Source organism: Mustela putorius, unplaced genomic scaffold (genome assembly GCF_011764305.1).
Source record: "Mustela putorius furo isolate JIRA1106 unplaced genomic scaffold, ASM1176430v1.1 tig00000281_pilon_pilon_pilon, whole genome shotgun sequence".
NCBI lineage: Eukaryota > Metazoa > Chordata > Mammalia > Carnivora > Mustelidae > Mustela > Mustela putorius.
The window spans coordinates 23,020,163-23,092,251 of NW_025421343.1; the positions used below are offsets into that span (position 1 = coordinate 23,020,163).

General features: G+C 41.6%; 2 long non-coding RNA genes across 2 annotated transcripts; one reads left to right on the top strand and one right to left on the bottom strand.

Moving 5' to 3' along the window:
* The first annotated feature begins 6,260 nt into the window (after nt 1-6,260).
* On the top strand, nt 6,261-48,335 carry LOC106007125. Its single transcript, XR_001181690.2, has 3 exons — nt 6,261-6,467; nt 28,108-28,218; nt 47,433-48,335. It is a non-coding gene; the product is annotated as an uncharacterized LOC106007125 (long non-coding RNA).
* LOC101676457 lies at nt 35,033-38,952 on the bottom strand. Its single transcript, XR_200419.3, has 3 exons — nt 38,895-38,952; nt 37,361-37,454; nt 35,033-35,851 (listed from the first exon to the last, which is right to left on the bottom strand). It is a non-coding gene; the product is annotated as an uncharacterized LOC101676457 (long non-coding RNA).
* Nucleotides 48,336-72,089: the final 23,754 nt, after the last annotated feature.

A 72,089-nucleotide genomic window follows, 5' to 3' on the forward strand; every position in this document is an offset into this window, starting at 1 on the left:
CTTCTCCCTCCGTATCTCAAGGACCCAACCTCTTTCCTTTCTCTGTTTAATCTCTCTCCTCTCCTCCCCACTCCTCTCCTCTCAATGGCCTTGCACCACTTATTGATGAAATCCTTATTTCCTTAGTGATTCGCAGTGTCTTCTCCCCTGTATCTCAAAGACCCACCGCCTCTCTCCTCTCTGCTTTTTAATCCTTTCCATGGGCAATTTGTCGATAACTATACTACTACAACACTGTCTTTATTAGAACATCTTTGTAATGAGTCTTGATCATCCCCTTCAGGAGTGCCTTGTTTATTCTTAGGTCTTTGCTCCTCCATATAAATTTGGTCAAGTTCTTCAACAATTCTATTTGGCTTTTAGTGGAATTGCATCCAATCTTTAGGTCAGTTTGGGAAGAAGTGACATATGTATGATATTTCCAAAAGATTATTTTATGGCCCTTGAGTAGCTGAGTAGTCTAGTGGGGAAGACAGATGTAGACACATCTTTGTACTACCATGTGGTAAACATTACATAAACATGAAATACCAGGGAGGAGTTGGGAAAATGTTACCAGAAGGTAACATGTGTAAAGATTTTTAGTGAACAAAGATTCTGTATTCTGGCTTCAGATATGCAAAGTCTGTCTATTCCATTTTATCAGATTCCCTCAGGAGATAACCACCAAGGCTATCCTTATTGAAATCCAGGGTTTGGGCTAGAATTGCTGGGATGGTTGCACAGCTGGATCAGTTTTGCCCTGGGCCTACACCCAAACCAGGGTGCCACATCTATTCTTTCTCTGTGTCCAAACTTGGACATCAGTGCATGGTTTCCCTTCTTCTATTCTTTACGCCCTACCCCCTGCTTATTTTAGTATATCTGACTTGTCTTTCTCAGCTAGACCTGCTTAGGATCTACTCACAGTCTTTATGAAGCTGTCTAATATCAGCTTTACAAGTTCAACTTGCAATAGCTTTGCCTCCAGTGTCTTATTCAATTATGGATTAAGTTTTCCTGGTGATACTTTAACAATCAATTAGTATAAACCGTGGAGTGCCTGTTACAGAGCTAGACACTTTGAGGAAATACAAAGTCAAGGGATTTGGAATCAGGTAGACTGAGGTTAAGTCTCTACCTTTTTAGCGGGGTGACATTGGGCTAACCTCTTAACCTTTTTGATTCCATGGTTCTTCATATATAACATAGGGCGATAATCCTGGTTAATAGATAATACATATATAAGACATCTTGCACATTTAATCTTTTGATTAAAGGAGCAAAAATTTTTTATTTTCAAAAATTTGAATATTGAAGATAACTAGATACAAGAAAACAATTAGAATAGGAAGATAACTTCCTTCTGAGGTAATTTTTTCCTCAGCAAAGTATATAAAGTGCTGGGAGCTCAGACATTCACGGAGGACATTCTGAGAGAACAGCACATGCTAATGTAGTCTGCAGAGTCACATGGACACTCCCATTTTGGTCCAGAGAGGATGGAAAGTATCATGTAAAAATAGATAAGCTAAAACAAGGTAACACTTAGAAAGGATGAAAAGGCAAAGGAAAATCAAGGGTGGCGACATACATTGTTCCCTGAAGACAGGAAGGAGGAAGGACAGAAAATACGGGGTGCCTAGTGGCTCAGTCATTGGGTGTCTGCCTTCAGCTCAGGTTGTGATCCCAGGGTCCTGGGATGGAGCCCCACATTGGGTTCCCTGCTCGGCAGGTGCCGGCTTCTCCCTCTCCCACTCCCCCTGCTTGTGTTCCCTCTCGCTGTGTCTCTCTGTCAAATAAATTAATAAAATCTTAAAAAAAAAAAAAAAGAAAAGAAAATACACACCAGGGAGTCCATTCCACACACTTGCTTTAAGGGGGCCACAGATATGATGCTAAGCTTTCCAGTGGCAGCCACCAATAGTCAGGAGGACAAGTATAGATAACTATGGGGAATGACAAATACAGGAGAATGATGAGCCCGGAGAGGGGCTGGGGCAGGGAGGCTCCTTGAACATGATGAAGTTTGAGTGAGGTTCTGAAGGATGTTAGAGCCACGGGTTCCACAGAGCTAGCCACCTAAGCAAATACGTGGAAGGAAAGTAGAGAGATTGTCCAGGGGCACAGGGCTCCCTTTCGATTGCGTCAAGGTAAGGCAGGCTGATGACTGAGGTCTTCAATAGGGTTTTTAGATTTCACACAAAAGGGAGTCGCAACTGTCCCTGCGGAGAAAATACCCTGATGAAAATGGTATTGGGAAGAAATGATTGTGGCACCACATAGCTGCCATCTTCCCCTTTGCAAATTACAATTCATCACAAGCATTTAGGAAAACGCCATCACACATGTCTTTCCTGATGTGGTTTACATCTGGCTCTGTCATTGGCAATATAGAATATTAGAAAACCTGTGCAGCATTAGTGTCTAATAACCTTTGCTTTAACCTGTACTTTAAGCAAACCACAAACTTAGCAATGGCACATATTTTTCTTCAGTAATTTAGTCCAGGTTTCCCGTGTGACTTTGGAAATCCCTCATTCTAGCTGCATCTAGTAGTCTGGACAATGGCAGGAGTGCTGAAAACAAGGAAGGTTGAAATTAATCTTAGAAATAAGAGTAAACTTAGTGACTTTTGTTTTCAGTTTGCTGTTCTTGCATATGTAAAGTTTTGAGAGTTTAAAATGGCTCTAGACTTAAAAGGCATTCTGCTTAAATACAGTACAGTCAGCAGAGTTTTTTTAAAAAAATATTTTATTTGTTTATTTGAGAGAGAGAGATCATAAGTAGGCAGAGAGACAGGCAGAGAGAGAGGGGGAAGCAGGCTCCCTGCTGAGCAGAGAGTCCGATGTGGGCCTTGATCCCAGGACCCTGAGATTATGACCTGATCCGAAGGCAGAGGCTTAACCCACTGAGCCACCCAGGCGCCCCAGTAGGTTTTTTTTTTTTTTTTTTTTTTTTTTTTTTAAAGAAAGTTATAATTTTGAAGCATGTGGACATCACTGATAAGTTCCAGTATTTAGATTTCAAATTTAGGCTTGAACTTTTGGCCGAACAGAGTTTCCCTTTGTTGTATTTTGAGGAGCTAATGAGCTCCTTCAGTCTCTAAAAAACAATAAAGCTAATAGCTCCTTGGTCATTCAATGAGGGAAGCCTGCAGAATATAGGAACATCAAGTACCACAGGGCTGAGCATTTGGCAGCAGGGAGGTATTTGAGGGAACATGCACTCTGTCAGCCCCAGGGACACCCCTTTTTATAAGACTGTGGGTGACCTCTTCTTGACTCTAGTTGGTTCTAATCCATGTGCAAGCCATCCTCCAGCACAGTTGTTAGCAGGCTACATGGGGAAAGCATGTCCCCACTAACCTCTTGATGGAGAAGAGGAAAAGGAGAGGCAAGGCTTTATTGCTTTGACAATCATGCAGTAACCTCATATAATCCAAGTGGCTGTTTTCTTCCGAGGCCTTCCCCAATGGGCTCTGGGAAGAAAGATGGATTTGTTGAAAGTGGCTAGGAAGATAAACCACAGAGCCATCTGCCTTGGTTTGCCCCTAACTCTCAGCTGGGGAGAGAATTTCATTCATAAGTGACAGAACCCTTGGGAGAGAGTCCTGATGAGTAGATCAGATTTTGACTTCTTAAATGCCTACATGGACTGTCCAGATTGGATGGTTCATTGTGATCTTGGGTGATTTCTTTGTAGGGAAGTGAAAGTACAGCTCAGAAGAACAATAAGAAGTGTAAGAACTTTGTGGCAAGTTGGTTTTCCTTTTCCTTTTCCATTTCCTTTTCTTTTTCTTTTTTAAGGTAAGTTCTATGCCCAATGCAGGACTTGAACTAATGACCCTGAGACCAGGAGTCACATGCTCTGCCGACTGAGCCAGCCAGGCACACTCCAAGTCAGCTTTTCTTAATGAAATCCAATTATTCTTTTATTTGACAAGTTCTTGCACAGAGCCATCTATGTGCTAGCTGCTGGAGATATGAGGGGATACTGACAAGATAAATCATGGCCCATGAACCACTGATGTGGCATACAGCAGAGTAACAGTTCTCAAAATGGGTACCAAATGATGATACCAAGTCCATGAAATGCTCTTGCCTCCACAAAACAAATGAATACAGCAAGGGGTGGGTAGGTGGTGGTGCAGGTAGTGGATTTTTTTCTCAAACAAATTTGGGAAACAGTCTATACTTTGTTTTGGAGACACACATTGTACCATAGAATAATAAAGGCTTTGATATGTTCTGTTATAAATAACTGTGCTATTCATTATTCAATCCAGTATTTCTCAAAAGCATTTAACCCCAGAAACCCACCTACTAATATCTTGGGGACTAGTTTTCTATAAAATAACCTTTGGAAAACACTGTGGTGGAGAAAACTTAGTGGAAATTAACAAGTGTCAAAAACTATCAGGATCACAAATTTGGCTGTGATTAATGGTGGTCAAGTGTTGCTGCCACTGAGTGGCAACCACTGGTATCTGTCCTCTGGGCAACCAAAACTACTTCTGTGCAGGGGACTTTCTCTCTTACTGTGTACTTCTCCTAAGGGAAAGGACCTTGTCCCAGCCACACTGCTCCATTTCATATGCTTTTACAATCCTGGTTCCAAATTCACCTTCACCTGGGAGCACTCTCTGAGGTGAATCTATATGATTCTCCAAATAGAATCAGAGGAAAATGACTTTTCTTATTTTATTTTCTTAGTTACAATAGCAAAGCATGCTCGTCATGAAATACCATGAAATAATATGAACCAGTAAAAGGGAGCAAAAGCCCATCCCTAAATAACTACTGTTAATAATTTAGTGATTATCCTCTCAGCATTCTCTACTCCCTACCCCATACAGAAGTACTTGTCAAAAATGGGTCATTTGGCGTTTTTCACTTTGATTGTATTGTGGTGGGGATGTCTTGTTTTCATTGTCCTTGTAGTGCCTCACACAGAGAGTGACCCTCTGTAAGTGGTCAATAAATATTGGAAAAACAAATGACCGAATCTAAGGTCTCTTCTGGCTTTAAATCTATTTCATCATTTTCATTCTTTTATTCTGCAAATGTTCCATGTGGTCTCAATTTACCCTGTATTGTATGTGGGGTTTTTTTTTTTTAATTTTAGATAATAGCTTTATCTTTTAGAATAGTTTTAGATTAAAAAAAAATTGAGTAAATAGTATAGAGAGGCCTCATATATATGATTCCTCCCCACTAACCTAGTTTCCCTATTAACATCTTGCATTTGTGTGGAACATTTGGTAGTCATGTCTCCCCCCTATTCTAATCATCCTAATTGGTGTGCAGTGATATCTCACTGTTGTTTTAATTTGCAACTCCCTAGTGATATATAATGTCATCTTTTCATATGCTTACTTAAGGTTTGTATATCTTATATAGTGAAGTGTCTGTTCAGATCTTTTGCCTATTTTTTTAACGGGGTTGTTATTGCTGAGTTCTGAGAGTTCTTTGTAGATCCAGTGACAATTTCACTGGATCCACAATTCTAGGTTGATGTTTTTTCCTTCAACACTAAATATTTCACTCTACTATTTCTTGCTCACATGGTTTCTTTTTTCTTTTCTTTTTTTTTTTTTTAAAGATTTTATTTATTTACTTGAGAGAGAGACAGTGAGAGAGAACATGAACGAGGAGAAGGTCAGAGAGAGAAGCAGACTCCCCATGGAGCTGGGAGTCCGATGCGGGACTTGATCCTGGGACTCCAGGATCATGACCTGAGCCGAAGGCAGTCGTACAACCAACTGAGCCACCCAGGCGTCTCTACTCACATGGTTTCTGAAGAGAAGTCCCGTGTAATTCTTACCTTTTTTCCTCTACAGGTCAAGTGTTCTTTTCTTTCAAAAATTTCCCTTGGTCTTTGATTTACTGTGGTTTGATATGTGTGGGTATAGATTTTTGTATATTTTTCCTCCTTGGTGTTCTCTGGGCTTTCTGGCTCTGTGAGTGGTGCCTGTCACTAATTTTGAGAATTTCTCAGCCATTATTACTTCAAATATATCTTCTGTTCCTTTCTTTGTTCTCTTTCTAGTATTCCACATTTCCTAAGCACTCTGCGAAATGTGGTTTAAATAGTGTTCTGTTCATTCTTACAGCCCTTTAAGCAAGATATTGATAGTTTTTACAAGTGAGGAAACACACTCAGAGTGATGAAAGAGTCTTTGTAACATCACAGAGCTGGTGTGCGGTGGGAGGAGTTTGGACGAAGACTCCTTGAGTGCCAGAAAGAGCTCTTTCTCTTAACTGCTATTGAGCGCTGCCTTTAGTAACCAGCTGTGACTGAGAGGAGTGACCATTACTCTAGGCAAGTCTGTGAAATCAACATTTAGATGGTCAGAACAGATCCAGATGGCCACTGTTACTCTGTTCTTCGCCTGACTTGGCCACCTTGCAGATGCCTTTTAGATCAGTGCAGATCACTCCCACGATTGGCTAAACAACAGCTCTCAAGGACACTTCCTATTAAAGGTATGTTTTGCGGGGTAGGGGGTATGTGGGGGAAGGGAGAGCTGCCTCACAGGGTGAGAACTGCACCACTCCAAGGGGCTCCAAGCACACAGATGACAACGTGAATCACACCCTGCAGGATTGGGCAGAGTGGCAGCCTGGTGAAATTTAGATGACCTGGTATGCTAGGATTTACTGAAAAATTAAGTTATTGGCTAGGTTTTGGAGCTCATCTGTTTTTCAGAGAATTTTGTAGAAAAAGCCTTGTTGCAACAGTTTGGCCCAATTTAAGGCATAGGAATGGAGTAAGGGGAATACGGGGTGGGGGGATACTGGGAGAGATAGATCTTTGTCATAATTTTAGTAAAAATATTTCAAGGTTTCAAATAAGAAGTACACTTGGCAGACACAGAAAACAATGGACGCCTGCAGAGTTCTGTGTATCTGCACACCTTTCACTATTAGGTTGCCTGCCATTATCCTGGCTAGTGTCTAGGATGGCATTTTGGACAAAGGAAACAGTAAATGTAAAGACCCATTGGAGCACATGAAAAGATACCCAACACTTCAAGCCATCGGGGAAACGCAAGTCAAAATCACAATGAGATACCACTTTACCTCATCTTTATAGGGTGGCTATAGTCAGGGAGACAAATACTAACAGTTGTTAGCAAGGATGTGGAGAGATTGGACCCCATCACACCCTGCTGGTGGGAATGGGACATGGTGTAGCTGTCTTGGAAGGCAGTCTGGCAGCTCCTCAAAAAGTTAAACATAGAGTTACCATGTGACCCTGCAGTTCTACTCCTAGGTGTATAGCCAAGAGAAATGAAAAAACACGTCCACAAAAACAAGACCTTGTTTGTGTTTTTAATTTTTAATGTTCACAGCAGCGTTATTCATAATTGCTCAAACACGAAAATAATTCAAATGTCCTTCAGTGAAACAAACTGCGTACATCCATATAGCAGATTATTCTGCAATAAAAAAGACATGAAATAGTGATGAACCTTGAAAACAAGCCACATCGGGCGCCTGGGTGGCTCAGTGGTTAAGCCGCTGCCTTTGGCTCAGGTCATGATCCCAGGGTCCTGGGATCGAGTCCCGCATCGGGCTCTCTGCTCAGCAGGGAGCCTGCTTCCTCCTCTTTCTCTCTCTCTCTCTCTCTGCTTGCCTCTCTGCCTACTTGTGATTTCTCTCTGTCAAATAAATAAAATAAAATAAAAAAATTAAAAAAAAAAAAAGAAAACAAGCCACATCATAACAGCCAGTCGCCATGGATCACATATTGTCTAATTCCATTTATATGAATGTCCAGAATTGGCAAATTTATGTAGACAGAAAGTAGATTGGTTGCTTAAGGCAGTATGTGTTGGGGAAAGATGGGGAGTGACCACCACTGAGTAAGGGGTTTCTTTCTGGAATGAGGAAAACGTTCTAATAATGACTGTGGTCATGGTTATAGTATATACTGAAGCCATTGAGTTGCATACTTTCAATGGGGAAGTTCTATGTGGATTTTATCTCAATTAAGTTATTTCATACAACAACCATTATGAGTAGTGACCCCCACACGTCCATTCTGATGACAGCCCCATTGGGCAGGTGGAATAAGGAAGTCACATTTACTAGATGAGAAAGCCAGCCACAGAAGAGCATGGAGCCTTCCCCAGCTCTTGAAACTTTGACGATCAGTGAGGCATCTCAGTCTTCTGACAACTAGTTCCAGACACAGTTGACAAATGTGCAGTTGTTAAGCTGTGATCTACAAATCCTCTTCAGAGAATGCCCATGGGTCGGGGCAGTGGGGTTGGGGTGGGTTGAAGTAGGGTTGTGGGTCAGCTTTGGTCTCCTACTTGGTTTAAATCAAAGCACCTCTGGGTTTAAATGGACATATTGGGTTCGTATATATGCTTTCTCTGGAAAAAGAAGAGGGTTTTTCTGCCAAAATTTATTGTCCCTACAGCCATGGTTCTCAGATAGCAGACAGTGAACAGAACGCTTCCCTCAACCTCAGCACCCGAAGCCCTGAGGGATTTTTAGAAAAATGTCCACATTTCAAACAAAAAGTGATAACTCAAGCTGCCAAGATCTTGTTCCTTTGGTGTTGATTCTTTGCTGAGGAATGCTCCCACAAGGTATCTGTTTACAGCACTAATTGCCAATGAACAAGTGAGAAATAGTGCCCTTGGCCAAAGTATATTCTGTTGCTAGAAAACAATACAGCTGATGTTTATGAAATTATCAGAACACAGTGACTTATTAATAATATTGTACAAGATGTCCTTGTCCCCAAAAATGCTCCTAGCCTCATCCAAGACTGTCTTTAGAAGCAAACATTTCCCAACAAAATCAAGGTTTGTTCTCAATTTTTCTTAACGAGGAATGACATAAGTTTACGAGACAAAGGAGGTCCATTTTTTGTTCCCTGTGTTTAATCTGTGCAGACAGAAGGCTGTAAATATTATAAGTGGTTGTTACTGGCTGGCCTTGGAGGGGCCCTGTTCGTTAAGGACCATGGTTCGCTGGTTTCTTGTGTAGCCTCCAAGGGCTAGGAGGGAGCTTGCCCATCATCCCTCTGAGGCCTGGTGAACAAAAGCTGGGGCCCAGGAGCCTGTGTTGAAGGGTGATGTGACCTTTGACCCCCACTAGCAGGGCCTGGAGGGAAAGAGGCAAAGTCAGGCTCCAGTAACGTTTAATGACAGATCTTGTTAGGGTTAAAAAAACAGCTCTGGCGTCCAACTGGGATTTCATCAGGGGAGTGCTCAGAGGGCCTTCAGCCACTGACAGCCCCCGGGCCCCTTGTACAGTTGGACCAGGTGCCAGCTAAGCGGTCTTTTTGATCCTGCTCTTGGCAAGGACCCCCATCTCATCAGTCTGATTCCATAGGGAGATTCATTTTTTTTCTTTCCCAATTGCCTCCAGAGCGTCTCAGCCCTCTGGATGCTACTGTGGTGTCCAGACAGTGGCAAGGCACTGCTCCTGGTTTTTATTTTATAAAAATAATCACTCAGCAAGTGACACAGGATGAGTGTCCTTATAAAAGAGATCTGAGAGAGTGCTCCAGTCCCTTCCACCACCTGAAGTCACAGGGAGACGGTAGCTATCTGGAGAACCCAGCAAGTGGGCCCTCGCCAGAACCCAACCACGCTGACACTTTGGGCTCTAGAACTGGCGGGGGGCGGGGGGGAATACATCTCTGTCATCTATCAGCCAACCTGTGTCTGGTGTTTTTGTTCTGGCAGCCTGAGCAAAGGAAACACTGTAGGAGCTTTTAGTGAGCTGTGATGAGTGTTTAACTCCTTTTTTTTTTTCATGCTTGCTTTTTTATATATTTTACAATTACTATTATTTAAAAAATTAACATACAATGTATTATTTCTTTCAGGGGTACAGGTCTCTGATTTATCAGTCTTACACAGCACCTAGTGCTCACTACAACACATACCCTCCCCAGTGTCCACCACCCAGCCTCTGCCCTCCCTTCCAGCAACCCTCAGTTGTTTCCAAAAATTAAGAGTCTCTTATGGTTTGTCTCCCTCTCTGGTTTTGTCTTGTTTCATTTTTTTCCTCTCTTCGGCTATAATCCTCTGCCTTGCTTCTTAAACTCTGCATATCAGTGAGATCATATGATAATTGTATTTCTCTGATTGACTTATTTCGCTTAGCATAATACCTTCTAGTCCCATCCACATCATTGCAAATGTCAAGATTTCATTTTTTGATGGCTGCGTAGTATTCCATTGTATATCTATACCACATCTTTATCCATTCATCTATTGATGGACATCTGGATTCTTTACATAGTTTGGCTATTGTGGACATTGCTGTTATAAACATTGGGGTGCATGTGCCCCTTCGTATCACTCACTATATTTGTATCTTTGAGGTAAATACCCAGTAATACAATTGCTAGATCATAGGGTAGCTCTATTTTCACATTTTGAGGAACCTCCACACTGTTTCCCAGAGTGGCTGCACCAGCTTGCATTCCCAGTGTTTAACTTCTAAGTCAAATGGAGTCAGATGAAGATCATGGCTGTAGCTCTCCACTAAAATATTCAGGCAAACTTCAGACTAAGAAAATTGTGCCATAAATGGAAGGCCTTTGTTAGCTTATCTGAATGATTCTACCAGGCATTCTATATGTCTTTGGCACATCTGAATAGACACCAATGATCTGTTTTAGTATGGAAAAAAAAAAATGACATGATGTGCCCTTGGCATCCCTGCATTTAGTGCTACTGTGCTTACTATTCTTTGCAGCAGTTGGGTGTTTTACTGAGGTGTGGAGTTGAGCAGCCCAGGACCTGGCATCTGCTGTTCCCTGAGGCAGTACCGGGGCTCCTGATTTGTCCCCGGGCACAGTGACTTGGGACACGAGGACCCCACTGTGGAAAGGAACATCAAGGGAGGGGTAAAACTCCAGCACAAGTTGATAATGCAGTCGGGAAGACCTAGGTTGTAGCCAGGGGATGCATGACTCCCCGGGAAGGGTGATGTGGGAGAAAGCCTGCATGATCAGGTCTGTTTTCTGGTATTTGGGGATTTCTGAAGATTCAGACCTACTTTCTTAACTATCAAGAGTCTCCTTTAAAAAAAACTGTGACACATGAAAAAACACTTTTTATTTTGAGACAATTAGAGGTTCACATACAGTTGTAAGAAATAATTACTGAGAGATCCTGTGCACCCCTTACTTAATTTCTCCCAAAGGTAACATCTTGAACACTATAAGGCAGTCCTACAACCAGGATAATGACATCAATACAGCCAAGATCGAGAACATTTCATCACCACAAGGATCTCTCCTGTTGCTCTTTTAGGACCATGCCCTCTTCTCTTTCATTCTCATTCCCTTTTTAATCCCTGGCAACCACTCATTCGTTCTCCAGGTCTGTAATTTTGTTGTTTTGTTGTTTTATAAACAGAATCATATAGTATGTGATCTTTTGGGATTGGCTCTTCTCATTCAGCATAATTCTTTGGAGATTCATCCAGCTTATTGTGTGTACCAATAGTTTGTTTCTTTTTATTGTTGAGTATATTCCTAAGTATGGGTTTACCACAGCTTTTTTTTTTTTTTTTTAAACCAGTTATCCTTTGAAAGACATGTGTTTTCCTCAGTTTTGGCATTATGAATGAAGCTGCTATAAACATTTGTATATGGGCTTTTGTATAAATGTCCTTCATTTCTCTGGGCTAAATTCCCCCGGGTACAATGACTAAATTTTGTGAAAGTTCAGTTTTAAAAGAAAAGGGTTTAGTTTTATAAGAAAATGAAATGCTTATTCAGAAACTATTTATTCAGAAACTGTCAAGTTGTTTATAGCGTGGCCGTGCCATTTTACCTTCCCACCAGTAATGGGTGAATGGGTCAGTTTCTCCACATCTTGTCAATATTTGGCATCATTGCTGTTTTTTTTTTTTTTTTTTTTTTAATTTTAGCCATTCTCCGACATGTTTAGTGACATCTTACAGGCAGTTTACTTTCAATTTGCCTCTATAATGTTGGAAGTGAGTACTTGTTTACAGAATATAGTTGGGTCATGTTTTAAAATCTACTCTGCTAATTTCTGCCTTTTAATTGGTGTAGTTACACCATATACATTTCATGTAATTATTGATTTATTAGGGTTTAAGTCTGCCATTTTATTTTTTGCTTTCTGTTTGTTCCATTTCTCATTTCTCTGTTTTTCATTTTTCTGTCCTCTTGTGGGTTACTTAACATTTTAAAGAATTGTTTTGTGATTTATCTATAGTGTTTGAAAGTGTATCTCTCGTATAACTTTTAATGGCTCTTCTGGGTACATATGCTGCTTTCAAATCTTTGTCAGATAATTTCAATTTCTCATCCTGGTGACAGCCTTGATTGTCTTATTTCATTGAGTTAGAGATATTCCTGGTACTTGGTAGGATGAGCGATTTTTTTCATTAAAACCTGGACATTTTCAATTATGAGACACTGGACTTTATTTAAGTGATCTGTTTTAGCTGGCTTTCTCTGACATCACTCTGGCAGAGGAAGGTAGGAGAGAGCACTACCTTGTTACTTCCAATGGAGGTAGAAGTCCAGAGTCCCCACTTAGCCTTCATTGGCACTTGGCAGGATGTCTCCTCATAGCTGCTGGAGAGGGGAGGGAGATCCAGCTCTCCAGATCGTCTTTAGTGACACTAGGTAAGGGTGGCCTCATTACACCTGGGTGATAATTAGTCCTGACTCTCCACCTGACTCTGACACCTCCCTCTAGGGAAGAGAGAGGGGTCATGTTATCACCAGGTGGGAGTGGAAAGCCTCCCCACAAGGGGGGAAGGAATGTTTGCTATAGGCCAGCAAGAACAAAAGCACCACTTTCCTAAAGTACTGGTCTTCTCTAACACCCCTAGCAGGAGTTCTGGGAGCCTGGATATAACCTGGCAAGAGTGGAAGACTTGGCTCTCACTTAGCCTTTGCATATGTGAATGAGGGTGGGCCCACAGCTTTTTCTGTGTTCTTTGGCTAGAGTAAAACAATATTAATCTAAATCGTCTAAACTTTTTTTTGTCTTTCTAGGCCACCTTTTCCCTAGTCCATTGGCTTGAGAGAGCCGTCTTCTATTGTGTTTGTTTTGTTTTGTGTTGTGTTGTTTTCAGCACCTGTTGGTGTTTCTGGGCTGCCAGCTTCTTTGGATCCAAGAAGAAGCCAGGAGAACTCGTGGAACCCACCACCATGTTGTTCCATGAATCTTAACATCCCTAGTTGGCAGCCTTCTTCTCCCTACCTTTCAGAGTTTTCTTATGTTTGCTTTATGTATAATGTGCAGGGTTTTTAGTTGTTCTTAGTGGGAAGAATGGAAAAGTACATCTATTATATCTTCCTGGAAGCAGAAGTCTTAACACATTTTTGAGAAAAGAAAAAAATCCATTCATAATCTTGTCTTAACATAAATTTTCACTTTTACATATTCCTTTCTATTTCTTGCCAACATTCATATAGTTTTTTACAGGTTAGTAATCAGTATATGTACATTTTTATGTTTTTTTAAACTTAATATATTTTTAAAACATGGAAAACATTTCTGTGTGTGTTTGTAGACTTCATAATTACCATTTGAAAAGTCACTAACACTTATTCTGTTAACCTCCTATTTTACAAAACTTTGTTCCATTGGTTGTTTGTTACTCCCACTTTTTTTTTTTTCCATTAGCAATAACATTGCAAAATTATCTTCCCATAAATAGCTTTTTGTTTTGCCTCTCTTGAACTTCTTCCTTAAAATAAATTCTTAGGAAGGAGTTTTTCAGGTCAAAGGATCTTTTAAATCAAGTTTTATGATTTATGGCCCTGGTACTCTCTGGAAAAAATATAGGAATTCATGCTCAAAGTTCAGAGTAGCAATTTCTTCATAACATCATCTCTTCTGGTGTCTACTTGAGTTCTCTATGGTCCAGTCTTATTCTTATTTGAACCCCCAAAGGATTTAACTTGTCCAAAGTCATGGGGATAACCTTCCTACCCTAACTCTTACAACAGCAAGATTTCTAAAAGCACAAATGAACCTTTCAAGAAAGGCAAATTTCTATTATCCAGTCTGGTTTTTTTTTTCTTCTTCTTCTTCTTTGGATCCATCTGCCAGCATAGAAGATGAAGATCATTCTAGGTTTCTTTTTTTTTTTTTTTTTTTTTTTTTGGTTACTATCAGCATTGACACAGAAGCCTCCTGAATGATGTAGGAATTTCAGTGAATCTAAGAAATTTTAAAGAATTCAATGCTATTAAAAAAGACATTAAAAAAGATTTTATTTATTTATTTGACAGAGAGAGAGCACAAGCAGGGGGAGTGGTAGGCTGAGGGAGAAGCAGGCTCCCAGCTGAGCAGGGAACCCAATGTGGGACTCAATCATGGGATTGTGACCTGAGCTGAAGGCTGACCCTAACAGCTTGAGCCACCCAGGCACCCGAAAAAGACATTTTTGAAAGATATCTTTGACTGCTCACAGAGAACAGAGAAGCACCGAAGAAATTCAGTGAATCTCATTCAAAGATGTGTTTTTGAAAGAACTGGTGTTCTGAGGGGCCCTTGGAAATAACAGGAAATTTAGGACAGGAACAGTACTTAGTTACATCAATACTTACATCAGTACATCAATATGTTAATACTTAGTTACAGCAAAATTTAGTTTCACTTCATGGACTGCCAATCAATGGCACAACTGGAAAAGAAACTTCAGAGAGAACAGTTAAGTTGGCTCTTATGTACAATTGTTTAGGACTTCTCCTTCTCTCTCCTTCCTGGGATGGGTGTTTAATGGGGAGGCTTTTTAATCTGAGAAACAGGAACTATATTCCCTGCATTATTTCTAGGAGATAAGTATGCTGAATTCAAACTTCTCAACCAACTGAGAAAACCGCTGTTTCTTCCTGGGCCACATGCCTGAAGGTCCCTGTCTAATGGGGACCCTGGCCAACCTGTAGCCTCATTCTCTTGTCTGGAGTACAAGTAAGTACTTGGTAAATGAAGAGATTAATCAGACTATGTCATGTTAGGAAGCTGAAGAGCCACCTATAGTGTTAGGGACATTGGGTGTTCATCACAGATGCACTCTTTGTATTTACTTTCTTTTTTTTTTTTTAAAGATTTTATTTATTCATTTGACAGACAGAGATCACAAGTAGGCAGAGAGGCAGGCAGAGAGAGAGAGGAGAAAGCAGGCTCCCCGCTGAGCAAAGAGCCCAATGTGGGGCTCGATCCCAGGACCCCGGGATCATGACCTGAGCCGAAGGCAGAGGCTTTAACCCACTGAGCCACCCAGGTGCCCCTGTATTTACTTTCTTACCATATTTCTGCCCCCTTCTCCCATTGCTTTCCAAAAATGGCTTCATTTCAGGTCTTAAAATGACAGGTCTTACTAAGACTTAAAGCCTTTCCCACACTTCTTGAGACTCTGTATAAGTAGATGCTAGCATTGCTCAGATGAACTAACCTGATGTGGTGGTATTCATTTGTAACTCCATTTGGCAGAAGAGGAAATGGAAGATTTGAACCCAGAAATTCTGGCTCCAAAGTCCATGCTCCACACCACTGTGCTATATTTGCTATTGCTCTGAGCTGCTCCTCTCCTCCTTGAAGCACTGTTCTGCTTTGGTTTATGTGCATGCATTTCTTGACCCTTTCCTACCTCTTTGTTTTTCTCTATTTTTCTTCTTCCAACACTTATTGGTAAACATTTCCCAAGATTGTTCTTTAGCTTCTTCCCTTCTTTTCCTTTGTCATTATCTATGACTGTTGTAATGAATGACACATGTATATTTATCTCCACTCATGTCCACATCTCCTGTTTGTGGAACATCTGTATTTCTACAGAAATCATCATTTCTGATTCTAACTACATCACCTAACCCTCAAACTTGCTTTTTCAGGGATACATTTTTAATTAATGTATAACAGGAATGCAGAAAAGTACACCAAATAATAAGCGTAGAGTTCAAGGAATTTTTACAAAGGGGACACATTTGTAACCAGCATCAAGACCAAGGGACAGAACATTACCGGTGCCCCAGGTATACCCTTCCTGCTTTTTTCTAAGTCCTTGTCCCCTGCACCCCCAAAATATCCACAATTCTGATTTTTAGCACAATAGATTAGTTTTTCCTGTTTTTGAACTTCATATAAATGGAATCATATTTATTTGTTTTGCAACTATCTTTTTCCATGCAACATCATATTTATAATATCATTCCAAGTTCTTGCAGGAAGAGGTATTTTATTTATTCTCATTGCTGTATAATATTCTATCATGTGAATATATCACAGTTTTTTAAAAAATTTCTTTTCAGCGTAACAGTATTCATTGTTTTTGCACCACATCCAGTGCTCCATACAATACGTGCCCTCCCTAATACCCACCACCTGGTTCCCCCAACCTCCCACCCCCACCCCTTCAAAACCCTCAGGTTGTTTTTCAGAGTCCATAGTCTCTCATGGTTTACCTCCCCTTCCAATTTCCCTCAACTCCCTTCTCCTCTCCATCTCCCCATGTCTTCTATGTTATTTGTTATGTTCCACAAATAAGTGAAACCATATGATAACTGACTCTGCTTGACTTATTTCACTCAGCTTAATCTCTTCCAGTCCCGTCCATGTTGCTACAAAAGTTGGGTATTCATCCTTTCTGATGGAGACATAATATTCCATAGTGTGTATGGACCACATCTTCCTTATCCATTTGTCCGTTGAAGGGCATCTTGGTTCTTTCCACAGTTTGGCGACCATGGCCATTGCTGCTATAAACATTGGGGTACAGATAGCCCTTCTTTTCACTACATCTGTATCTTTGGGGTAAATACCCAGTAGTGCAATTGCAGGGTCATAGGGAAGCTCTATTTTTAATTTCTTGAGAAATGTCCACACTGTTCTCCAAAGTGGCTGCACCAACTTGCATTCCCACCAACAGTGTAAGAGGGTTCCCCTTTCTCCACATCCTCTCCAACACATGTTGTTTCCTGTCTTGCTAATTTTGGCCATTCTAACTGGTGTAAGGTGGTATCTCAATGTTATTTTAATTTGAATTTCCCTGATGGCTAGTGATGATGAACATTTTTTCATGTGTCTGATAGCCATTTGTATGTCTTCATTGGAGAAGTGTTTGTTCATATCTTCTGCCCATTTAAAAAAAAAAAAGTTTTATTTATTTATTTGATAGACAGAGATTCCAAGTAGGCAGAGAGGCAGGCAGAGAGAGAGGAGGAAGCAGGTTCCCCACTGAGCAGAGAGCCTGATGTGGGGCTTGATCCCAGGACCCTGAGACCATGACCTGAGCCGAAGGCAGAGGCTTCAACCTACTGAGCCACCCAAGTGCCCCTCTTCTGCCCATTTTTTGATATGATTATCTGTTTTGTGTGTGTTGAGTTTGAGGAGTTCTTTATAGATCCTGGATATCAACCTTTTGTCTGTACTGTCATTTGCAAATATCTTCTCCCATTCCGTGGGTTGCCTCTTTGTTTTATTGACTGTTTCCTTTGCTGTGCAGAAGATTTTGATCTTGATCACAATTCTTAAAATCCATTCTATTGTTGATGGACATTTAGGTGGTTTCCAGTTTCAGGCTGTTATTAATAATGTACTCTGAACATTCTTTTAAGGGTTTGGGTGGTTTTGTTTGTTTGTTTTTGGTGTACGTATGTGTTTCCCTTGTTCATGCCTAGGTGTAGAATTGCTAGCCTTGTTATGTGCTCGTGTTCACCAAATGGTTTCCTAAAGTGTCTATGCCAACTTCTAATTCAACCAGCAATGTATGGAAATTCCATTTGGTCTATTATTTTTTGCCAATATGTGGTATTTTCTATTTCTTTTTCATTATTTTGATGAGTTTGTAGTGTCATCTCATTAGGGTTTTATTACTTATTTATTTATTTTTAAAGATTTTATTTATTTGAGAGAGAGCAGAGTGAGAGATAGAGAGCATGAGCAGGGTAGGGGGATGCAGGGGGAGAAGGGGAACCAGGCTCCCTGCTGGCTGAGGGAGCTCCATCCCAGGACTCAGGGATTATGACCTGAGCCAAAGGCAGATGCTTAACTTACTGAGCTACCCTGGCACTGCCTCATTAGGATTTTAATTTGCATTCCTTCAATGACTAATGAAGTTGAACAACTTTTCATTTTGTCCAATCACATATCGTCCTGTGAAGTGCTGTTTGAGGATTTTTGCCTGGTTTTCTATTGGGTTGTTTGTTTTTCTCATGATGATTTATAGTAATTCTTTATATACTTTGAAAATGAATCCTTTGTTAAGTAGTTCTCCCCACTCTGTGGTTTGCTTTTCATCCTCCTGGGGGGTGTTGTGTTTTGTTTTGTGAACAAAAAAGTTAATTGGAATGCAATTCAAGACTTATTTATTTTTCACTTTGTTATTAGCGCTTCTTGTATCCTGCTCAAATATTTCCTTATTCTGGACTTCAGAATGTCTAGTAACGGTCTTCCTGTTCCTTTCAGTCAAACAGGTTTGCCACTTTGGAATCCCTTGACTTCTTTCTCTCCTCTGGTCCATGGTAATTAGTCACTAGATCTATCTGATATTACCTTAGAATTAATTCTTACGTAACTTTTCATTCTTTCAGCCACCACCTCTGTTCAGGCTCCAGTTAGCTCATCACAGAAGCTTCCTAGTAGCTCTTCCCACCTCTCCTCTCTCCTTTGGCCATATCCCTGCCATAGTAATCCCACTAAAACACAGAATAATCTCGCTTGTCACCTCAAAACATCCAAGAGTACCCCAATATATTCAGATTGCAGCCCAAACATCTTTCCTATTTTCATTGCTTACATTTATTTTCACACAACTTGGGCTCTGCTACTGTCCAATTTCTGTTGTTCCCAATGCTCCTGCTTTCTCTCTCCATGCTTTTATTTCCAGAGTTTCTTCATCCCTCAGCAGCTTTTCCTGGTAAGGTGCCACATCCTTCCAGGCCCAGCTTGAGCACTAGTTTCTCTGTGGGAATTTCCATGATCCTTGCTCACAACATTGTATTTGCTTCTTTCTAATGCTACCTTGTGTTACAGTTACCTGTGTATGTGTTTGATTCCAATCATAAGTTGTTAGATTCTGGAGGATAGGGCCTCAGTCTTATTATTTTTGTATCACTCCATAGGGCCTTAGATGTAATTGGGTCTTGACATTTATCTATTTATTATTAACAAGAAAGTAGTAAAAAAATAAAATAATAACTACCATTTGTTGAGTGCTGTGGTCAGTGCTAAACATGCATTATCTCAAATATCATGGAATTGTGAGGACTCAGTGGCATATTGCAACTGAAGACATTGAAAGATAGTAAGCAATCAGTAAGTAAGAGCTATTATTATTACTATTAATTATTATCATTATTATTACTCACATTTAGCAGGTGAGAAAACTAAAGTAGGTAGAGTAGAACACTGCTCAATGTTACATAGCCAGATGGAATTGGAACTTGAGCCCAGGCATCCGCCTTTTTAAAAATTTTTCTTTTTGCCTGCCTTCTTTCATTTAGTACAATGATTTTGAGATTCAGTCATGTTGTTATGTATATCAATAAATCATCCCCTTAATTGGTGAATAGTGTTCCCTTGTATGATATACTATAACTTATTAATCCATTTTCTTCTTGATGGACAACTAGATTATTTCTAATTTTTTTGCTATTACAAATAAAGCTGCTAGGAAATTTCATGTATAATTTTTTGTGGGCATACCTTTTTGTTTCATTATTAGTTACCTACCTAGGAGCAAAATGATTGGGTAGCATGGTAGGTGTATATTTAACTTTAAAGATACTGCCAAATTGTTTTGGCAGCAGGTGTGCTGTTTTATATTGCTACCATCAGTGTGTAAGAGTTACAGTTTCTCCACATAATTGCGAAGACTGAGTGTGCTCAGTCTTTTTAATCTTAGCCAGTATGTGTGTAGTGGAACCTCACTGTGGTTTTACTTTGTGTTGTTATGCATTTGCTACAATGAGGACTAATGATGTTGGACATCTCTTCATGTATTTATTGGCCATTTATATCTTTTCTTTGGTGGAGAGTCCGTTATATCACTTTGAATCACAAGAGTTCTCTATATATTTTGAATGAAGTTCTTTATCAGATAGATGTGTTGTGAATGTTTTCTACCAGTGTTGTATTTGTTCTTTGTTTTCTTATTGGTGTCTGATTGAAGAGCAAAAGTTTTAGATTTTGATAAAGTTTAGTTATCAATATTCTTTTATGGATAATGCTTTTGGTGTCATAAGAAAACTTTTCCTGCCCTAAGTTCTAAATATATCCTGTGTTTTCTGGAAGTTTCGTAGTTTCAGGCTTCACATTAAGCTACAGGATTTTTTAGTTCATTTTTGTGTATTGTAAGTCAGTAAGGGTTGATGTTTATCTTTAAAATATGGATACTTAGTGTATTGAACATTTACTGGAAAAACTTTCTTTCCGCATTGAAATGTCTGGGCACTTTTGTAAAAAATCACTATGTCTATTTTTTTACTCTATTCTTTTCTGTTGATCTATATATCTATCCCTAGATAGTACCCAGCAGTCTGAATCACTATAGCTTTATTGTAAGTATTAAAATCAAGGGGTGCTTGGTGGCTCAGTGGGTTAAAGCCTCTGCCTTCAGCTCAGGTCATGATCCCAGGGTCCTGGGATCAAGCCCCACATTGGGATCTCTGCTCAGCAGGGAACCTGCTTCCTCTCTCTCTGCCTACTTCTCTGCCTACTTGTGATCTCTGTCTGTCAAATAAATAAATAAAATCTTAAAAAAAATCAAATCAAATCAAATAGAATAGACTTTGTTCCTTATTGGAATTGCTTTGGCTATTCTACATTCCTGGAAGTTCCATATGAATCTTAGAATTAGCTTGTCAGTTTCTACAAAAGCGCCTGAAAGAATTTTGATGGGGACTGAATTGAATCTTGGGGAGAATTGGGGTATTGTTACCATTTTAATAATGTAGCATTTTCTAATCTCTGAACATGGTATAGCTCTCCATTTTTTAAGTCAGAGAAGTTGCAGTGGGAGACAAAAAAAAGAGGTTTAAGAAAGTTGTGGTTCTTATTCAGAAAATAGGAATTTGATATACATTAAAGCATGGAGTATCTAATTTTGTGATAATACTGAACTAGGTGATCAAGATAATATTCTATAAAGAAACAAGAAAAGTTGATTCATTAAACTGTTTCATCAAGTACTTAAATAAGAATTTCTTTTATGATATAAAATATTGATGTATTTTCTTTTTTTTTTTTTAAGATTTTATTTATTTATTTGACAGAGAGAGATTACATGTAGGCAGAGAGGCAGGCAGAGAGAGAGAGGAGGAAGCAGGCTCCCTGCTGAGCAGAGAGCCCGATGCGGGACTCGATCCCAGAACTCTGGAATCATGACCTGAGCTGAAGGCAGCGGCTTAACCCACTGAGCCACCCAGGCGCCCCTGATGTATTTTCTAAATCAGTTTAGTCCTCCTATCTATAGAACATGTATAAACTTTGGTCATATCCATAGTTACAGGGACTCCTCAGAAGATTGAAGTCCATTCCCCTGAAGAACATGTGTCTCCCTAAAATGAATTAGCCAATTTTGATTTTCACCACCTTGTTCCTCTTGAATTCTCTTCTGCTTGGCACATTGGCAAATGATTGATTATAAACCACCCCATGGATATACACTTAAAAAAGGAGAATATGAAATTTGCTAGATGCTTTAGGTAAAAAAAAATCTTGCTCTTTGGGTCAAAAGAGTTGCTTCAAAAAAACTTCGTTTCTTAAAAATCTACCAAGATTAACTTCTCTTGAATAATGTCTTAATTTGTCTCTTCATTTTGGCCTTACAGGCACAAAATATAGGTATACGTTAGTACAAAAGGTTTTTTTTTTTTAGTTGAGTGGAGTGTATTTTCTTCAGAAATTTTACCATAGACTTTTTGGTTTTGTTTCCTTTGTGGGATTCTGGGTGACTAGATCAGCAGTCATATTCCTTATATATTTTTAAATCAGTTTAATATGTTTTTAATATTTTAAAAAGTGGGGTGGTATTCAGTCTCCATGATGGCTCCCAAAGACTCTTGCCTCCTGGTGTTCATATGCATGGGTAGTCCCCTCCCACATCAAATATGCTGAGCTGTATAACCACTAGGATATTGTGGATAAGATGGTGCATGATTTCTAAGCCTAGGTCATTAAAGAAGTTGTGGCTTCTATCTCTCTCTCTCTTGGATTATCACACTGGGGGAAGCTAATGGCTGTGTGGTAAGGATGTTTAAGTAGCTCTATTAAGAGGATATGGCAGGAACTGAAGGGCCTCTGAATACAACCAACACTAATTTGCCAAATATGTGAGTGAGCTACCTTGGAATCAAATCCTCCACCCCCAGACAAGCCTTCACATGATATCACAGCTCTGGTCAACCTCTTACTGCAACTGTATGAGGTTGTCCATAGAAACTGTGTGAGATAATACAAGTTTGTTGTTGTTTAAGTCACTATATTTTGTGATTATTTCTTATAAAGCAACTTGTAACTAGTACAACCAGTTAGAAATGCTTGAACAAAATTTTCCTAAATCTCATTATAAAAACCCTGGTATAACTTTATTTAATTCAGTGATAAGCTCTTTTTCTGAGATCTGACTATTTTTGCAAGACATGAGTGATTCTTACAATTTTAAGTGAGGTGGAAAAGGGCAGGTGTTACTTATGGGTTTGCTAGAGAAGTAGTTCAAACAGGCTGAGGTACACCCTCATCCTTATTTGTAGAATGAGAAAGGGGCAGAGCATCCGTAGTGTGAACTCTTTTCAGAGTCTTAGGCTCTAAATGAAGGTCAAGAGAACTCCAGGGTTTCTTCTTTGAATGTCTCTGTCTCAGAAAATGTCTGGCAAAGCAGACAAAAATCCCGTTTCATTTTCCTATTGTTCCATGGTTGTATTTTGATGTGCCAAAATCTGTTCTTTGTGCCACATATCAGCATTGAATGGCTGAGGTGTAGACTTTTGTGAAACTTTCATTTAATTACACATGAAGCGCCATAGAATTTCACCCACAGAACAGTAGAGTTGTTTTGTCAAGTGTTCAAGACCTAAATTTGCTGTTGGCTCACCCCCAGCGCAGTCATGCGATTAGTCACGCAAGTAGTCACAAGCCCTCTTCGCCATAAAGGAATCCTAACTCACAGCCCCACCAGTGCTCTTTACCCAAAACATGTCTCTGAAAACTAAACTCAAACATGCATGTCGGTTTAGACTTATTTTTCATGTTTGTTTTGCCCAAAGCATGGACCATGTCAGGGAAGATGGAGACACCTTCACGGCCGGTTAGTCACATCTCACCAAAGCTTCTCAATGGGCTGTCAGACAAGAAAGGAGCCTCATGTAGCCACCTTAATCAGCATCCCCCATCTGTGAGGTCATCGGGATGTTTCAAACAATTTCCAGCTCTCATTAGTTGAGCGTGTTCCACAGGCAAGTCCTTATCTTTTGTAACTTTTGCTGCCACATCCTGAGAAAGCCTCTCTGCAGAATGACACTTTCCCCATGGGTCAGCCCGCGGTAATGAGCCACCAATTGACGTGCCCTTTGCACTCACTGGCAGTATATGTTGATAGTAACCTTTCGTGTTGTGAGATGTCGCTTTTACCCTTGGCTTCTGCCATGGAAGTCTCATTATTTCTAATAGGCTGTGGTAATTAGGGTCTTGGGGCTGTTGATCGCAGCCATTGGGAGCAGGGAAGGGGCACTCAGGGAGGGAGAACAGCCGCTTTTTCTTTACAGGAACAATGTGATGCATAGCTCAGCCCAGATCTGCAAATGGGAGAGGCAGTGGTGGACCCCCAGCCACCGATGGGAACCTCCTCGCCAAGTCCTTTCACGTGTGCTTTCCTCACACTCGCCACTGGCTCTTGAGACCCCTTTTGTGCAGAATGCCGCACTCAGCTCTTACCTCAGAGCATTGGGTTTGGCCTAATAAGGAATTCATTCAACGGAATATTTGGGAAAGAAATGGGAGTGTTCAGAGAACTTTTCTTTTTCTCTCTTTCAAAGACAGTTGGCTGGGGAACAAAAAAGGGTGACACAGACAACCAGCCATCTCGGGTGGCCCATGGGTCCTCTGAGGAGGCAGCATTGTGCCTGATGGCCCCGGGAAAGCTCCTCAGACTTGTGATTGGGAAATGTGGACTCCTGATGGAATTCTGTGGTTGTTGAAATCTGCTTGGCCTCTCATGGCTTTAAATAAGTAATAAAGCCATTCCTTTAAGGCTAGAACAATACTTTGGTTTAAGCCTAAGCCCCTGGGGGTTAAGGGAATGGGTAGGGGGAAAGTCCATACTAGGGTAAGTACATAGGAAACCACAAATAATCAAAGACACATAGGGTCAGCATTCACATTCTCTCAGTTTCTTGACCTGAAGTGCTTTCTCTATTAGAAGGACAACCAAACAAAATTAAGCGTACTTGTTGCTTTAGCTGGGATAAGATCGAAGGCCAAGGGACAACTTAGAGGAAAGGCTGTAGCTTATTTGTAAGTGGTGGAGTTTGAATGTTCTACATCAGGATAAAATGTTTCCACACAAATGTAAGGAAAATCCCCTATATTAATCTGATTGTGAAAATAACACTTGGGAAAGCCCCTCCAATGAATGTCTCCCATGTTAAGGACATGCAGTGCCCAAGACCCTAGTTTGCTGCTGCTGAGATCATCACACTTGGTGATACAGAAGTATGGTTTGTTTCTGAGAGCCCCTGGCTGATTTATTCTCTGCTCTGCAAAAGGACATTTACATATAAAATGTATGCCTATTTCCATTGGTTGGTCCATAGTATACATATATGGCAGTTGTGAGGTGGAGAGCTCAAAATGTATTAACCAATAATCACTGAAAGTTGATTCTTCCTTGAACATGTAAAAAGTCATCAGAAGCAAGCCATGAGAAATTCCCCTATTCCCTCCTGTCCTTCCTCCCTTTCTTCCTGCCACAAACATTTAACCAACTGGCATGTGAGTAGGTATTGGGCTGGGAGCTACTGACAACCCACGAGTGAATGAAACATAGCCTTGTTTCCAGAGGACTTTAGAGGGAAAGTTAGAGGATGCCAATGTCAGACAACATGAAAAGAATGATTCAAAGAAGGGGTAGTGGAGTCCAGAAGAGAGGTAAGACAATTCATTATTGCCAGGCTCTCAGGTGCCACACTTTGTTCTCACATTCCTTACCAGGACCAGAGTATAAGCTCCAGTGGGATGGGCACCTAGAACAGTGCCTGGCCTGAAGAGGCCCTGAATATTTGCTAGTGAAAAAACATAGACATCTTGGTAGTGAAACCTCTTGGTAATGACCTCTTATTTCATTCATTAAGTGTTATTCCAGGTTGCTCCTTCTGTTTTCTACTCTATTCTCACAGCTCCATGATTGGGAAAATGGAGTTGATCCATATCAAGGGGGAGGCTACTACTGCGGAGATTTTAGGGGAGTTTAAAGGCATTTACATACTTAATGTCATTGACTCTGGCCTTTCTTTCTTGGATCCTTCTCTTCACATTTGGAATCTTGCTCCCAGGCCTCTTGAGGGGTACAAAGAGCTTAGGGCTGTATTACGTGTGGGAGCATCCTGTTCTGGGAAGGCCAAGCAGGAACAGGGTAGGACACAGGGGAGGATAGCCCAGGCCAGCCTGCTCTCAGCCCTCGGGAGGCGAGCTCTTGTTCTTCTTGTTCTGTGGGTTCACCCTTCCTGACTTTTTCAAATTGCTAGACCTTAGGCTGAGGTGAAAGTGTGAGCCTTAGGGAGGAGGCCAAATTGGCTCCTCTACTGCTTTTGGTCTTGCTGCTCTCAAGGCTTCTGGGCAGAAGAAGTCCTTTCTGTGTACATGTGCAGCCCAGATCAGCTAAGGCTCAGGCCCAAGGTCTAGTTGGCAATAAAAAGTTTTCATGACTCTGGAGTCTCCTGTTTTCATAATTTTCTCATGAGTTTGTAGAAAGAGTTGATGGCTTGAAAAAGTGGGGCCGTGGGGTTCACAACTGATTATCTTTTTGTATTTTGAAAGTGCAACCAAAATGTTTGTAAAACATAACACATCTACAGAGATTGTTGACTCTGCCAGGATAGCATTACAAAAGGGGATGTTTCTTATTTGGTTTGCCCACTTTAAACACCAGAATCTACTAACAATAGGTGTCTCTGGTCCAGATTATCTTTTGTCTGTCTGTCTATTTATCTGTCTATCTATTCATCCATCCCTCCATCTACCTATGCTAGTTTTTTAGAGCTGCCATAACAAAGTATCATAGACTGGTTTAAACAACAGAAATTTATTTTCTCATATTTCTGGAAGCTGTAAGTCTAAGATCAAGGTATCAACAGGATTGGGTTTTTTGTTGTTGTACTATGTTTTTTAGAGGACTGTGTCCTTGGCTTAGAAATGACCATCTTCTGTGTGTGTGTGTGTGTTTATCCTAATTTTCTTTTCTTATAAGGACACTAGTCCTAACAGACCAGGGGCCACCCACATGACCTCACTGTATCTTCATTACCTCTTTAAAGACCCTGCCTCCAAATACAGCCACATTCCAAGCTACTGGGGGTTAAGACATCAACAAATGGATTTTGAGGAGACATTGTTTTCTCATAACCCATCCATCTATCTGCCCACCCATCCATCATTTTTCTATCTGTCCATCCATGCATCCATCCATCCATCTCTCACAATATCTAAAAGGGACTTTAGAAAATAATAGAAATGATTAGAAATGATTGCAAATGACCGAACCCATTGAACAATTGACAATTGAAAACACTGAAGCTCAGAGAGAGCAAGCATCTTTCCTGGGGCAGCACGTCTAGTGTCTCATGGAAGTTGCTCAGTGCTAAATTTTGAGTTTTATAATTCAGCATTTGTTTTCTACAATGTCATGAGTCCTGGAATAGCTATTAAGCTTCTTCCATCTCATATCCCCAATTAAGATCCCATAAGTGACCCTTATTAAGGAAAGTCTTCTAAATGTAATAAAAGAGGCCACATGGGAGAGAGTGAATTATGAAACTGGATCTGGAAAGAATTCCGTGGCGTGACTGGGCTGTCCATGCTGTTGTCAGCTATAATTCAACAAGAGCTCTTACAGAGGACTTTCTTCATGTATGAGACAGAGAATTTCAAGTTTTTTTCCCCCTAAGTACTATGTCCATAAATGGCCAGATGATATGGGATCCTTTTCTTTTGTATGTTTGTAGTTATCTTGGGCCAAAATATGATGTTGAGGTACTTCTTTCAGAAAACACGATTAAGAATACTATGGTAAACTACTGTTTGGATGTACACTTGGAGGTGAATGGGCACTTCCTGGCCATGAGGGGACCATGTGGGGTGATGAGATTGGCCCCTTGACCCTAAAAGGAAGAACTCTAAGGAAGGGTTGACCTGATACAAGGTCATCATTTTCTCTGTAGCTTTTTGCATATTGGATGACAAACCACAGTTAGTGTCTGTTCCTAAGAGACTGCAAGGTATTTTTCAGTGTAATTTCAAACTACTTCTCAGAATTGAGAGAATTTCACAATTTTACAACCTGATCACAATTTAAAAACCTGATCAGTGGTTTAGGCTTTCAGTTATTTGATGAATGGAAAATTTCATGAAGAAGGATTTAAATAGAAGGTTTACCTTCATTTGTGTTTCAACTGATGGCTGCACAGCAAAAACCAGTGTGATGAACAGACAGTGGTTAAAATAATGCCCTGTGGGTTTCAAGTTTTCAAGTTTCAAAGGGAAAAATAAGTCTGATATTGAAATGACCCAAGCAACAGTGGCTAAAGGCCTGGCCCTTCTCTGCAGCACACACACAAGAAGCTTGGACTGTTGTGTCTAATATTTTTCCTTTCTCAATGCAATTAGAATTTCTTGGAAGTCTGTTGAGTCCAGTTGTGGGACTGGAAAAAAAAAAGGCATGCGAACATCAAATAATGAATATGATGATGGTAAGTTGGTACAGGGTGTGTGAGAGGCCACACACTCATCATAATACTCTAAAGCAATAAGTATATAAAGATATATTTCTAATGAAATAGAAAGGTGAATGTAATTGAACAGTTTATTAGGATGTGTAGGTATTCTTTTTAAAAAAAATGGTAAGTACACATCTGTTTTAAAGTATTGATTTGTGTTTGTTTCAGGAGAGAAGAAACACAGGGAGCTTTGAGTCAGCTAAGGTGTCCTGAAGAAGTAGGAGCTGTTCCAAGAACAGAAGGAATGCATGGGCATCTGCGGTTGTGTTTATTGATCAGGTAGGAAGGGGGCTGGTGAACACAAAGAAGGCTCCATGGCGAGCTTTCCACTGAGGATTATCCAATATTTTTAAGAGGGGAGTTCATCTTTTGTTTCTTAAGACATGAAGCTTCAGGGGCACCTGGGTGGCTCAGTGGGTTAAGCGTCTGCCTTTGGCTCAGGTCATGGTCTCAGGCTCCTGGGATTGAGCCCCGCATCAGGCTCTCTTCTCAGTGGGGAGCCTGCTTCCCCTCTCTCTCTGCCTGCTTCTCTGCCTACTTGTGATCTCTGTCTCTGTCAAATAAATAAATAAAATAAAATCTTTAAAAAAGGAGAGACGAAGCTTCAGGATGGCCCCACTGATGAGAGGAAATGACTGCTTAAAGATGGCATTGGTTTTTTGTGGGGTGAGGGCAGAGCTTTTTTATCTGGCAGCCAGGGTTGTGGGCCACTAGGTAAAGGGCGGCCACAGCAGAGGTAGTGGGCCTGGATATTGGCCGTGATCTTGGCCTCCTCTGAAGCCCCATTTTTAAGCCACTTCCCCCCGTTGTGTAGCAGCTCCTGGTGGATCTCCATGGAGAACTCGAGGTTGGGGCCTTCAACAATGTGGCCCACAGGGCAGGCCTTCTGAAAGAAGCCACACTAGATGCACTTGGTCCTGCTGATGTCAGAGTGGGTGGTCCTGCGGGTGACGTGGGCCCTGCCATGTCGGGTGGCATGTGAAGTGGGTGGCAGTGAGGCAGCTCGACCTCACTGGTGATGGCCTGTTAGGGGCAGGCAGCCTGTAGAGCTGGCCTGCGGTGCAGTGTGCCTCTCCTCTCCCTGTGGATGGATGGATGAATAGATGGACGGCAGCTTGGTGCATGTTCCCCCATGGACACCTGGATCCAGTGGGTCGTTCTCGGGTGTGGGTATATGATGGGGGGGCGGTGGTTTCCCGAAGAAGGTTGCTCAGGACCCTGCCCAGGCTTCTAAGGAGCTCAGTCCACAGCAGGGTCTGAGCTGCCCTGTCAGTCACTGACTTCAGATCCTTTGAGGGCTCCTGCAGGTTCGGGAGTAGCGCAGAGTAGCACAGGTGCCCCTCTTTCCCTTGCCCAGTGGCCTCAGGCATGCATTTTTCTTTTTACTTCAGTTAACAGAGCAGGCCAACACATCAAAGTCATAGAACCAAACACTAATTGATCAGTCATGCAAATTTAATGACCACCTTATTTCCTGGGAAACAAGTCATACAAAAATGGAAATCTGTCTGAAAGAGATATAACCGTGCCATGCTGTGATATGAGGAATGTACTGGTTGTCTATTGCTGTGTAACAAATTGCCCCTAGACTTGTGGAAAGCAGAGAGAGAAGCAAGAGGAAGGAAACCAGATGTCTGGTCTGGTGGTGGGGGCTGCAGTCTAGGATGCTAATGCCTAAGATCCAAACAAACAACAAAGGAGGTCAGCACCCTGGCTTGGGGGGATGATGGCTCCCACACAACTAATTTTTAGAGCTCTCCAGGGGACCGCTCTCTGCTCCCAAGGTTGGGAAATGTCGTTCCAAAGTGTGACTTGCTGATCTGAATTTATCTCAGTCACACTGCAGGTGGCGGGATGGTTGCTGTTAACATTTGTTGAGCATCAGCTGTGAATCAGGTTCTATGCTAGGAATTTTATACAGATTTCCTTACTCCTAGAGAGGCAGGAAATCAGTGTCATCACTATTTTATAGAGGAAGATAGACTAGATTTATTTAATCTGACTGTCTTAAACAAAGCTTGTTTCCTACACAGGATCAAACGGTATGAAATAAGGCCCCAAAGAGCAAAGATTATGGAAGATAATGCAGATAAAAGAGCTATTTTGTTAGATTTGTTTTTCTCTTTTAAAAGATTTTATTTAGTTATTTGAGAAAGAGAGAGAGCAGAGAGGAGGGACAGAAGGAGAGGGAGAAGCAGGCCCCCCACTGACAGGGAGCCTGATGTGGGGCTCCACCCCAGAATGACCTGAGACATGCGTAATTGACGGAGTCATCCAGGCACCCCTAGTTTGGTAAATTTCAACCTGAGCTCTAAATAGATTGAAAAAGTTAAAGCAGTGCTGGTGATATTTCTAAATTCCATATAGTCTGCTGTGAGATTTGGTCACAAAGAGAAACAACATGTTTTGGGCTATAGAGAGCAAGGTGTGGGGAAGGGGTTCAACCAGGTGCAACAGTGACTGGTATGGGACAAAGGAAGAGGAATGATCTGGTTCCCAAAGCTGGGGATTTAAATGTGGAGATCTCTCCCTGTCTGTGCCCCAGGGTGGCAGTGCAGAGGAACCTAGCCACACTGAGTGAATGGCAAGATGGGAGCCGTGGGAACGTGGTTCCTTGGCTCTGGTTAGCTCCTACTGGGTATTGAGTAACTTTGCGTGACAGGAGCAGGGAAGCTGGGGAGACAGATGAGGCCAGAGAGGAAGAGTTAAGATATGCAGATTTCAGAGACTGGGGAGGCCAGGAATGACTCTGTGGAGCATAACAGCTGGTGCTCTGGGGAGCAAATAGTCCATTTCAAGATGCGGAGAACTGGTGTCTGGTGGCCTAGGGTTGCTGTTGTCAGCAGTTACTAGAAAATGTTTTGAAGCAAATATGCTTTTGCAAACACACCCATGCGTACTCATTCATTCCTAAATCAAACTGAGCTTTTTTTTCTACAAAGCCAAAATGCCTACAAAAGTGTTTCTGTGTTTTATTTACTTGGAGAGTAACACATTAGTTTTCCCTTCCTGCAAGAATTGTGTGTTCCCCTTGAAATGCAGAGCAGGTGATCATGCTAGAACCATGCTAGATTTTCCTTTTCTGAATGTTTGGTATCATCAAGCTTTACTTACAGGCAATTGTGTGGCTGTGTCTCTCTGCGTGTGGCTTCAAGACAATATCCCTCATGGCCATTTCTTAACTCTGGTAATTCACAAAGTGGCTTGCGCTACCCTGGGAAATGATGTGAGAAGGACATCTAAAACCCCTGATGGCTGAATAATGGTTGAGGTTAGGAGCCAAAACAAATGGACGGATGGCCATGGTGCCAGGCAGGAGATGAACATAAATGAAAGAAAACCAGCCACCAGATCAAAGTGCACATGTCCTGCACTTTGCCTCAGATGCTGTGGAATAGTGGCTCTGGCTTCCCCAACCAGTTCTTGAGGAACTTCCTGCATCCTGAGACTGCAAGGTGCTCTTCCCAATCACAAAACAAGAGAATGTGAGGTCACTGTCAGAAGTCTGAGCCTGGGGTGAGAGTTAGCTCCTACCTCTCTGATACTGAGCTTGAGAGCTAAGTATGCTTCGACTCCTGGAGAGCACCCCTTGGCTACATCTTGTCACCTCCCATTGCCAAAGCCACTGTCAAGTACCATAGGCCAGTTTGCGTGGTTGAAGAACCTGGCTCTGCAGTCAAGCTGTGGGACAGTCTAGGAGTCAAAGGTGAGAAAATGGGGGAGGGTATGCATTAAAGAGACAAAAAATGTTTTGTTTTATTTATTTATTTATTTATTTGACACAGAGAGAGAGAGAGAGGTCACAAGTAGGCAGAGAGGCAGGCAGAGAAAGAGGGGGAAGCAGGCTCCCCACCGAGCAGAGCGCCCCATGCGGGGCTTGATCCCTGGACCCCGGGACCGTAACCCGAGCTGAAGGCAGAGGCTTTAACCCACTGAGCCACCCAGGTGCCCAAATGTTTTGTTTTTTTAAAATTTTATTTATTTATTTATTTTTTGGTGCTGGTGTCTGAAGCAGTACTGGGACTGTGGGCTCATTACCTGTAGGGGATGGAGAACTCTGCCAATCTGAAAACTTAACAGTCAGTAGTGAATGTAGCTCTGAATCAGCCACCTAGTGCTTCTCTTCTGTGTACATTGTTAGAGGATCTATTTAGGAGAGAGAGCCCACGGGGATGTCTTATGGGCTGGGCAACAAATAGGTTGAATACAGGAAACTGCCATTTTGTAGGTTAAAAGTTACAAAAAGCTATTGAGAATGGCTCCCATTTTGATCATTTTTTGGGCCTGTAAAATGGCTGTTCTGGGAGGTTCTGATATTTTCTAGAATTTTATGCCTAGATCTATGCTAGGCACTGTGGAGGTACCAGAAATGTCAGAACCACCATTGTCTGTGGGAATCAGCCTGCTATGACCTGTGGGCCAAATCTGGCCCAAAGCCTGTTTCTGTAAAGTTTCACTGGAACCCAGTAAAGCCCCTTTGTGTACTTACTGTCTGGGACTGCTTCCATGCAACCAGAGTTGTGTAGTTAAACAATGACTATACCATCCACAAAGCTTAAATAGTCACTGTCCACTCCGCTACAGAAAAGTTTGCTGATCCCTGTGTCACATAATGTGAGACACAATGGTCAAACATAAACACTACCATTTTTCATTGATAATCTAACACCTTTTCTTTTTCTGTTTCCCCATTCATCATTATTCTTTTTCTTCCTCGAAATGTCTGAATTTCTGGTGTCCCCTTTCCTCAGTCTCCTTCACTGTTCTTGCTTGTTCCTTATCTGTTATTCCATGTCCCCATTCTTTCATGCTCTTCTCTGTTCATCCCCCCCCCTTCCCCTGCTTCTTCTCTATCCTAGTCCATCTCCACCCACCTCTTACTACTTCTTCCACTTCTTTCCCTTTTTCTTTTCATCAGTGCCTCCTCTTTGGAACATGTTGGCTCCATTGACTTAGGAGGGGTGAGATGGTTCTTCATCTTGCCATTCAGAGCAGCCTTCTCTTGTTTCAACACAGTCTTGTGTTAGTTTCCCTCTTCAGATCTGCCCAGTCCGTGGAGCGGGTCTGATATTTAACTTGCCTGTCCGAATCAGTGACCATTTACGTTGGTTGGCTGTCTGCCCTGATTGGTCAGTGTTGAATATATATTTTTTTAATTTATTTGACAGACAGAGATCACAAGTAGGCAGAGAGGCAAGCAGAGAGTGGAGGAAGCAGGCACCGTGCTGAGCAGAGAGCCAGGTGTGGGACTTGTTCCCAGGACCCTGAGACCATGACCTGAGCCAAAGGCAGAGGCTTTAACCCACTGAGCCACCCAGGCACCCCAGTGTTGAATATTTTGAAAATCATTCCTGCTATGAGATCATCTGCTTCAGCCAGCCAACCAGACAGCTCAAAGTTTAGAAATGCCGTGCAGATACCCTTCCTTAGGAACTCTGTTAGTCTGTGTTTGTGGGCTTAGCCTCTGAAGTTTTATTGCTCTTGCTGTTTTTAATAGCATTGTGAGGCAGTGTCTAGAATCCAGAAATTAAGTCCATTCAAAATTAGGTTGGGTCTGTGTGCTGGTTGATGCCTTTCTTTCTACAGAGTAATGTTTTGAATCTAAGACACTTGTCAAATGATTCTCAGAAGCATACACCACTGGTTGCTAAAGACTTTATTATATAATAGTGTAGGGGAAAAAAAATCAGAACTGGGTGATTTGGAGTCATTTTTAAATAATTTTCAGAGATACACCAAACCTTGTCATACCATTCATCATCGATGCTAGAAAGACGAGAGGCCTCATATAACAGGGTTACCAATCACCAAGCCAGCCCACTACTGAATTGAGGGGGAAAGTGCCCAGAACATGGCAACCTTGGACTTCACCTGGCTTTAGGGAATGCTGCTGAAAATATATTTCAGGGGCAAAAACTTGTTGCATTTGTCTAGAATTTGAATCTATTCACTTTAGCTACTTTTCATACCCTTTCAGAAGTTTGGTTTTTTTTTTTTAAAGATTTAATTTACTTATTTGACAGAGACACAGTGAAAGAGGGAACACAGCAGGGGGAGTGGAAGAGGGAGAAGCAGGCCTCCCACCAAGCAGGGAGCCTGATGTGGAGCTTGATCCTAGAACTCCGGGATTAGGACCTGAGCTGAAGGCAGACACTTAATGACTGAGCCACCCAGGCGCCCCTCAAAAGTTTTTTAAAACACTTGCTCTCTTTTCTCAACACTATGATAAGGATAGCAACTCTGATTTCTGTATAATACATTTTTGAAACTTTTGGGCAAACCACTTAATCATTGTATCTAATGGAAGTCATAAACTTAATAGGGGAAAAAAGAGAAAGGGATTCAACCAAACAATATATAATAGATATTTGGGTTTGATCCTGCAGCTTCTATTATTTTTTCCCCATTAGTCCTCATTTCAGTTTGGGGATCCATTTGTCTCGACAGAATCTGATTCAGAGGGTGGAGCATGTGACTCGGATCAGCATGTTTGACTCCTTGGTCATTGTCCTTCCTTGGTCATTGGTTCTAGGTGGACATGTGACTAAGCCTGTCCCACTAGTGTAAATTTCAAGACCCCTGCTTGGAATTCTGCTCAGAATCAAGGCTTGTCAGTTCTTCTAAGTGTCCCTTCTTTTCTTCCCTTCCTTTGTGTTCTCACCAACATTATACACATTGAGGCCTTGATCTGCTCCCTCCATCTCCCTATATCTGCTCCCTTGAATCCATCTTCCTCACCCTTGCTGGACTTATATCCCCAAAGAGACTTTTAAAACTTTACTGAATTCCCCATTAATGGAAAAATAAAGTGAACATCACTCAGCTTGGTGTTCTGTGCAGTCCATTCATTGCAACCATTCTAGCTCTTTAACCTGGTTCAACTGAAACACAGGAATACAGATACTTTCTTTCTTTCTTTCTTTCTTTTAAGATTTTAATTATTTATTTGACAGAGAGAGAGAGAGAGAGACTGAGAGCATGAACACAAGCAGGGGCAGTGGCAGAGGGAGAAGCAGGTTTCCTGCTGACCCTGGGATCATAACCTGACCTGAAGGTAGATGCTTAACCAACTGAGCCACCCAGGTGCCCTAGAATGACTGGCTTTTTTGAGGATGAAAACTTTATGCATGGACTTTATCATAGTCCCTTCCAGGAGCTTTCTCAGAGGCACTGAAATCTGAGAGCAAGCCTGTGGGCATTTATGCTGGTGAGTACCAGCTCTAATAGCCTCAGAAATAACAACCCCAGGCCCTGTGAGCACCACCTTAATAAACTCTCCAGAACAGTGTGTTCTTGCAAAATTGTATCCCTCCCAGATGTTAAATAAACTTATTAAAGCAATATATATCTTACATGTGGTCAACTCTGAAATGATGGCCATTTTAAACGTTTGTGACTTGAACATAACCAAAACAGATAGCAGTTCGTGTTTAATTATTCTATCTCTTAGAACATGTGTTAGTATATAAAATATATACTTTCTTGAGACACTCTGTAGTCAGAAGTCATGGGAAAAGTGTCTGTTGACTTATTGGAACCTGGGAATTAGTGCTGCATCGAGAGGAGAGAGTCTATTTGATTTTTTAATAACAGAAACCCTGGCCCGTGAAGGCCTGTGTGCTCCGAGAGAATGTGCTGAGCCCCAGCCTTGTTTTTCTCTTGCTTTCTGTGACAGGGTGCTCCTCCCCAAAAGCATTTGCCAAGCCTTTATGCATGTTGAGTCAAAGCATTCCGAATATGAGCTCATTGCATGTGAAAAAGGGCTTAAACAACAGCTCGATGTATACAAGTAGGATGGAATTTTTCAGTCAGTGTTTCAATTAGAATTTCCTGAAGCTTGGACACCTGCGTGTAGTTCGTTCAGTATTTCAGCATCCCCCCTCTGGGATGAAGTGCAGCCCTTGGCTTCCTGCTGTAGATTGAAAGAATGAATAAAGATTCATTTGAAGGACTGTTTGGATAGCCTATCTATGGCTCTAGGTATTGTTTATCTCACTGGCTGATTTGGGGGCATACTCATGTATACAATGGCCCATTGTGCTGATTCCAAGTTCAAAATAAGAATTAACATTCATGAAAAACATCTCATCTACAGTTTTTATCTATTCTTTATTTTCATGGAGGAAGGGAGGTCAAGGAGTGAATTTGGATTGTTTAGGATGCAGGGTTAGGGAAAGCCAGGTGAGAATGTATGAAAAAGACAAAAATGGCTTGGGGAAGGAGAATGAGAGATGGATGGTGAGTGGATGAAAATGGAACTTGGTCTTCACTGCCTTACCAAGTCTTATAGGGATGTCCGCCAACCTGGTACTCCCTATTCTCTCTGAGGATTGCTTAGCCCAGAACCTAGTGACCATACCAGCCAGAATGTCATCATGTAGTCACGTATTTGTGCTTGAATAACTGAATTTGATTTTTTTAAAGCTGCCCTAACCTGAATCCTTGACTTATTGATGTTGAGATTGTGGAGAAGTATCCCAGGATATGACCCATCCTTCCAAGAATAGTGAAGAGGATGGATGAAAATCAGAGAAGATTTATAAACCATGTTAAGTTCAATAGTAGATAATACATAGAGGAAAATGTCTTTCTTTGAATCATGTATGTTTATCAGTTTTATGTAGATATTGATTGCCTTTGCCATATCTAAAATGTTATGTTTTTATGTGACTTTTCTTAAAAATGTCTCTTGGTCAAAGATGAAGAAGTTACTGAGTTGAATTTGGGGTAGAGTGGTCAGCCCAAGTTACTGAGTTGAATTTGGGATAGAGTGGTCAGCCCATGAGAAGGTAAGCATGAACTCAGTGGAAAGTATTTTCACAGATGAAGAGGCTATGAAAATGTGAGACTCCTGATATATACTATGCCTTTCTTTTCTCTTTGCTTCCTTTTTCAGATGTCAGGTTTTCAAAGGACACACACTTATCTTCTTTGATGACTCTAAAGAAATGCTTATTACCAAGGGTAGAGGCAAGAAGCGTATCTCTCCTGTGTAACGTGGGATTCTCTCAGAATACCCAAAGTGTAGGGCTCTTTGGGAGCCTAACATGGCTGGTGCCTTTCTAGATGAATGCTGGTGGGTAGGGTTTTCCCCCAGGTTATGAGACATGGCCTAGAGGGACTTTACATTTCCTGATGGTTATACCCAGCTCGGTACGGAATTGGACTAGAATTGGAATCCATGTTCTAAGAGAAGAGGCTTTCCACATTGAGCTGGGTTTTCCAACTTCTTGGATCTTTTCTTCTCTTACAAATCACATTTGCAGTCCTCACTGACCTCAGAGACACTCGTCTTTTCATCTTTTCATCCAGCCCTAAGTCATCTAGCTGGATAGAATTTTGCTTTTTGGGGGAAGGGGTGGGGAGGGTCCTTTCCAAGTTAACCAAAGAGAAAGAAACAGTCAATGTGAGATGAACTTACCTCTTCCTGCCTTGTTACATAGTTTTGTAAATCATAGTAAAACCCAACTCTGAATTACTGGAGGGTAGACCAAGTGAGTAGATGATCTGAAATACTGAGAATTATGAAAAGAAGGCAGGTTATTACTAACATGTATATATAGGGACATGAACTAGTGGCTAAAGAAGTGTCCTGGGCACCGCCAGGTTAAGGATGTGCTGGTTGCTTTAACGAATTGAGAAATGCCATGTTTCTTGATGGTAAGCAAATACTTACTGTTGAAATATCTGGAAACAGCTAATGCTCCTAAGTATCTTAGACTTCCTCCTATTTACCTTGCTGCTGCTGACAGTAAAGAATATGTTATAAAACCTTTTGCTGGTATAAACCTTAGACCACTTTGTACCCCGCCAATGATGAGTACATCATTGTCAACCAGATTAATCAGCCTTTAGCATGTAGTTTGTATTGGGAAGTTGCTCGGGCTCCACTGAAGAATGCTTAAAAGAAGGAGCAGCGTGGAGTTGAGCCATTCAACTCGTTTGTTGAGTCTCTCTCTTTCCTGCCCAGTCAGTTCTTGATGTGGTAAACTAGGGTCATCTGAGTTAGAGCAGCTAAAAACAAAAATAAACAGCACCAACACATTCTCTGAACCACACTGGAGCCCCAGACACGTCTTTAACTCCTCACATCTCTCAGCCAAAAGGCCAGCAGGGGTTAAAACACAGATTTGAGTTTCACTTCCTCTCCCTTATTCTCCCCCAACTCTGGGGGTTAAGGGACTAGACAGAAGGAGGTGGAAAGAAGAGAAACAAAATCTGAATAACCACAAAAGCAAATGGCTTTGGGGTGAATTCTAAAGCAGACCACAGGAAAAGGAAATAACTAAATATTTGGGGTGTGTGTGTGTGTGTGTGTGTGTGTGTGTGTGTGAGAGAACTTTTATTTGAGTCCCACTTCTCTTTAAAATACCATCTAGTCTCCCTTTGCATGTATCTCTCTGCTCCTAATTTCCTCCACGTCTTGAATGGGCCTTGTGTTCATCTCTGAACATTATTTTCTTTTGAAGTTTGTGCTTCTTCCTCAACTTAGCTAAAATAGTGACCATTTATGAATTTCTTTATATTCTCCACTCTGGCTTCAAGTTTTCTACCAGTGTTTGAGAAGACAGTCATAACTTATAATTTCTGAATTCCATTTTTTTCTTCTCCAGTTTCTTATAATGCAATATTTGATCTATTTTTCTAATTTCTAATTGTTCTTTTTTTCTGTGTTCCCAGAGGCTTTAGTTTTGATTCTCCCTTTCTGAAAAGTCCTCTGACCCAAAGGCTGTGTTACATTTGTATGAAACCAATGAAGTAAGGGAACAGAGGGCAGAGCGCCATTCAACGGGGGACAGTTTTGCGGGGGGAGGGTAAGAGACCCTGACTCATCCACAGCACGTCGACATCTAGCACAAATCTAGAAACTATCTGGTGTAATCAGTTTTCAACATGAAGTGCTCAAGGATAGAGAAAGTCAGGGAGGTAAGATCTTCCCACCAGCCTCCTCCTACCTCATCTTTCTTCCCTCCCTCACTGTTCAAGGGCTCTGCAGGTTCTGATGGGCACAGCTATCATTCTGTTTTGAGAATGCTACACAAGACCCAGGTCCCCTTGGTAACCTTGGTATCAGAATCAAGGCTATTGTTCCGATAAGTTCCTGCTTTCCTGGGAGCTACCTCTGGAGCTGGGAGTCTGTGCTGGTGTCAGTGGGTGACTTGGTGGGTGCTAGGGCCCCAATCTCTAACGGCTTTTCTTAGAACCACTTGCAACAAGTGTGTAGCAAAACATGTCGTCAAAATTATCATATGAATAAACACATAAAATAGTTGGCAAAACATCTGATTAAAACTATTATATAAAACAACATTTGAGGGGCGCCTGGCTGGCTCAGTGGGTTAAAGCCTCTGCCTTCGGCTCAGGTCGTGACTCCAGGGTCCCGGGATAGGGCATTGCATTGAGCTCTCTGCTCAGCAGGGAGCCTGCTTCTTCCTCTCTCTCTGCCTGCCTCTCTGCCTACTTGTGATCTCTGTCAAATAAATAAATAAAATATTAAAAAAAAAACATTTGAAAAATAATTGGCAAAGTGTGTTTTGAAAATGCATTCCACCATAATTTGTAGAAGGAAGACCCTAAGAAAGTGCCGTACTTTGCCACTGGAAAAATGGATTGTTTAAAGGTGAAAATATCCTAGATTTCGAGTCTATTATTCTAAGAAACCCTCTAGGTGGATTTGTAGTTGCTGATATCAGCTGGTGAGCCGGGCAGCTAATGATCACTTCCACTATGTAAGCTCAGCTCCAGCCCATTCTCCTAGTAGTTGGCCACCTCCTGAACCCGGTCTCCATCATCTCCCCAGCTCCTCTTATGGAACAATTCCAGAGCTTCCACTGGCTGCCAGTGAGGAGTACAGGTGTGGGGATCATGACTGTGGCAGCACGTAGGGCAGAAAAAGACTCCATGATGGATGAGTTTGAAAACGCAGGAGTCCACTTTGATTTCTACTCATGTTACTGCTACTGACTGACATTTATTTGCTATTTTGCACTTGCCGAGAACTTTATATACTCTATCTGTAGTCCTTCCAACAACCTTGAATGGAAGATTTTTTTTCTCTCCATTTTCTTGAACTAAACCCATTGGTTAGACAAATTAGAACACATTTAACGTGGCTCAGCTAGCCAAAGGCAAAGACCCCATGAAGACATCTGACTGTAGACCTGACCCTCTTTCCTTGCACCCATGTCTCTGCAAGGATCATGGATTGACCTGTGGTATATAGAAACCCCAGCCGTGGGGAGATGGCTTGTGACAAACTGTAGCCTGATTTTATCTCCAGTTCCATTTGATTATTTAGAGATAAACTCATTTCCCTTTGCAGGCACAAAAGGCCATCTGTGCAGCCCAAAACAACATTGTAAGCTCCTATCCAATTTCCTGTCTGCATATCTTTTTAGAGTAATTATGGCTCATCTCTCTAGGTTTTCCATTGATATCTATGTTTTGTTGATTTTCCTCCAGATGCATTGGGGGCTTATGTCCAAATTAAATATCATTTATTTTCTGCTTCTTATTTTTAAGTTTCCTTTGCCCTTTACTCTCAATTTTTTTTTTTTTTTTTTTTTTTTTTTATCAGAGAGAGAGAGAGAGCGAGCACAGGCAGACAGAATGGCAGGCTAGAGGCAGAGAGAGAAGCAGGCTCCCTGCGGAGCAAGGAGCCCGATGTGGGACTCGATCCCAGGACGCTGGGATCATGACCTGAGCCGAAGGCAGCTGCTTAACCAACTGAGCCACCCAGGCGTCCCGCCCTTTACTCTCTATGGGGTTTGTGTTATATTTCCATCAGTATCTTACAAATCTGGGAAGCAGGCTGTAAACTACACATCCATGTCACGAGACAATGAGGCATTTGGTTCTCCCTATTTAATCTTGAGCTCTTCAAGGTTGGACCTTGACCATAAGTAATGCTTGGCATCAACCACCAAAGACCACATCTGCCTTTCAACTTGAACGCCGAGTTCACCTCCTCATCCACACCAGCCCCTCAGGCCATTAGGCAGGGTGTGATTTTCTCTAGCTCATAAATAAAAGTCAAGTCCAGCCAGATTGCAAGGCTTGCCCAGGCTTATGCAAGGATAGAACCATGAACAGGACTGAAAGCTTTTGTGTCATGGCTGTAAAAGATTAAAACCATTCATGCTCCACATGCATTGGATGCAAAAATAATTGACAAGTATTTATTAAATTGCTCTTTATTTTTTGGCATAAAGAACAACTTTCAGGTTTCTATCTTAAGTGAGTTTTGCTTACCTTGGAGCAGCTTTGGGCAAAATGCTGACACCAATCAAGTGTGTTTTCAGCTTTGGGTATTCCACTTTGAGCTCCTTATCTGGAGTTTGGTTCCCACCACTCTATTCCTCTGGTGGGCTCAGAGTCTCCCTAGGCTGCTCTTGTCCTCTCCCTGTCAACTCCACCTTCTGGGCCTCAGCTTTGAAGCTCTGGCCTCTTGGTGCTCCTCAAATCACAGCCTAATAATGAGGTCCTTTGCCCTTCGGTCAAAGGTCCAGCTTTTGCTGGATTCTTAGTCTGGGACATCTAAGATCAAAGTTCCCTTAGCTTTTCATCCCTAAATTTTTAAGATCTGCAAGAATGTGCTTGAGAGATGAGACTTTGATTTAGAGCCACATGAAGAGGTAAGTGACTGATGTCATATCTGCTCCTGTGCTGGCTTTAATGAGCATGAGAAAGGAGGGCAAGGGGATGAGAATCCGATGGGCCTGGTGCAGAAGGGGAGCCCTGAGGGAGTGGACAAGGCACATGGGAGGCAGCCGGGGAATGTACATTTCGGAACCAGTGGCAATGAGTGGGTTTCAAAATGCTACTGACTTCACAAGTGCACTGACCCTTCTGTGGGTCGCTGCTTCTCACACTGAATTCTTGTTTTTTTAAAAAAAAAAATCCACTTAATTATTCATTGCTGGAGAGAGTATAGAGAAATAGATGGTAGATATTAGTGCATCCCTTTGAAAAAAATTGTACTTTTGGCCAAGAGTCATAACAATGTTTATGCCCTTTGAATCCATAATCCTTTTTCCAAGAATCTAGCCTCAGAAAAGAATCCCACATTTAACCTGCAAGCCTGCTCTACAGTAGGGTGGGGGTAGGGTGCAAATACCCATTTCTAGTTGGTTACTTGAATTTCCAATGCTCATTAGCAGGAAGTTAAGTCTTTACTGTTTGAGACTTCCCATCACCCCCTTTATTGGTCAAGAATACTAGGTGCTTTATTCAATCCAAAGAGAGTCAGAGAAGAAGGGAATCGGAGTAGTCCACAGCAGAACCTCCAGGCTCAGTTATTGTTGCTTCTGTTATTAGCACCTGTTCTACTTTTGAAAACAGTCCAGGGAATCCATGTTCAGGGTCATACTGAGGTCCCTATGAGCACCAGCACTTGCCATGGGAGCTCTTTGAAACATAATCACGTGCCTCAGTACTGCTTATTAATATCTCCACATTTTGGCTCCTAAGATTCCAACTCAGATACCAATGTTGTCATGTTCATTAATCCTTCCCAGAACAACAGCATCCTTCCCAGGATGGAGTGGCAGGGTCCAGAGGTGTTTCAACCTCAGCCACATGATGAGTCTAAGAATCTACCATGTTACATCTGGACCACTAGCCTGAGTCTCCCTTTCCTCATGGCCTTTGCCTCAAAGGTCTCATTGCCTTTCCTAGCCATAGGACCTTGGGAGGTCACACCAGTTCCCCCCTCTTGGTTTTTCTGATTTTGAATTGTGGGGAGTAGGTTTTACATATTAGTTTCTTCTCTGCTAAGTCAATCACTGAGTAGTGATCTTCTATTGGAAAAAATATTGGCTTATTTCTCTCTCTCTTTTTTTAGAGTGAGAAAGAAAGAGTACGGGTTGAGGGTGAGGTGGGAGGGGCAGAGGGAGACAGAGAGAGAGAGAATCTCAACATGGTGCTTGATCTCATGACCCTGAGACCATGACTGGAGCTGAAAGCAGGAGTTGGATGCTTAACCAACTGAGCCACCCAGGTGCTCTTCAGCTTCTCTATTTTAAAACCAAAAACAAAACCCTTATATGAGCATGCAGGTATTCACTGAACAACTGTTTATAAAAGTCAAATATGAGAAGAATTGAAGATATAGCATTGGGAAATTAGGATAGGTCCACTCAGTGAGACAATATGCAGCTATTAAAATTCTGATTATGAGATTATGAGAAAACATGGGTGTTTCCCTCCTATTTTCAAACTTTCTTTTGATTTGTCAAATTGAAAGGAATAAAAGACTCTTAGAATTAACTGTGGACATGAAGCTGTTGCTGACAGGACTTGCTAATGATTTGCTTGGGAAAGTGAGGGGCAGAGGACTTTAAGATGACTTTCAAATGTTTGCCTTTAACATGAGGGTGCATATTTGTGTTGTTTACTGAGATGGGGAGGCAAAACTGGGGCAGGGAAGAGCTTTTTCTGTCTATACCGAATTTGAGATGCCTCTCTAACATCCTGGGAATGCGGAGCAAACAGTGGGATGAGGGACCTAAGTTGGGGGAAAGGTCACTGGTATCAAGGGGAGATATTTTACACTTGAATAGTATCAGTATGCAGAAAAACATGAGATCAGATGAGCTCACTTAGGGAGAGGGGAGAGAAGGACAGGATAAAAAGATCTAGACAGTCTCCAGTCATTCCAACATTTGGAGACCAGACAGAAAGGGAAGCCAACAAAAAGTCAGAAATGATGCAGCTGGTTAGGTAGAAGGAAAAGAGAAGTGGCATCATAGAAACTGGGAGAGAAGAAGACTTTACCGAGGGAGTGGTTGATTGCATCGAAGGCAACTGAGAAGTCAGGAAGATGAAGACACAGAGGTAACTTTTGAATTGGCAAAGGAGGTTGCTCATGACCTTGAGATCAGCAGATTCAGTGGCATGGAGAGGAGGAATGTATGCTGGGGTTGGCTGAGCTAAAACTAAGAGCTGAGGAAGTGAAGCTGGGACTGTAATTCTTTCAGGAAGTTGCGCTGTGGAAGAGCTAAGGAATGAGATGTGCCTGGAGGGAGAAATGACTGCTCGTGGAAATGATCCAGGAGAGTGGGAGAAACTGATCATGTAGGGAAGAGAGAGGTTAATTGCAGGAAGGATGAGAGGATGGTATGTAGAGCCCTAACAGAGAAATCAGCCTTTAATGGAGTGGGCATGTGCACAGACTCCTTGGCACAGTACCTGGTACAGATAATAAATACTCAGTGAGTACTTGCCCGCGGTTATTACAAGTGTCTGGGTGGAGTACCAAGGGGAACAATTACTGGTTGGCCCAACTCTTTGCTCCAAAATCAGGCCATGAATGATTGCCTCCACAATTGATACGGCCCGGCCAAAGAAGAACATGATGAAAAAGCAGAGTGGTCCATTCTTCTCTCCTACAGCCCTGCTTGGACAGGGTGGACCCTGCATGAGGGGCATTCCTGTGTGCTTGAAAAATGGAAAGATCCTAGTAACTGAAGAATAACTGATATGACTCTCTTTTAACTGAGTCTGTCATTTTCTTTTTCACTGGGTTGTGTTTGCCCTATTAACAGTGCTCTTCACTGTTCCTGAGAGCAGCAGCTGAAGCCCTGGGGACTCTGAAGAAAACCAAAACCACAATCTCAAAACCTCTCTTATTGCACAATCAAAATGTGAACCACTGTAACTGCTGAGACACAAACCGTGAAGTGGTCATTTCACAGGCTCCTGCAGAGAAAACCTTCTAACCAATCTGTGTAGCAACCAAAGAGACTGTTATTATTATTATTATTGTTATTATTATTATTATTAAAATAGCTGTTATTACAGAAATTACTGTATTTAAGCCAGGAACTCAGAGTTTTATCTACACGGAATGTTATTGTTGATCATTTGACCTCACTGTTGAGACAGAGTGAGTGATGTTCCTTGCCAAATAGCTGAGGAAGAGAAAGCCCATGCTTTCATAGCATTGTTTAAAAAAATAATAAAAGATTTCTACAGAAATTCTGCAGAAAATCTTCAGTCACTTTCCCACTCAAAAATTTAGAATTAAAGCAAAAATGTATCAGTCAGGATTCTTAGTTGCAAACATCAGAAACTATCTCTAACAGACTTAAACAAAAAAATAATTTATCAAAAGAATAGTGGAAATGACCTTGACATCCATTTAAATGGAATAGATAAATTGTGATATACTCTTACAATGAAATACACAATGATGAAAAATGAACAAACTTTGATGCACACGACAATATGAATATAGCTTATAGACATAATATTGAGTAGAAGAAGCCAAACAGTATGTATTTCCATTTACATTAAGTTTGGAACCAGGCCAAAAAAAAAAAAATCCATGGTGTTACCATTGGTGTAGTGGTTAATCTGTGGTGGAAGAAGGGCTAACGGGCCATGAGGTGTGATTCAGGGTGAGACAGGTGTGCTCAGTTTGGAAAATTCATCGAGCCATGCATGCTTGATACATGTTATTTTCTCTATGTATGTCTTCATGAAAGTCACACAAAAAGAAATCAACAGAAGGACTATTCGTAGGTCAAAATTACCACCAGTAATTGATGGAGACATAGGTTTGAGGCTGTAGGTCCAAGCATGCCCCCCAAATCTGAGGCAAAACTGGAATGAGCACATCTTTCTATAGCTGCTGAGCAGGAGATGCTGTCCTTTGCTCTACAGACCCTTTGCCTGGGACACACACCTATCCCTACCTGACATTTGGTTATATGTGCATTTGTTTATTTCCTGTCTCCTGAATTAGGATGTGAGCTTACTGCTGGCATATGGTAGGTACTCAGAAAATGTTTATTGAATGAATGTTATTGCCTTATTCAAAACTGAGCAGGGTTCCCTTTTCATGGATGCCTTCTTTTCTTTAGATAGGTTATCAGTCAGAGTCCAATCAAGTCTTGCTGTTTCAGGAACACATTCCTTCTTTCAGGCAATCTCCTGTATTTCTTCTCTGATTCATCAGCATTAACTTTCAAGCTTTGGTCTCATCCAGCAATGTGATTTCCTGTCATTCCAAGTTCATGATGGGAGAGTTGTCCTACTGTGACCCCTGTGTACTCACAATGAAAACATGCAACATCCTCCTGAACATGCAATACGATATGAAATTACCGTCAGATGCAGCTGAGGCAAGTCATGAAGAAGAGGGTAAACCGAAATGAGAACACATCCGTCAGTGGATTGTGATGGGGTGATGCCCCTGACCCTGACCCGTGACCAAATGAGATTGCACAGATTACTTCCAGGCTTGTTTCACTTTCAGCCCATTGACACCCCATCATTCATTTGTAGAGCAGGCAGGGGAACCCAACAGTGGGATCCTGTCCTTCCAGTGCACTTTCTGTTGTTTAGGATGGTTTAAGAAAGAACCAACTGACTCTCCAGATGGAGAATCACCGGGGGTGCTGTGCATATCCTACCAACTTTGAGCCTCACCTTGCCTCTACCCCTAAACAAGGCACATGTCCTCCCTGAATGATGTTAACGCTTCAAAGCCTGCCCTGGACAGCAACGTGCGGTAGCACCTGGAGAAACTGACCAGGACTTTGGGCGTGAAGATGGATGCCCTTGTCTTGGTGGAGGGCAAAGTAGAGAGAGTGGGTTGCCTCTTATCATTTTTTTAGAATTCTCACAGTTTTCCTAAAGTACCATGATTTTTCCCAACAATGAAAGTTCAGAGATTCCGTGTGACCATGTGTAAAATTTTGTCCTACATTTCTGCGTTTCATTCTTGAATCGGGATAAATGGTTAAAGAAACGTGGCAGACGCTTAACTGATGAACCACCCAGGCATCCCCCCCACCTCCTTTTTTTTTTTTCTTTTAAAGATTTTATTTATTTCACAAAGTAAGAGAGGGAGCACAAGCAGGGGGAGTGGCAGGCAGAAGGAGAGGGAGAAGCAGGCTCCCCACTGAGCAAGGAGCCCGACGATGATGATGATGATGATGATGATGACGACGTGGGACTCCATTCCAGGACCCTGAGATCATGACCTGAGGGGAAGGCAGATGCTTAACTGACTGAGCCATGCAGGCGCCCTTGCCACCTTTCTAATTCAGACCTTCATCATTCCCTACCCCTCTGGCGTCCTTAAGAAGCAGTCAAACACGGGGATTCAGATGCAGGTAAGCATATGGCCTCTAATGCTTATTGACTGCATGACTTCGGGCAAGTTGCTTAATTTCCTCATCTATAAATTGGGATAATACCTCTTGCTATGAGAATTCAGTCAGATTATGTGTATAAAGTGGCACCAGCAAAGAACTCAGTAAAACAGTGATTATTACTATTTGTTCTCTGACTACTCCAATGCATTTTACTCGCCACAGCTGGATTTACCTTCAACAAGGAAACTCCCGTGATGCTTAACAAGCTCCCCGTGCCCCACCCAGAGCTATGTAACACCTAACATTCCCATCCTGGCATTCCAGATTTTCCCTATAGTACTTGTCTAACCTTCTGACCTCTTGCTTCCTTCTGTTTACCCCCTGTTCCAGTCAGATGGACCCTGGCACTCTTCCCAACACCCTTTCCACATTACAGCCTGCGTGTGTTGGCTTATCCGTGACTACTGTTTGATTCACCTTCCCTGTCATTCAAGGTAAGTCAGAGAGTTTCTCTCTGATAACAGCATGTCTTTTTCTCACCTGCTAAAGTCTCAGTCCATAACCACACCTTTCTCCAGGATGGCTCACTGTCTTCCTGGTTTAAGCTGCCTGTGTGTTCATCTTACCTCTATGGCTGGAGGAACCTCTGTTCCCCCAAACTCACGTCTCCATGCGTCAGGACCAACACTGGAAGATTCAAGTGTTTGTTTTCCTCTTCAGGTAACAAGTTGCAAAAGAAGCAATTTGACCAAATTCCCCACTTAATCAGTTGGCTAGATCAAGATATAGGTCTTGCTCAAATAAAAGCCAAAGCTGGAAAAATATTTGTGACTCAGAAATGGGAAAAATTGGATTGTTCTGGCTCAGGCCATGTTCTGCTCACCCAGCCTGTTTTCCTGGTGGCCTCCCTGCTTCTGAGCTCTCTGCTAGTCATAAGGGACACGAGACTGTACCCTGCCCTTGTCTCATACGGAATGGGATAGTCAGTTCCAACGGACTGAATGTTTTCAAATGAAACTTGTATTTCTAGCAGCCATTGGTAGTAAATGTCAGCTCCCTTAGAACTATTTGAGGACTCCAAGAAAGTCTTTTAAAATTTTTCCGTGGCTGCTTCCTTCAGATTCCATGCTAGTTTCTTAAAACCCCACTTATGAGTAGCAATACTTTCCTTCAGACACTGACCACAAAATGGAGGGTGTGAGAAGAAAACTATGAATCCTTCCAGAAAGTGTTGCTTTAAAAATAATGAAGTTCGGGATGCCTGGGTGGCTCAGTTGGTTAAGCAGCTGCCTTCGGCTCAGGTCATGATCCCAGCGTCCTGGGATTGAGTCCCACATCAGGCTCCTTGCTCCGCAGGGAGCCTGCTTCTCCCTCTGACTCTGCCTTCCAGTCTGTCTGTCTGTGCTCGCTCTCGCTTGCTCTCTCTCTGACAAATAAATAAATAAAATCTTTAAAAAAAAAAAATAATGAAGTTCAATTATGTTTTGAAAAGTTTTAACTTAACTCCCCTTCCTCTTAGAGCCCTACATCACTACATACTATTTTTTTTACTTGATTCACGTATTTTTGAAAAACCTTTTTAAAAAGTTTAAATAAATTGGGCGCCTGGGTGGCTCAGTGGGTTAAGCCGCTGCCTTCGGCTCAGGTCATGATCTCAGGGTCCTGGGATCAAGTCCCACATTGGGCTCTCTGCTCAGCGGGGAGCCTGCTTCCTCCTCTCTCTCTCTGCCTGCCTCTCTGCCTACTTGTGATCTCTCTCTGTCAAATAAATAAAATTAAAAAAAAATAAAAAAGAAAAAAGAAAAACACTAAAAAAAAAGTTTAAATAAATAAATAAGATATTGCTAATTTTAAGAGGAATATACATTTAGGAAATATTTTATAAGTGAGGTTAGGCCACTCAGGCTGAAAAGAATCATGAAAGCTTAAAATGTTTGTGTGCATGATATGGTTTTTATAATTTTAGCATTTTGCATTAAAATATATCACTCACTGCACTGTTGACCCTTGGTTTCATAAAGGGTACTTAAATTTGTCAGCTTTGTTTGATGGACTCATCTGTCTATGAAATACCTCTTTTATTATTGTTTTAAAATATACTTAACTGATTTATTTTTGCCTTTGGTTATGAGTATATTTGTATTTGCTTTCCTCTTTCTCTTTTTGTAAATTAATTGTCTTGGGAAAAAACTTCAAACATATATGAAAGTAGAGTGAATAGTATAATGAACCTCAAATATCAATTACATTCTAGAATTGTATCTTCCCGCTTTGGCTTCATCTCTCTTTTCCCTCCTTCTCCCTTTCTTTAAACTGAAGTGTGTTAAAGCAAATCTCATAACTGTGTCATTTCACCTATGTGTTTGTTATGCCCCAATAACGGGTCCGTGATTAAAGGAGTGAGACTGATATAGAGTGAAGGTCAAGCAAAGCTTTATTTTGTGCCAAGCATCAAGAATCTAACCGAACGTTCAGGGCTGCACCTCTTACAAGAGAGGGTGACCCTTCTCTGTTTCACAGACTAGCTTTTAAGGGCAAAGGCCATGTGGTCAGGCCTGGCCACACACAGGTGACCAATAAGATTTTAACACACACAGGAAACTCCACAGTGATGCTAGTTGACCAGTTGAGTTACAATTTACCCTAGTAGACATTTGACCCAGCCTATTACACCTTGATTAGGATTGGTGCCAAAAAGGCTCCCAAAGGTGGGGGTGCGGGGGGGAGGCCATACTCCTTGGTAGCTAGGGAGACAGTATGGAACCCCCTGATTCATGTCTCCACCTGGCCTGACCCACCCTTGTATCTGGGCTTTGTTACCTGGAGCTGGTTTCCAGGACTTGTTTTTAAGTGAATCCCCTGGGGGAAGGGGAGCAGGGACAGTTTAAGGGTTAAACAACAAGATTTTTGTTTGACCTCAGTGAAAGCCTCTTGCTAGAGTATAAAAATATAAAATAGGTCCTTACAATGTTTAAGTATGCATTACTAAAAATATGGGTATTTTCTTACATAATCATCATACTGTCATCACACCTATCAAAACTATTATTAGTGTATTGGTATTGTTATAGTACATCACTCAAATGGAAATTACCCACGTATTTCTAGTGTTGCATTGCAGTTGGTTTGCTCAAATCAGTGTGTGGCAATGGCCACACATGTTCTTGAGTGTTTGTGGCTAGAGAAGAGCTTTAGGGTTTGGTGAAGGAGAGCATGTGAAGTAGGTGAAGGGCAAGACAGCACTGTGAGCTGGAAGGGAGACTCTGGGAAAGGGCCATTGAATAATGTGTCTCCAAGACTGGAACTGTTTATCTGCTAGACAGTACTTACTTACACGTAACTTCCGGTATAGACAGAAATTTGAGGCACTTCAGGGTGTGTTCCATTTGTAAACATGACTTCCAGAAGAACTATTCCACCTCCTCCATCCCCTCTTATTTCAGTAAATTACACACAGTACCCCTTCTGGGAAGCAAAGAAATTCAGACTCTTCCAGAGTAGCCACTGTTACAGCTTTTGCTGGAAATGCATCACAAATTTAGCTGTCCTTATTTTTAGAGGCTTATTACATCTAATCTCAGTCCCTTTACCTACTACTCCATTTTTGGTAAACTAGACATTGTGTTCAGTAGTTCTGAACTTCCTCTGTGCTGATGGTAATGATTTCTGAATCTGCTAACCATACCAGAATATACGTCAGCAACTCTGTTGTTAATAACTTTGCCTGTAAAAATCAATCTAAACCAATCTTGAAGTATTGTGCAACCCACCTGTTCATTAATAGTTTACTGTTTGTGGATCCTAGTGAAAAATGGGTCTAATTCAAAGAGTTTGCTTCAAATATATTTTCTTTGGCTTTGGAGATAAAATGAACTGTCCATAAACAGTGGTGGGGCAGCTTCTGTCAATGCATAGTGGGAGTCAGGGAAGAACCCCCAACTCCCTCCTACAGTTCTTCCCAGCAGACTTCAAACACATTTTTTTTTTTGCATTTAAAAGGGAGCCCTCCAGGCTCCTAATCACCAACCCAGTGGGATCCCAAGTGGCTGGGAATTTCATAAAGCAAAATTCCCCAGGGAGTTTCAACAGAGGTGCTCAGGAAGCCAAAACCCCATTAGCTCTTTGGCCCAACACAAAAGCCCAGCTGCAGACTAGCTTCCCACACTCTGTGCTTCCAGTCACTCTCTTCAGCTGCTTATTGTTCACCTCAGTGTCAACTCCTGCCCATTGAAGTGTCTTGCAAAAATGATGTGGATGGAGGTGGGTGTGGGGAGAAAACATCACCACGCCCATCACCATCCTCACGCTATATATTTCTCTAGCACTCTGTGGTTGCAAATTCTGGTCATAAACCTGGAACTCTTGATCCTTATAGGGAGCCTGTAAGGTAGGGAATGTAAGGTATCTTTCATCCTGCTTTATATGTAAACAGATCAAGTCTCACTGAGGTTAAAGGCCTTGTCTAATGTTCTGCACTTGACAGAGCTAAAACCAGTGTGCCAATATTTGTCCTCTACTCCAGTGCCTTGTCCCTTCTCCATGTGGCCTCAGTAGAGGCTTAACTCTGCAGACAATCTTTGGCTGACTTTCCTAACTGATGGACCCACTTGCTTGTGTAGAAGAGGGGTATTCTTGTCTTTGGGGTATGGATGGACCTGGGTTGGCCCAGGACAGAAATCTCTTCCTCAAATGACATAGTCCTTTTACATTATGCCATAAAATTGTTGTCATTTTCTGTGAGCACTGTGACATGAAAGATGTTGCAGACCACTATCTCAAAGGAGAGTTTAAATGTTCCCTCTTTCGGGCGCCTGGGTGGCACAGTGGGTTAAGCCGCTGCCTTCGGCTTAGGTCATGATCTCAGGGTCCTGGGATCGAGTCCCACATGGGGCTTTCTGTTCAGCAGGGAGCCTGCTTCCTCCTCTCTCTCTCTCTGCCTGCCTCTCCAACTACTTGTGATTTCTCTCTGTCAAATAAATAAATAAAATCTTTAAAAAAATAAAAATAAAAAAATAAATGTTCCCTCTTTCTACTGAACTTAATATCTGAAAGCCAGTTGATATGCCCATGTCCTGAAAAGTCAAGTCTGTCAATCATAAATAAGAATAAAATTTAATTTACTATTTTTCAGTGAATTTAAAAAGTTGACAACATTTCCCCCCAATAAGCCTCTTATAACTTGCATTGTGAGTTGAAGGACTATTTGAATACTTCTTTTTAAAAGCTTTATGGTCGGTTGCCATGGAAGAACTTCTTGTTCCTTTTCCTTGTCTCTTCCAACAGAATAATTAATCTCCATCTCTCCCATCCTCTGGTATATTGAGGCCAGGCTCCGGGACCTATAGTCTACTTTGTGTATTTAGTTCTGAAACAAAATGAGGCAGTTCCACTGCATGGAATAATTTCTTTGTTTAAACTTCAAATTAGATTAGCTCATGTCATTACTCTCACGTGGGCTATTATGAAAAACTTTCTTCTCTCTATGGGCTTTGTTTTTATTAAGTTTTCAGAAAGTTCTGCTACTCTTGACTCAGGTCCAAAAGCCAATTATTGGAAACATGGCCTCAGGCAAAATTAAAATGTTCTTTTAAAATACATATTGATTCCTTCTATCTTCTCCTATTCTAGCCTCTTCCCTTAACATGCCATTCTAGCATACCCTGGGAACCTATACCCAGGACCTTGTAAATTTTCTGTCTTCCCTCAGTTAACTTTCTTATTGAGAAGATCAAACTGCACTAAAGTATATGAATATTATTTCATACCAGTACTTGGTTTACTATTTGCAAAGCCATTTCTCATGTGTACATAAGATTGTGAGTGTAAGGGTGTATATTAGCAGAGAAGTATTTTTATGTCATTCTGTCCCAGAATCGCATCTGGGTTATCCTTTTGTATGAGGAACCATTCAATGGTCCATGGGAAGAGCGTTATATTGGTTGTGAACCTTTTCATTTAAGTAGCAGAAAACCAACCCAACTGACTTAAACAAAAAGACAATTGATTTTCTCATGTAACTGAAAAGTCTATGGATATACTTGAGTCATGACTAGGTCCAAAGACTCAGACAATATTATAGAAAGCCAGTTTTTCTCGAAGTCTTGGCTCTGCTTTCTTCTATTTTCACAAACATTCTCCATTCCTTGTGGACCTGTGGCTGCCAGCAACTTCAGCTTATATCCTCAAGTCTGCAAGTCCAGAAGTCAAGAGATGGAATCTTATCCATTTGCTTGAAGACTAATCTAGTTAATTCTCATTGGTTTTATTTGTTGTCTGCATCTTTGAGCTCGTCCTTTGATCAATGAGAGGGCTTGTTCTGGATGGCCAGGTCTGGGTCACATATCCACCCCAAGGTCCCAGATAGATTGTATATAGACTAAAAATCAGATAAAGATGGTTCCCTAAAGCACAGTCAGGGTGCTGCAAAGGTCCAAAACACTGTGTACTGCTCAATTGTGCAATGCAACTGGTAAGGAAAATATTTAGATGGTCAGTCTAAGAAGATCTCTGTCAGTGGGGATAATGAAATCACGCTTCCCTTCTTAATTTAAATGAGGACTGAGTAAGGTCTCAGATGTAAAGAGCTTTACACAATACTCAATAAATAGTAACTGCTGGGAAATAGATGTTAATAACTCTGACACCTTCATTTTAAGTTGTAAGAGGCCATTTTGGATAGAAAATGCCTGGAATTCTTGGAAAAACTACTTAAGTGGTCCCTGTTGGGATTTGTAGTTTTGAGGCAAGTATTGACCTGTTGGACGACATTTTTGATTTGGGGTTTAGATGCTGCTGTTATATGTTGTCAGGCTGTGTTCTTCCTTCCCTACCCTCATATTTGCTGACATAAGTTTACACAAGAGGTGATTCTTCTGAAGGAAGGAGGATTTGCAGTTCAGATCTGATAAACTATCTGATGAGCAGAGTTGACCCTAAGTGAGGCCGTATGCAAGGAAGGACTACTGGTTAAGAGGGAAGAAGAGTGTAGACCAGTGATTCCCAACTCGAAACCAGGATCCACCAGCCCAGTGCAAATTTTTTGTTTCTTAGAGAAAAGTGCGTGTGTGTATGTGTGTGTGTGCGTGTGTATTGAAAGAATCTAACACCAGGAGCCAGAGCACTCCAGACTAAGCTCTATTCTGAGCACCCAGGACCTAGACAAATACAGAAAGAAGAATAGTATTCCTTTTTATTTCAAAGCAAAATAGCACTGGAGTTGGCAGAAATGATGTCTGTTTGACATGTCAAAGAGGAGGCAGCTCTATCTCCATGTCCATGTTACTCTTGTGCTTTTTAGCAAAGTGGTAAGATTTAACATTTATTTAAAAGGGGAGCACATTTGACCTTCTGATGTACCCAAACACAAATTTGGGGATCATTACCTAATGATATCTAACAGACGTAGGAAAAAGTCTTTTATGAGTCCTTAATTGCAGCAAAATGAAGGTGAAATATTAATAATTCTTCTCAGTTATGAAAGGAGGCTCAAAGACCAGTGACAGTAATTAACTTTCCAGGTGCTTGTACTGGCACTGTTATTGGTAAGTAAATCTCAGCCATTGAGACCTCTGCTAATTAGAAGAGAATGGCTTCCAACTTTCCATTGCTTCTTTGACCTGTTTGTGCCACATAAATGAAATGTGAAATGTTGGAAAGGAATAAAAGCTGAAATTCTTATCCTAGAACAATATTTAGAAACCTCTGGGAGGAACAGAGATTGGGGGAAAAAAAAAGACAAGCTTGGTGCTGGTCCAAAAATCTTCCTCTTGGAAATACATAACAATAAGTCAGAGGTTCTCCACTGCCCTTTACTCCCAGAGAGTTGGACAAGAGATGGCCAAGAATTAAGTGGCAAATAGAATGAGACTGAATTGTGGCCTTTATCCCCTCACCAGTCTCACCCTAACCACCACCTCTTAAAACTCTGTCAGACTTTACAAGCCAGGAGGTTGGAGGAGAGACAGAAGCCAAGGGCAGAAGATTATGGGAGAAGACAGGCAAATATTCTGAATCAGTGGTTCTCAAATTTGGCTGCCCATTGGAAGGAACTGCAGAGCCTTTAACATACTGATGCCTGAGTCCTATCCCCCCAAATTCTGACTTCAATGGTATTTGGTATGGTCTAGGCATCAGGATTTTATAAAACTTCTTGGGAAATGCAACCAAGATTGAGAATCATTGTCTTAAGTTATTTGCATTTAATTCAGAAGAAAGAAGGGGGAAATGAATTTGTGGTCACATCTTATTTGACAAGGCTCCTTAATAGTCATGTTTTCTAATCCTGACTGAATATCAGAACAATCCAGGGAGCTTTAAAAACATTTCATGCTAGGTCCTCACTATAGTGGAATTAACTCAGGATCCCTGAGAGTACCATATGAGCGGTGGTCTTTTTAAACATTGATTCTCTTTTGAGACAAGGTTGAGAGCTACTGCTAATGCATGCTTCTCAAACTTTTAGTGTACACATGAATCCCCTGGTAAAACAGCTAAAAAGATAGATTCTTGCATCATATCCACTGAATGTGGATCTGAGAATCTTATTTTTTTTTAAGATTTTATTTTATTTATTTATTTGACACAGAGAGATCACAAGTAGGCAGAGAGGCAGGCAGAGAGAGAGGAAGGGAAGCAGGCTCCCTGCTGAGCAGAGAGCCTGATGTGGGGCTCTATCCCAGGACCCTGGGATCATGACCTGAGCCGAAGGCAGAGGCTTTAACCCACTGAGCCACCCAGGTGCCCTGAGAATCTTATTTTTAACACATCCCATAGATCATTTCGATGTACACGGTCATTAAGACAACTCTTGTCTACCATTCTGATTATTTTCTTGTCCTGACCAAGATGTACTTTGCTCAACATAAATGCAAATCTGCCATCTACTCACTGATGATCCCTGATTGAAAGGTCAGGGCGGAGAGGCAGTACCATATTCTTAGGGGGCATTTGGAAATATCCAGGCTTCTCTTCTAATGATCACTATGGGAGATAAACAGACATTAAGTAAATAAGAGCTGGAGAGGCCAAATAGCCAGTCCTGCAAAATATTTGTCCTGCTGAAATATTAATACTGCTCCCAGTGAGAGACACTGGCAAGTAGAAAAGTGTGGACTGTGTGTGATCTGAAGTATCAAAGTATAGACATTAGCACCAGGCAGACATCAAATTCAGTAGCATGAGATTTGAGGAAAGGCCTGGAAGTTCAGAAAACCAAGATATATAATAGAGCTTCTTTTCTTGCTCTCTGTATTTTCTCTTGCCCTTGCCCCTCCAAGGGAACAAATCTAACTCCCCCATCCTCTCCACTCCCTTACCCTGGTCCCAGGCTCCATTAGGGACTCATAGATGGACCCAGCAGTCCTATATTTATTTTTGGTGAAATCCGCACAGGCCATCCTTCCACTGGCTCCCAGACTCCCTCACTCCTAGTGAGGTGACCTTGAGAGAGTCATTTTATCAAACAGGACCTAGAGTCTCCATCTATAAAATTGACAGGTTGAGCTGGGTGGTTTCTACAGCCCCTTTTATTGCTAACATTCTCTGATTCTACTCCAGGTTAGGAATTCTTTACAGGGAACTGTCCCAAAATACTGTTTTCCTGTTTGTTTAATTGATACCTGAAAATACCTTTCCTGGAGCCAAGCTTTCAGAATGCAGTGGGAGATCAGGCTTAAACCAAATCATCCTGAAAAGAGTACGTTAATGTGAATTCCTTCTCACAACCTAGTAATTATCCCATGGACCTTGCTTAAGAGCTGAGTGTGATTTAGTGACATATATTCATTTACATTTGTTTTCATTAAGCAGCATTAGTTATGCACTCTTTGTTCTAGATCAAGGGCTCTATTGACATTTGGGGCCTGAGAACTTTCTGTTGTGGGAGACTGTCCCAGAGGATGTTTAGCAGCATCCCTAGCCTCTACTCACTAGGTGTTAGTAGTATCACTCGCCCAGTTATGACAACCAAAAATGTCTCCAGACACTGCCAGATATCCCCTGGGGAGAAAACCCCCTCCCAGTTGAGAAGCACTGACCTATGTGTTGGGGTTCCAATGAGTAGGATCCATTCACTGCTCTCAAGAATCTCACAGTCCAGAGGTAAGGAGAGACTCATCGAGCAATTAGTAATGATGCCTCATGGGGGTGCCATGATGGAGGCATGCAGGGTATTTAGGGTGGAGAAAGGGCCCCCAACCTGGGAACCATCTCCTGGGCTGAGTTCTCACTGACACATAGGAGTTGGCCAAGTGAGGCAGAGAGGCAGCACTGGAGCACAGGTGACAGCAGAAACAAAGTCACAGAAACGGCTTGGCATCAGCAAGAGACGTCTTGCTCATCGGCGGGGCAGTGGGCAGGTAACAGGTGGCACTGACGAGGCAGGCAGGGCTCTGTAGTACTTTTCTGAGGTTCTTTTCTAGGAAATGGGGCAGAAGGAGGCTCGAGGCAGGGGAGAAGCATGGTCAGGTTTTCATTGCAAATAGGTCCATGCACCACTGTGAGAGGATGGGATTGTAGCACACAAATTTGGAGGCTGTTGGAGTAGGTAATCCAAGCAAGAGAAGAAGGGGGCCAGAGCCCAGGGTGGGGGTGGGGGAGCTGATGAGAGGCTGCAGATGAGGAAGGAGCAGAGCCCTGAGGAGCCACCATCCCAGAACAGCAATTAACCTATTTTTTATAACTAACCTAATTAACCAGTCGAGCTTTGGACCAGTTTCTAATATGTCTAGAAAGACCAGCCTTCCTCAGTTTCCAGACCTACAGCAAATGAGTGGTGTTTTGTGGACAGCAAGCTGTTCTCTGTAAGAGAGCACACCTTTACATTTCCACATGCTCCTCGGCACATCCAAACTGTAGCAGGCCACCCTGGAGAATTTCTGGAACCAAGAGGGCTTCAACCATGACCAGCTACCATACTTTCAGCCCAGTGGAAATTGAGAGATGGATGTTTAAAGAAGATCGTGGGAATAAAGCAAGGGGTACGAGGCACATGCAGAAGGACAGGCAGTCTGACATGAAGGGGTGAAAGCTGGTTGCGCAGTAGCTTGTTTCCCCAGAGCCCCCAAAATAATTCCATGATGGTAACTAGATTGTGCCACAAATTACTTTCAGGTCCAAGGCAGCACAAACTTTTCCTCAGTTTGAGTAATGTTCCTAAGAGAAGCAGGAGTGATGAAAGAAATTGTGGAAGTCCAGGTACAGCAAGCCAAGCCTCGGAAACTGGCAGACAAGAAGGTATTTTGACAGGCAGGCCTAACCCGGGGCAAAGCCAAGAATTAGAGAAGCTGTCTAGCTCTCCCCTCTGTTCTCACGCCATCCCCTGGCAGGGTTCCTCACTAAAGCTGTTAAGTTGGACCATGCCACATGACATTCTGCTTCTAGACCTTTCCTTCAATCCTCCACCCCATGCAAACTCAGCTCCTCTGTGACTCCTGCTAATGGGTCCTGCTCTCTGATCATGAGGAGCTAGTTCACGAGATAGTAACAGCAGAGGTCCTCTGCATTCATTGGCTGAATGGCTTTCTTCTGCTTGGCTAACGCCCACTATCTCTGTAAGGGTACAGATTTCCTGTTGCAGCATTTGGGTAGTAAGGAAAAGGTGGATAGGGTTTGAACTGGTTACACTTACTTTATCCAATGATGGGCAAGAGGCAAGTTCACTATCTCATCAAGTATGTCTTCAAGATAGTTTGTTCTGGCACGTGGAGTCTACTTTAACTATCTGTGCCTTGATTTAAAACAATAAGAGAAGTATTCAGTGCTTTTGACTCTCCCACATCCTCTTTGTGCCCACAAGAGAAGAGTCTGGGTTCAAAACCACGGACCAACAAGGAAACCTATTTACCTTTCACCTTATCCCTGTGGCCAACTAAGTTTTAGTATAACCAGCTCAGAGGTGATGGCCTGTTCCAGGTCAGGTGTAGGGAGTGGTGATCTTCTACTTAGCACAAACACACGCACGCACGCACACACAGAGCAGTGCACTATGCCTTCTCCCCTCATCTGCTCCCTTTTCTGCACCAATCTGAATGTTTGGGTCTCAGCCCCCTCATGAGTTGCATGACCACCTGACTTGGCCAGAGACACAGCTAGAGTTTCCCTTTTACTCACAGTGTTCTTCAGAGACAGACCACTTAGCAAAACACAGGATGTTGCTGTTGTTTTTTTCAATGAGGGCCACTTCTAAGAAAAGGCTCATCTTCAGAAAAAGTGTTTCACTTGCTTCACTGCCAATAAAATGGGGTTGGAGTGAGCAGCGTTTGGCAACCTCTTCTTGGTCCTATTAGCTTTATTAGAAAAGGCCGTCTTCATTTTCAGCCTTACTGAAATATTTATTTGTTTAGCTTCCCCTCCAGAATGATTTTTCTGGTCTGCCCACCATCTCCTGAGAAGAGTTACTGAAAGCAAACAAAGTTGGAGTGGCCCTCAACTCTAGTCCTTGGTCTCAGCCTCTTGCTCCCCACACTAGGCCAATCAAGGGTCTGGTCTGCACTTCAGACAATGAGCCTCCAGTATCACCACAGGCGTGTTTGTCCTGTTGCCTTCTTACCCTTGCTGGAGTTCATACAACATAGAGCATGGCTGGATTTATTGCTTGCATTTGGCTTGGTCAGTGCAATCGTTCTCTGCCAAGGGAAATAACAGCAGGGGATAGACTAGTAAGACAACCAAAGAAGCCTAACTTTACTCCTTACTAAACCTGAAAGCAAAACTACCATCTGTGTCCACATATCCGCCTCCAGGAGGCTCAGAAGCCAAGTCCCTTGACTTTAGTTGGAAATTCCATATGCTTGGCAGAGATTCCTATAGCTTCCTTTGTAAGAAGTGCTCTGAAACCTTGCAGAATTTGAAGTTACCCTTTGAATAACCTATGCGCTCCCTCCAAGTCTCAGTGTTCTAGGAGGAATTCATTGTAATTAATTCCCCATTCCCTTTTTTCTTCCTGCAAAACCTCTCTGTGTGGCTGGCTCCGCTCCACTCGCTAATATCCCCTTCAGCTCAGGCTCTTCTGCCCCAGGCTTTCTTTCCTGCGGCCAGCTGCTGTCACTGAAGCTTTTCTGTCAACTTTCCTCCCGCTCCTGAACTTTGCTTCACTTGGCTTCATTTTCTTAATACACTTTTATCGGAGACGGAATGCGAGAACTGGGAGGATACAAACTCTTCTCCCAAAGCTGTGCCCACTCCTGAAAAAGGAACTGGAAAACTGGCCGATTAACTAAGTTCCTTAGGCCTAAAAACAACTTTTATCCCCAAATAATGAAAAACTGAGCACAATATAGGACTCCCAGGGAACTGAGTTAAACAAATAACTACCCCACTTGCCATTCTCATCTTGCTTATAATGACAAAAAAGGACTCTTCCAGTGGGTTCACTGCCTGAACTCCTTTACATGGAACGTTTGTTCAGAATATGGGTGTGTGTCGGCAGGGGGCGGGGGGTGGGGAGGTTAAGGAGACCAAAGGGAAGGCCCAAGGCATCCCTACAATAAAACACAGGAGGATCCATGAAGAAGACAATGTGCACTTTTCTTCCTAATAAGGATCCTATGATATCTTGTCACATAAACCAAAAGATGCCACAATCCTCTGTTCATTAAACTTCCCCCATTTCTGGAGAGCCAGATACGTGTTTTATCAGGAAAGGGCAGAGGCATATCATCTACTACATAAAGGTGCCACACTTCTTCCGTTTGGCAGATACCTTAACTCTTCTTAGATCTCTGAGTGGCCACATTCCTGTGAACTATTCTTGTACTGTGGTGTCTATGGCTTCCTTCTGGCAGGAATGTTAAAAACTCTGCTGCTCTCTTGGGGGCATCACCACTCAAGCTAAGGGGTGTGGCAGCATTTTTCGTCTCTCTACTCACTCACCATAGTATATGCTCCTTTCCTCCAAGAGTCAGCCTTCTTCCCTTGTGGGCAGATGGATCGATTCATCTTTGTAGCTCTGCTACCCACTTAATTGTGTGTTGCCCTTAACAAGTATTCAGTAAATGGCTCTAAATGGAATTCAGTAAATGACCACTTTTGGTCCTTGAATGGCCAACATAGTAAGATAGAGACATAGCGTGATCGATTCTTATTTGTTATCACCTCCATTTTAGCTCCCTCTCAATTCCTTGCTAATGTTCCCAAGTGTCTAGGGCTCCCAGGTAGTTTCCTACCCAACGGTCTTTTTTTCCTCTCTCACACCACAATAAATCACCAGAGAACTTCTTCCTACAGAACTGATACGTTAATTGCTGGTGATGGTTTCATTCCATTAAAGCAGTGCATTTTGTCTGATGCCTGAATATGAAAACAGAATTAGAGGGAAGAGTTTAGGGATCACCAGGTGGAAGGAACTGAGGAAGTTACTTTTGACCAATAGACATCATCACCAGTGTTATCAGTATTTTTTCTTGGAAGCTTATCTCCTTGGAGTACGTACAACTGGTTGACTCAGTAGTCTCCGATAACAGAAGATAAATATTCCCCTGATGCTGTCTCTCTGTCTCGCTGTCCTTGCTGTCTTGTTAAACTTGCCCAAACACTTGCTCCCAACAACAACGACAACAACAACAAGACCAGTCAAACCAGTTTGCTGAGGATGTTTACCATTTACCAGATGTTAGCAGATTTTTAAAATAGTTTTTATTTATTTACTTAAAGAGGGGAGGGGTAGAGGGAGAGAGAAACTCTCAAGCAGACTCCATGCTGAGTATGGAGCACTGCTCAGGGCTCGATCTCATAACTTTGAGATCATGACCTGAGCCAAAATCAATAGTCAGATGCTTAAACTACTGAGCCACCCAGGTGCCCCCAGATGTTAGCAGTTTTGAAGCAAACTGCATAATTCCTGATGAGCCAGTCAGGAGCAAACAAAGATCCAGGAGTCCAGAACTTGGTATAGGCAGCAAAGTGGGGATCACTCCCTCTCCCTGGGAATGCTGTTTTTACTTGGCTTCAGGGACCACACTTCTCAGTCTTCTTTTTTTCCTCTCCTTTTCCCCCTAATGTCTCTGTGAGAATTGCCATCATCTTAATAAGCTGTATTTGTTTCCTAGGGCTGCCATAACAAATCACCACAGCTTAAATCAACAAAAATTCTGGGAGACCAGAAGTACAAAATCAAGCAGCAGGGTTGGTTCCTTTTGGAGGCTCTGAGGTAGAATCCATCTCATACCTCTCTCCTAGCTTCTGGTGGCTACTGACAATCCTTGGTGACCCTTTGCTTGGGACTACATAACTCCAATCTGGACTTTTTATGGGTTTAGGGATGTGCCTTGTACCTTTTCATTGTTGGAATACACTCTCTTTTAAAGGTTAAATCTAGGTTGCAGACACCATGACATCCTGTTCTGGGTCCCATGTACCTCCAGCACAGTCCTTGGACTGCCCTCAATAAATGGACACTGATTGATAAGATAAATGTTGGTTGGCTCTGTCTAGGTGATGCAGTTCAGCCATGTAGGTTCACACTTGGCCAGGCAGCACCCCCTTGGAAGCCAAAGCCAAAGGCAGTGGATACCATTAGCATTCAGTGGTGCTGGTGCCAGCTTGCAGAGTCCATTGTGCATATCTCCTCTAAACTCTGCATTCAGTGACATCACATTAAGAGCTTGAAAGCAGCCGTGGCAGGAGTATTTTTGATATGGAAATGGACAAACCACAAATTAGGGCTTTCTCTTCCTCCCAAGAGCCTGTTGTGAAGCATTTAGCAAGACATCACTGTTAGATTGCTAAGTCCAATGGTCACTTCTCAGAGCTCATTCTATCTAACTTTTGGCACATGGTGGCACCATTGAACACTCTCTTTTTGGAAACACTGTCTTCATTCAACTTCTAGGAGACCATACTTCTCAAACTTCTCTGCTCATTCCTTGTCTTTTCTCTGATTTCTTAATATGGATTGAGCAGGATTTCAATCTCAGACCCCTTCTCTTCTCTTTCCCACCTGCACTCATTCTTTGGTGGTCTCATTTCTTTCATGTGTCTAAATCCCATATATCTACTGAGGACTTTAAAAGGTGTATTACCAGCGTGGACTTCTCTGATTCTAGCACTGCATACCCACAGTTTTCTATGCTGTTTCTCCTCTTGGAAATCTAATAGATGTCTCAACTTAAAATGGGTAGGATCAAAATCCTGATACTCTCTCTGACACCTGCTCAATCCACAGCCTTTTTTCCATCTCAGTTCATGGTAACATCACCCTTGCAGCTGCTCAGGCCAGAAACCTTGGGATCATGTTTGACTTCACTCTTTCTTTCCCAACCTCACATCTAATGCAGCAACAAACCTTGTTCGCTCTGCCTTCGGGATATATCTGGATTCTGACCACTTCTCATAACACTTCTCCAAGTCTAGATTTTTGCAACATTCTTCTGATTGTCTTCCTATTTCAACCAAGGCTGCTTACATTATCTTGCTCAAAGTGAAAGCACCTGTCACTACAATGGGCTATAAGGCCCCACTGAGCTGAACTTTCTTGCCTCTGACGTTATATCCTATGTTATATCCACTCCAGGCACATGAGTCCCACCTGGTTTCTACATGTCAGGTGTATTACTGCCCTAGGCATGTGTTCCTTCTGTTTTCTGTTCCTTCTGTTTTCCTTCTGCTTTCTGTTCCTTCTGCTTCCCCCCTGAAGTTGCTTAGCCTGCTTCCTCACATCTCTTTCATGAATGTTCTCAAATGTCATCTGATTCTTAGATCTACTGCTATCATTCTATTTTACAAAAAAGCCCAGAAAGCAACAGTGACAACAACAAGAAACAAGTCCACACTGGACATTCCCTATCTCCCACCCCCTGCTTTGTTTTTCCTGTAGTGGTTATTACCTTCTAACATACTGCATCATTTACTTATTTGTTTCCTTTATGTCTTCTTCTCTCCTCTAGAATGTAAACTTAGTAAGCGCAGGGATTTTTGTCTTTTTTTGTTCACTATTATAACAGTCATTACACATAGTACAGTTGATTCTCATGATTCATGGTAGTTATGGTCTGTAAAATCTCTGCAAACACTGAATTAGCTGATACGAAATAACTGCTCTTAGGAGAAATACAAAGTTAGATTCCTGAGAGCTTCTGGGCTCAACATTTTTGTCAAATGATCAATCATAACCTTGTTTTATGTGTGTAAAAGACACATATTAAAATACACCTTATTTAGCATATATTATTGATTTATTAATATTGAACTCATAGCCAACAGCATTATAACTCATGCCTGAATAAAGCTATCTGACACATGTATTTTCTCTGTAAGGGACATCACAGCCTTACTGTGTTTAGGACCACTAAATGATGCTTTAGTTCTATACCAGAAAAATGTGAAAAATGTGATAGTGAATCAACCATGAAAGGATCATTGTTTATAGTATGGGAGAGTGCAAAAACTGAAGGAGGCAAAGCATCGTCTGGTGTGACCCCAGCTGTTAATGAACACAAGACGCAACTCAAATTTTTTGTTGCTCTGTACAGGTCTGTGGATGATTGTGAAAGCATTATGAATATTGATTTTGGGGTCACAAACTTTAGACAGTAGGCACATTTGCAAATGTAGAATTCATGAACAATGGGAATCAGCTGTGTATGCTCAACATGTAATTTGTTGAGAATATAAACTTGGCCCTTTGTTACCAGCAGGCATGTGGCCTCTGGAAATCTTGGATAGTTCCATATAGCTTCTACCTGGTGTAAGGGCCAGATCTCAGGGCATCTACCTTATTTCCACTAGTCTCATTTAAAAAGCCCACCAGGGGATTTGCTCCTTTGAGATGCAAAATATTCATGTTATGTTGAATATATGCTATAATTAGCACAGGAAGGTAGGGTGAGCTAGGAAGGGAGAAGAGCAGATAAAACTTCCACAATTGTTCTTTACATGTGATGGGTGCCAGATGGTATTTTCAAAAGATGGCCAACATCTCCCATCTCACATGCTCTTCTACATTATGACCTTGCACTTCTCTCTTCAAGAGAGAGTCTACTTTTCTTTTTCTTTAATTTGAGTGAGTTTGTGATTGATTAAAGCAGAGTAGGGTGAAAGTGATACTACTATTTGACCTAGGAAGCTGGATCATAAAAAGTGATGCAAATTCCTCCTCTTTGTTTGCTGGAATATTAGCTCTTGCAGCCCTGAGTCTGACTGCTAGGAGGCCACCATACTGTGAGCAAAGTCAAATCATGTGTAAAGGCCATGGGAAGGTACTTAGTTACCAGTAATGGCCTTTGAACCAGACATGTGAAGGAGGGAGTCACCTGATGGTTTAAATTCCCAGCTATCAGCCCTCAGCCTTTGAATCTTTCCAGTTGAAGTTCCAGTATTATGTACGAGAGATAAGGCATCATGTCCTGATTAAATATACTTGACCCAAAGGATATCCGAACAGAATAATATGGTTATTGTCTTAAGGCACTATGTTTCAGGGGTATTTTGTTTCATAGTAAGTGACCAGGACAAATGTTATTAAATTTACTGGTATTGCAAAGTTAGACCTCAAAAGAAAGGAAAACAGGATGTGCAATTTTGATTGAGGAGATAGTTTGGCATAGTTCCTTCTTCAAAAGTCAATCAGCTACTAGAACCATTCAAGTAGATGCAAGTTTGCTCTTTTCTCTGACTTTCAGCATTCATCAACATTTGTTTAATACATTTTTATTGAGTAACTATTGTAGGACATGTTTAAGCTACATGTTTAAGCTACAGGCCTTACAATAATGAACAATAGTGGAAAAAGAATATGATAAACAAGTAAGATAAAAAAAAAATAGATCTTATCACGTTTAAGGCCATAGAATCTGACAGAAGGGAATGTGGGCATGAGACAGGCAAAAGATGAGCAAAAGCGAGATCATGGAGTCTTTAGGCCATGGGAAGAAGACTTGGCTCTCCTGAATTCAGTAGAAATCTACTGAAAGGGATTACTTTATCCATCTTTTGATAAAGTAACTCTGGATGAATTAGATGGAGCAAGAGTGGGTAAGGAGACTGGTTATTAGTTTAGACAAAAGATGATGGTGACTTGGACTAGGAAAGTGTCAGAGAAGACAGAAAAAATGGATAGTTTTGAGACCTATTTTGGAATTAGAATCAGTGGAACTTGGGTTGAATGTGAGCCCATTTCTGAGTTGGGGAAGATAGGGAGAGGACAAAGATATTTTAGAAGGAAGCAAGCAAAAGATTTGTATATATCATGATTACAATGTCCATGAGACATCCAAGTGCAGATATGTAGTGGGCACTGGGACAAATGAGTCTGGAGCTCAGATCTGGAGCCTGAGATTTGAGATGCTATTTAAACCCATCAGAATGATCTAGGTAGGAAGGGTAGAAAGAGGAAAGAAGAGAAGCCAAACTCAAGAACTTTAACATTTAGGAGAAGGAGTCTGCCAAAGGCATTATAAAGGACAAAGCATGTCAAAGCTTCTTTACCCAGCAGAGTATACAGAGGCAGGGTGGAGGGAACTAGCCCCCATCCTTGGATCAGAATTATAACTTTACTGTATCACTAGTTCAGACCTGCCAATCTGTGTTAGAATGTCATTCAAACCTCTGGGTCTGACAGCCACTGCCCACCTGTTCTTTCTTGGTTTATCTGGGTCTTCTGATATCCACCTACCTATTTGTTTAGAATTTTTTTGCCTGTCCTTACCTCCAATTTTGCTTGAGTTAAGAAGGCATTTTTTTTTTTAACCAGGTCAGACATTTGTTCCCAAAGCAGTAGTTTTTTTAACTACATCTTTTTGTCTGTACTGTGTCTGAGAACTGCTAAACCTCTTGACTAGTTCAAATTCTGAGCTTCTCCTAGGTGGGCCAAAGAAAAGGAAAATGAAAAATTGAGGGTAACCATTTGCTCATCTTAAGCCTTTCTTGAGGTGGGAGTAGTTATATAATCTATAACAAAGTAGATAATGTTCCCTCATATTTAAGTAAACTATAAAAATATGGCTACTCTTACTGAATAACTAAGAGTAGTTATTCAATCTGCTTATCCAGTTTTTAACAATTCAGAATTCAAGTACTTTGTTTCCAATTGCTCTGCATACTACAGTTAGAAAACCACAGATCAGGAGCAAGAAGGAGAGATGACACTCAAATTCACCCAACAACTATTTATTGTTCAATTTGTCTACTTTACACCTTAAAACCAATTTTTGTTGTTGTTGTTGTTGAACAAGAAGACCTAATTCAGGGATTTTTGGATGACTGGACCTTTCAATTTACAACTCCATTACTAACAAGGAGGACAAATTATCTGTGTTCCACTTTATTTCCTGAATTTCAGTCTACATGATTATAGTACTGTGTGGTTAGCCTTTAAGAAAAACAGCCTGACTGTAGCTTATGACAGCACCCTTCATCTATCAACTTTCTCCCATAAACAATCTCACTGCACTAAGAGATGGCTATGGAAGGACAAAGACTTTCTGGGAAACTCCCAGGATAGTGAGTCTTGCTGAGAAAAACTCCAGGCCAAAGCCACCTGGCACTGGTTCTAGGTCAATGTTGGGGCTTTGTGTCAGGGACAAGAGCCTACACAGATGAGAGGACTTGCTTGTCATGTAGGACCTCCGAAAGGCCAAGACCAGCCATGGCTTACCGAGGGCAGCCCAGATCCTTTCTGGCATCTCAGAGGGTACCACTATTTGCTGACTAAGCTTAGATCTATATAACAATCCACTGGGTCAACTCTGAATCTGATAGCTCAAAGGATAGTCTTTGGGAGCAGGAAGTAATCAGAACCTTTGCCAGGCCTGTATCTCTCTGTAGTTGAGTCCACTTTAGGACAGATGAGTGGGAAAATTGTAGTTTTTTGGTCATTTGCCTTGATGAGACATTTATTATTAGGCCAAAGGCCTTCTGAGATATATATCTATATCTATATCTATAGATATATATCTTCATTATAGATGGAGAGATAGATATCAGATATATTCCACATATGCCAGCCCACTGTTTTGTTTTCTTTTAAAATTCTATTTTCTATAACTTTTAATGATGGCGTGGATACAAAGCAAAATGCTCCACTATGCAGTACCAAAGGTGGACAAGAGAAGTGGTTGGAACCCAGCATGAGACTGAAAATCACTGTGGCAACTGGGCTTGCCTCTGAAGGAAAGGGCTATTCTGTTTGTGCAGCAGATGGGAGGGCATGGGGTTCCCATTAGCTGACATGAGGAAAGGGTTTCAGAGGGAGCATGGGTTGCTGCTGAGCTGGGATGAGGACCGGGGAGGAGGACAGACTCTTGTAAGGCAAGGCAGAGGGTCTCCAGTAATCAGACTGAAGATCAGGGCAGGGCTACCATTCTCAAAAGGCTGGGGCCGAGTTAGGGTTAACGAGGCAGAACAAAAGAATAGGCACTAACGTAGAGGCTAGCATGAGTTTGGGGAATGGAAGAGGATAACATGATCAACAGTTCATTTAACATGGATTTAACACAAAATCAAGATATTTCTTTATCATTCAGAGTAGATTATCCCAGACATAGAACAGATGAAGTAGGAATGTTTCTGTGCCATGGGTATAGCAGGAAGTCCCTTCTCTATGGATCTTATATTCTAGTCAGGTGAGCCATATCACAAACAAACATGGCCATAAAACACATCAAGTAGTAAAAAAAAAAAAAAAAGTGCTATAAAGGAAATTAAGGTAGAATAAGGGTATGAGCAGGATGGCCAGGAAAGACATGTCTGTGAGAATGACTTTTGAGCAGAGCCCTGGGAGAAGTGAGGGAACAAGTCATAGAGATATGTGGGAGCAAGACCAGGGTGGGCAGAGGCTGAGAGTGAGGAACATGTTTAGGTGTTTGAGAATCAGCAAGGAGGCCCGAGTGGCTGCAGCCCAGGCTAGCATGGAGGGGAGTAGGAAGAGATGAAGTCAGGGGTAACTAAAGGGCAGATCATGTGGTAATAGCTGTCTGTGTCTAACTTTGCCTCAGGAATTTGTCTTCCCAGGGTGAATTTTCTTGGTGGTTTCTTAACTGAGGAATATCAAAACCAGAATGAATGAATCTGAAGTGTTCTTACAAGTCCGGAGGAGAAATGCTTGAACAAGGGGCTCCTCTCTTCAAACCCCACTATGGATATGTGTCTTTTGCAGCTTTGTTCCTCTTCTCCTCTCTAAAAGTTGTTTCAAGGCTAAGGATGTGGGGGTGGCAGGGGAAAGGGGACTTCCTGAAGCAGGAACAGAAAACATCAGACTATGTTCTCTGGCAATAGACCTCCTCCCACCCAGTGGTATCTCTGGGGAGAGCTGTAAGTCAGGCAGGAGGCCGGAGGTGGGTGACATGTCAGCTGTGGCCTGGACCCAGCTGTCCCTGACCTCCTTATGATGGGCCATGTCTTCTGGTGGCCTGAAGCTTCTGAGGTAGTTATTCTTCCTAAAACAAGGACAAGCCTTAGGATTTTTCAGGCTTTAAAAAGAATGTGTTCACAGTTTTGGTAAACTCATGGCTCCCAAGTGCTCTCTGGAACCCTTTTACTTTACAGCTGTGGGGTTGAATCACCAAAAGCTTTTCAGCTAAATGTGAATGTTGAAATGAGTTATTGACCATTTTGTTTTTCTGCTGAGAACTCAGGAAGCAAGGGGCCAAATGGCATTTTAAAAAAATATATGCATTTAACATGTGGAGAGGAAAGTTTCTACTTAACAATCAGACAAGTTATTTCACAGTATTTAGTCAAAAAAGGGATAGAGTTCATGCTTTCTTTTCTTTAAGAATCAAGTACTTAGACTGGAAGTTCTATTTTAGTGAGAAATGGAGAAGATCTTTATGAGAGGAAGGCTCAATTTCTCCCAGTACTTTGCTCTTTTACTAATAAGTCAAATAAGTGCTTCTGTCTTTTTCTGATACGTTTTGAAGATGACAAAAGTAATGCAAGAATTAGGGAAAGAAAACATCACATAAAGATCACAAGCATAGATAAAAACGCCTCAAATCTATCTAGTTTAATAGTCAACAAAACCAACCTACCTAAGAATATTATGTCTTGTGCTCCAGACAAGCACATCCATGGCCTTATTTGCCCGTGATACCTTTCTGCCCCTGCTACCCACCCTATCTACTCTAATTTCTGGATCATCCATTGCATCTTCTCTCATCTTTAGTTTTTGTCTTTTTTTTTTTTTTAATTCCCAGACCATGTATTGGATTTCCATCCTGAGAAGTATCCCTGTTTCTATAGAAGTTTTTGATATTAATTCACTTCTGGCTATCAGTCATTATTTCATACTCAATCTTAATAGTCATCTTCACTTCGCCAGGATTTTCCTCTTCAGTATCATCCCACACCATATCCTACCTTAGAAACACTGACCATCTTACACCATATATAGCCCCACAAAGTCAGAGGTTTGATACCATATGTAGCCCTGCAAAGTCGGAGGCTTGACAATTTGGCAGGGAATCCCTTGAGAAGGTATGTTCTCGTGTTAGAAGTAAACCATTAAAAGGTGAGTGAAGACCTAGGGTTTGTGATCCCCTTGATGACACAGTCATTTGGATGGCTCCTTGTGGCTTATAGGTAAGAAAAACAGAGTGAGCCACCAGTCACCACAGGAGATATGTTTTGATTATGGTTTTTAAGGTTATCATTTGGGGGCCAGAATATCAATTTTAATATTCCCATTTTATCTTTAAGGAAGAAACAAAGAATTCTTCTGAGAAGCCTAATTATAAATGACCCAACTTATGTTGTTTCCATTTTATTTGATTTTCCTACTGCTTAACTAGTCCCTTCAATGTCCTCCTTTGCTTAGATCATTTCTTCAAAAGCGCATCTAATAATCTAATAATCATCTAAGCATGGTTATAAAAAGAACAATGGAAGAGCATTTTATTCATTTATTCACAAATATTCACAAAAATATTTATTGATATGTACTATACTTGATGCTCAACATACAAGAATGAATAAAGACAGACATAACTTTTAACTTCATGGAATTTAAATTTAGCAAATGTGTCACACATGAATGACATCATAAAATTACAACTGTTATAAGCACTACAAATGAGAGGCACTTTGTGCCAATGTAAACACAGAAGAGTGGGTTGGATTTGGTCTAGGGGATCAGACAAGGCTTTCTTTAGAAAAGGACTACTGAGTTCTGATATGGAGGAGGAGAAGGTCTTAACCAGGTGATGAAGAGAGAAAAGAGCATTTCATACAGATGGAAGAGCATAGATACAGACCAGAGGCAGGATGAATGCTAAAGGGCAAAGACAGGACTGGGATGACAGAGAGGCATACGGCAAAGAAAACATGTTAAGATGAGTCAGACAGGGGCCAGTCCATCTTTATAATTTTTGTTTTTATCCTAAAAGCAATGGAAAACATTTTAAACTCTGTGTGTGTGTCTGTGCGTGTGTGTGTGTGTTTAGGCAGCCTAAAGAGATCATGAGGTTGGTTCTGGACATATTGAAATAAGTAGGGGCTCCTGGGTGGCCCAGTGGGTTAAAGCCTCTGCCTTCAGCTCAGATCATGATCTCAGGGTCCTGGGATCAAGCCCCACGTCAGGCTCTGTTTGGCGGGGAGCCTGCTTCTCTTCCTCTCTCTCTGCCTTCCTCTCTGTCTACTTGTGATCTCTGTCTGTCAAATAAATAAATAAAATCTTAAAAAAAAAATAATAAGTAGCATTTAGCCTGGAGCTCAGAGGAGAGGTCTCAACTGAATTTATATGCTTTTGAATCATCAATGTATAGGTGGTAATCATAGCAGGAGGTGTAGATGAGATTGCTCAGGGAGAAAGTGTAGTGTGATAAAAGACAAGATTAAGATGGAGACATGAGGATTTCTAACATATATAAGGGACAGGTAGAGGACAATGAGTGTTAAAGAAGATGAACAGAATACCAGAGAAGTAGGAGAAAAACCCAAAGATTATTATGTCACAGAGGCTAAGAGAAGAAAGTTTCAAGTATTTACAATGATCAGAATACAGTAAGAAATTTCTAGGCATGTAAAGTAGTAAGAGAATGTGGCCTATATCTAGGAAAAAAAAAATAACAGAAAATAGAACAGACTCAAAGATGTTAGAATTTAATAAAGAGTTTAAAA